This window comes from Pinus tabuliformis, chromosome 5_2 (genome assembly GCF_031772625.1).
Source record: "Pinus tabuliformis cultivar Carrire ecotype Pingquan chromosome 5_2, CPIR1, whole genome shotgun sequence".
Classification (NCBI taxonomy): Eukaryota; Viridiplantae; Streptophyta; class Pinopsida; order Pinales; family Pinaceae; genus Pinus; species Pinus tabuliformis.
In genome coordinates this window covers 1020866317-1020938405 of record NC_142306.1, presented here as the reverse complement: position 1 = coordinate 1020938405, position 72089 = coordinate 1020866317, and the positions used below count along the sequence as shown (strand labels likewise).

The window sequence follows — 72089 nt, the reverse complement described above, 5'->3', positions numbered from 1 at the left end:
TACATTTGATGTTTTTCTATCCCTGAATATATTTCAGCTCAGATGGATGAAACTAGATCCTAGGTCTTCAAACTCATTCACTCTTTGCTCGATGTACAAGTCAAACCATGTGAAGAGATGTTCTAAGGTCGAACATGGAAAGACATCCACTGATTACCAACCAATGGTGTGAGCTATTAACATACTCGAGAGGGATCACCGATAATGATCGTCAAGGTACTATAGTACATTTCACGTGGTGTGAATACATGATCCCATGTCAAACACCACGCAAAATCGTTCAGTCGAATGCCATTTATGTCAACCTGTCGCCAGAAGAGAGAAACTTGCCATTGATGTAAACAAGCTTCAAAGCACTAGAAGGGTGTTTCTAAGTCAAATTCTTGGATAATGAGCTGATGTTGACAAGAAGCTACATGTCATAGGAGGGCCTTGATGTATCCCACATCTACGACATGAAATGAAGCAAATGATGTCTGGAGGTGATAATGAACTGACGACACAAGATCTAGGAATGGCGATCATGAAAAATGAAGGTTGGAGGTATTGTAGTGTATGAGACTTTAACTGGATGACTTCTTAAATGGATGGCTTCTCAACTGGATGACTTCTCTTGAACATATCGGCAACACTGAGATGAATTGGTAGAATTAACCCCAAAATATGGATGGTATGAAAGACCAATGTTATGATGACCGGTGAACAGAATAACCGAACCCAACTAAATCACGGAGATGAAATGAAAATGTCATGTTCAAGACGACTTGCTGCCATTAGCTTTTCAAGAATTTCCCCTTTTTCCCCAGTCATTGCTGACCAGTGCCTCTTTAATTTTATCAAGCTTGAGGAGGATAACATATGCTTATTCTATAATTTTCCCTTCGGGCAAACCCATCGCTATTTGATGTTTTAACAAGTCTAGCGACAGTGAAACTCAGCCTTGTCTAGATGGACAAGTTTGTCGCTATTATTTTAATGAGTTTAACGACAAAGATAACTCGGTCCTTTTCATGTTTAGAGAGTTTGAAAAGGGATGAAAAGAATACTCTATAAGTAATTTTTCATAAAATAATCCCTCGGGTCCGAAAAAGGATAAAATAATACAAGAGGGAGGTCATTTCCAACACTTTAATGAGCTGGAAGAGACAAGCGCTTGACAATATTTTCTTATTTAGAGAGTCTGAAAAGAGTTTAAATAGGACTCTATTTTGAGGAATGAGTGGTGTCTAGGGTAGCAACTGGTTCCGGTGATGTTGGAACTTCTCAAAACGTGTTGATTTATGTGAAGAAGCTGACTAATAAGACCACTCATTGCAACTGTTCCTCAAAAAGGTGTAAAACAACCAAGTGAAAGCGTACCAAGGCTTATCTGATGAAAGAGGCTGATAAAATCGCAATCAAAAAGGTTAAAATGGAAATGGGTTTATTTTATGCAAGCCTAAACCATAGGGAACTATGCTTGGATTCAATTTCATGTTTACACAAGCTTGAAACGAAAAACTATGCTTGTATTGGTTTCATTTTTATACAAGCTTAAAATGAAAAAATATGCTTGAATTGGTTTTCATGTAACCAGATGGAAGTCACTGCGGTGAAGCAGGACGATTATCCAACACCTATTTGGCTTCGTCCAGATAGGGACAAAGGTGAATGTGGTGATTCCCTTCACATAATCTACAGGGAAACTTAACTTTACCATTAGGTGCATGCCCCCGAAGCTTCATTACATTCACCTAAGTAGACTACTCATGGCTATCAAGTGGATGAAATGAAGGTTCTTTTACGAGATCAAGTGAAAGACTCAACTGGAATTTTATGAGATCTAATTAGAGACTCCACTTGGAACTTGGGACCTTGTTTCATTTTTAAACGAGCTTGACACAAGGCAAGGAACTCTGCTCAAATTCCTCGTTTCATTTTTTAACGAGCTTGACACAAGACAAGAAACTATGCTTGTATTCCTTGTTTCATTTTTTAACGAGATTGACACAAGACAACAAACTATCCTCGGACCTGTTTCATTTTTTAACGAGGTTGACACAGTAAAGAACTATCCTCATACTCCTTGTTTCATTTTTTAATGAGGTTGACACAAGACAACGAACCATTCTCGCACCCTTGTTTCATTTTTTAAGGAGGTTGACACAGTAAAATAACTATCCTCAAACTCCTTGTTTCATTTTTTAACGAGGTTGACACAAGACAACAAACTATCCTCGGAGACCCTTCACAACTTATAAGAGCTATATTTGGATGATGGTTGAATAGGAGCTATATTTGGACCGGGAAATTAAAGCTAGTCAACGGTGATAATTTTGCCTTCATGTGGGAAACAAATCACTCGAAAGAGTGTTGAAACAATAGCTCCCATGTCATAAACATAGTTGCGCCCAAGAAGTAGATTGTAATATAAAGGGCCTGGGACTACCATCACGTTTAGATAAATGATTTTCCCTCCCAAACTAATAGGTAACTGAGGAAGGATCCCTGACGGTTCACTGATTGCTCTATTAAAGCCCAACAGATTCTGTGTAACTGGCACAAGCGGTGGCGAACCAAGCGCTTTCCAAGCAGTTGAGGAAAGGATATTCACTGATGCACCTTCATCGATAATAGTGCTAGATACAATCATTTTACAAACTTGTACTATGATTTGGAAAGGCACATAAGAAGGAAGGCAGAATCCTGCTAGTCGATTCCAATCAAAGGAAATGACTAGACTACTTGGAGGGGATACTGTAGAAATGGGAGAATTAACCCCTTGGGTTACGAGAGCGGGAGGATATTCCTCCTGTCTTGATGGAACAGTAGGATTGCACCCAAGCTCATTTGAATCTGAAGAAACAAAAAGAGCCTGAGTGGTATGGTGTTCACTCTCTTCAGAAAAGGTATGATTTACCAAAGGTGAAATCAGGTCTACTGTTACCTCGACCTGTTGATTTGGATCAGGTATAGACTCATAGGATTCACTTTCAGAGAGAGTGGTTTTGACTGACAGTTGATTTTGGTCAGTCGATTCATTAACTAGTGAAGGATTTAGGGAGAGTTTCCTGTAACTAGATGGAAGTCATTGTGGTGAAGCAGGACGGTTATCCAACACTCTTTTGGCTTCATCCAAATAGGGACAAAGGTGAATGGGGTGATTCCCTTCACATAACCTACATGGAAACTTAACTTTTCCCTTCTTTCCATGAACTTTACTATCACTAGTTGATGGTGTGTTACCAACATGATCTCCAGAGGTTGATGACACGGGATGATGTGAATGAGAAGATGATTTTTCTAAGATCTGAGGAATATCAGGACAACTTCGAAGAATATTGTCTCCCACACAAAGTTTGCATGGATATCGAACTTTGTGAGGCTTGAGTTTCTCATCAGATGTTGCAGTCAAAGCAATGGTTGCTTGGTTTACCTGCTCCTGAATTTGCTTCTTCTTCTTCTTAGCCACCTGGTTAGTAGTACCAATACTTTCACCAGGCAAAGAGGAAGAAGGGATGGAAGAAAAAAACAAGGAAGAAGGCAAAGGGTCAACTTTAGGATCAACTGGAGGTTGATTTTGTCCAGTTGGAGGTGTACTCGATTGCGGAGAAATCATGACATTTTGAACCAAGGAGGTTGAAAAAAACCATACTGGCAAGCCAATGGTAAATCTCAGAAGGGACAATGTAGCCATATAAGGAGCACCAATATTTCCAAAAGGAGGAAAAGGACTAGGATTCCCATCAAAAGTAATTCCTTGATTGGTGGACTCCAGATTTGTCGCCATATGTTTCAACCTAAGATCAACTAAAAAAAAGCGTGGAGGATGTTATTCACATTCAATTAATTTTTACACCACTAGAACTTAACTTTGCTTTTTCATTTTTTAAGAGTCGAGAGAAAGCAAAAGATGACTCTAGTCGTTTTCAATGTTTAATGAGCTTGAAAGGACAAGCGCTTAGATGAACCTTTTCTTTTAAGGAGTCAAAAAGGAGAAAAAGTGACTGCTCTAAATATACTAAGCAAGAGGGTTTACCAAACTAATCACAAAACTGCGATATACACCTTGGTAGTAAATTAAAGAGAAATTACCAAGGATTTATTGTACGGCAATCAATCTTCCCGAATGCTATGTTCGGTGCATTATGATCAGTAAGGCAGCAGACTCGGCTTCCTAAGGATAAAGGATTTCAAACTATTGGGGTCTCCCACTATATAAACAATGGTACAGGGAAGTCCGTACTAGCACTTATTGAATCAAAGAGGAGGAATCACCCAACCTTCAGTGAAAATGACAGCCACTAGGTTTAAAGACGCCGGAACACGTCTTTAGCCTAGACCTCTAGATGTGTTGCGTTAAGTTCCAAAGAATTGTTAGATTAATTGAGGTTCATTTTAAGTTGATCTTGCTTAAAGATTTTCCTTTGAAGGTCCACCATGTGATATATGTTTGCAATTCCTAAAATGAAACTATCATGATAAACAAACTTTTGATTTAGTTTGAATGATGAAAGCCTTAGCTACTAAAGGATAGAGCAATCATATCTTTGACAAAGAGAAAAGAGCACATCTAATGCAATTTCCCTAGCTATTCCTATCAAGCATTCACAAACCAAAATAATAAAATGCAAATGCATGTATTTGTCTTTAGCTCTCCTTAATGTGAATGATTCAAGAAGGAAAACTAAATGCAACAATGACTCAAACTATTTCACACAAAATGACAATTTTCGACAATTTTTCTTCAAAGAGAGAAAGGAAGACTCAAAATGACACTTTCAAGTTCAAAGAAATATCTTTTCGACACTTTGAATGGACTCAAATCAAATAAAATGCATCAAAATAGTTTAATCGATAAGCTATGAAGGAGGATTTTGCGACACTTCACTTTTTCGACGAAAATGGAAGACTTTACGACACTTTTCTATCGAAAACGACAAATCGATTAACACTACTTTTGACAATGGATTGTAAATGAAAAACAAACATGCAAAAACATTCACCAATCCTAATCTAAATTGAGGCTAATCTAAGTGATGTAAGTTTTCTTCAGTGATGAGGTAGTGTTCAAATTCAGCAAGCAACCAAACAAGTCTAAAAACTAGTCAAAAACCCTCAACTCCTATATGGGAAATTGAGTTTAGTCAATCATCGCACCTAGCCTTTGCAGATAGTTAGACGCATCACACTTTTCTCATTTGGGAAGTGAGATGCATGTCAAGTCACAGTGGAAGACAGTGCAATGGTGAGGGAGAGCTTCTGAGAATGGTTTTGGCTCAAATTTGCAGTAGTTTTCAATGGATCAAGCTTGGTTTTGATGAACAATGATAAGCAAAGTATGATGGAATTTCCTAAGAGGTTACTAAGCTACCAAAAGGGCATCTATATGTGTTTGCGAGTCAAATTTTTAATTCATAAACTAAACCAAATATTGATTGAAGCAACATTTATTTACTATGCAATTGCATAACAAAAGCGGTTCGAAGGCTTCCTAGCTAGCTTCAGACTCTATCTATAGTTTTTATAATTCAACATAGAACAACAAATAGCAACAAACAATCATCTGGTCTGCCTAGTGGAGTTTCCAATTTGTTTCTAGGAAAATTAGTGTCTTTTCAAATGACTAACCCTCTAGGTTTGGTAGCTAACCTAGAAGCAACAGTCAAAGCAATTCAATATCTTTCCTATGAGTGACAAATAAGAAAGAGATTATGAAAGACCAACCTGTAACTTTCACTTGAATCCTTGCTTGATCTCCCTCTACTTTCGCTAATCCCATAACTCCTCCCCATACTTAACACGCATGGAGAGTACCTGCACAGCTATAGAAACAAAGACCTGTCAAAGCATAATGATCTATCACAACATAAACATCATAGAATCAGAAATATGATAAACAAATGAATGCATTTACAGTTAACACAATCAATTGGGAAAAATCTTGAAGAACTTTATTGATATCAAGAAGAATTACAACCCATAAGAAGTCTAATCCAGCACCATCCTCCCAACTTCAAGCCTTCTTCACCTCATGAATCAGCAAGAACACACCAATAATGACACAATGCTCTCACCTCAATACTAAAACTAGTAGCACTTTCTTACAACTCAGAATAATTCAGCCTTCTGATCTCTTGGATGGGAGATCCTTTTATAGATGATTGCAAGAGGGTGATTCATCAATGGGGATGATGAATTCCATTCCCTTTGTTGAAATTAGTTCCACAAGAGAGGGGAATTGGAGATGGTTTCTGTTAACACCCAGGTTGTTCCCTTTGACTCCCAAGGGAATATGGCTGGGGTAACCACTAACCAAGCTTTGGATCACAGGTTTCTAGCCAACCTGTAATCAGAGAGGGATCTCTCTTTGACTGTTTAACTTTGTTCTTGAGAATCTTAGGCTAGATATGAGGTGAGGGTTTGTTTTAAGAGTTTGGTTGGATGATGTCTTTTAGTAGCTAAGGTGATATGTTCAGGCAGTTTTAGACCATTGGGCAATGGAGTCTGCAGTTGCAGGTTGTTTGAATTTGTTGAGTGTGATTATTGAAACAACAGGGCCATTTAAATATTTCATGAGACAAACTTGAAACTATAATGATGAAGTGTGTGTAACCAGTGGAAGGCAATTAAGAAATTTCCACTAAGTTGATGGTGTAAGAGAGAGATATATTGACCAGGAGCAGGTTTGAATTCCTGAAACAATAATCACTGTGAAAGGTATAGTTTGGAAGTGCAGTGATTAAGAATTACACTCTTATAACTATAACTGAGGAAAACATACATAATAGCTTAGATTGAGCTCAGGGTATTCTATGAATAAATCCTGATACTATCCTTTTTCTTTGCCATTAAACTTGTGAAACACAGAGACATGAATGGATTAAGAAGAGAATAACAAGTATAACAAACAGGTTAAAGAAAAGCTTATTGTTTCATGAGGATACGCAGGAATCCTGTAGTATTCAACAAATCACACCAAAAACGCATCAGACAACACAGAACTTTGGAAATTCCATCATGCTTTTGTATTAATACTCTAAAAATTTACAGCGTAAGAGCTCTGGAAGAGAAAATCAACAACCCCTGCAAGCTTATGCGAGGGGGAATATATACAATCAGTTTCATAAAATATCTGAACCGCTGAGTCACTTGATGAATTGAATACACTCACCAACTTTACAAAATAGCAGATAAGGAAGTTATTGCTGCTCTAAATACAAAATTAATACTCTTCAATGTTGTCAGAAGTCTTTTTGACCTTTGGAGGCCACTGATTCGGTTGAGAGTTCTGCATAAATGCTGAATGATGTGTCTTTATGGCTTTATCATGCTGTAGCTTTCTCGGCCCTATCATTTGCTGCTGTCAGTATTGCTTTAGTGGCCGAATCTTTCTGCTGAGTTGGCTCAGTCCACTATTCTCCATATATACTGAATGCATCAAATTTTCCTATACATGATAACTTATGTTTTTTTTGATGAGAAAACTTGATGAGAGGCTCTTGTTCACAGTATCAATTGTATCATTTTGGTCCACCATTCCTGTGTGGGCAATTGATGTCTCAAAATTGCATCTAGGGTTTCATCTGCCTCTGTATATTTGTAGAAGTTTGGAGGCACTTCAAACAAATGTTTGATCTCATTCATAATGAAAAATAAGTTCTCTACTCTGTTATAGAGACTTTTCCCAGATGTTGGCCCTGTTTCTTCTGAGGTACTTGGTCTTACAGTGATCTGATTGGTAGCAAATGTATTGACCCTTTTAGCATAGTTCTCATCTGAAAGTAGTCTCCCTGCGCTGTTCAGTAAGCCAGGAAGACCTCTGCTTTGTAATGCTGCAAACTTGTCCATGAATTTGTTTACTTCTGTCTGCATGTCCTGGCTTCTTCTTTCCAGTGTTTGTACCAGGCTTCTCAATGTAAGGACCCTCTTTATCAGCAGGATGGTTTCAGTTCTACTGGGGATCCCAATTGCTGCCAGCTGAGGACCTGTGCGGTTATTTAGCACGTTGATCATTCTATTGGCTATCTCAGGCATATTGCCTAGAGATGCCCTTGCCCTTTGGACTTCCCTATGTGCCTTGGCTATGAGCTCCATTTTCTCATGAATGGTCTCTATATACTGCCACTGATTTGTGATTGATTGGCCAATGTTGGCCCATAAAACTGTCTTGAGCTCAGCCACCACTTTGTCAAGGGTGAGCTCTTTCTCCAGCTCCTTTATCTTCTCTTTGAGAGCCTTCACTTCTCTTCCCTTTTCAGCTATGCTTTGCTTTGACTTGTCATATTTTTCATTCAGCTTAGCTAAATTCTCCCTAGCTTCATTTAACTCTGCCATTTGGGCTTCTAAGGCCTGAATTTCATTCTTCAGCTTCTGCATATCAAGGCTTGGAGCCTGCTCTGTTGTTGGTGCTGGTGCTGATGTAGATGGCGCTGTTTGAGCTGTCTGCTCTGTAGGAGGAGCAGTAGTTTGAGGAGATTCCTCAAGGTTGATTATTTGTGGAGGGGGCTGTGATGTTTGGCCTCCTTCCTTATGTTGCAGGGCTGCCTGCAGCGCAGCCTCTGACTCTCCCAATTTCTCCTGTGTCTGGATCAGCTGTTTGTATAATGATACCAGCATAGTTGCTGCATCTTGGTCATGCCTTAGCTGGGCAACCTCTTCTGTCTGAGGATGAAGAGTTGCTGGGATCTTGATCATTTTTCTTAATGCTGCCATGTCTACATCTCTTCATTTCAACAGCGCTTGTATAGCCTTGGTGTCCTTGGGATCATGCCCAAGCTCTATGATGATATCCTCCAACGCTTTGATTCGGTTGTCTTTTCCCTGGGAGGATGCTTTCACCAACTCAAGTTGGGCAGCTGTGTTGTTCAGGCTATTTTCCAGCCTATAATTTACCAATGTTTTGTCTGCAAGGGTAGCATATACCATCTCACCCGTTTTCTTGTGCAATTCAATCTGATCCATAGGGTGGATGTCTTTTGCAAGGACCTCAAGGTTGGTCCTTATGTAGTCTGCAGCTGACTGTGGCTGCAGCATGGTTGGCATGAAGTGGCTCATTATCATTTTGCCCTGTTGCACATTGTATGTAGACATCAACCTCTTCTGGTTTGTAGGAGCCATTTTTAATAAGTGGTTGTACAGCTGTATCCTTATTGGCTCATTCCTCTTTTTGATATCAATAAACTGTTGTTTGATGCCTGTTTCAGCTCCCCTTTGGTGGCTTGAGGAGTTGACTTCTCCTCCAACTGTCCTTTCCTGTTCCTGCTGAAAGGAACTTGCAGATGCTTCCATGCTTGGTGGGCCCATGCCCAAAGATTGCCCCATAGGCATTTCTTCTTCTGAAAGGGGATTTAGCCTCTATCTTTTCTCCCCTTGAGTTGTGGATGTGGTGAGGGGAGTCTCCTGCTCTCCATCCCTCTTCCGATTTCTGTCTTCATTTTGTGGGGTTTGGAGGACCGAGGCCTCCACTGTCGTTTCCTGCCTAGGAGGCATAGTTTCTTGTGCATGCTGCCCAGTGGATATTGGGTCTTTAGTTGTTTGTTCTTGCTGCACTGGCTGCTCCTGTTTTTGTTGTTCTTCTTGTTGCTGTGCTTCTTCATGAGGTGGCTGTTCTGGCTCCATCTGTTTCTCTTTGCCTTTGCTGGAAGCATGATAAGTAGCTTTGGCTGCTTGCTGATGTGCTGTAGAAGATGAGGCAGCTGCTCCAAGTTGCCTTTGATATGAAGAGGAAACCTGTCCACAATTTTCCAAGTCAGCCTCTTTTTCAATATTCTTTGCCTCTCTTTGAATCATTTTCTCTCTAGTAATTGCCTCTTCTAGGGTGCCCTCTTTCCAACTTAGTAGATTGGCATATTTCTCAATATGAGGCAATCTAATGTGAGCATAGCCACCCAATTTATGTTTTACCCTCCTGAGAGAAATGAAATGATTAGGGTCATAAGGTACCCAGCGAAAACTAGTTTCCAATCGGAGGGCCTCTAGCATGCCATCTGCTTCCTTCCATCCCTCCTCCCTTATGTTGTAAAGAAATCGGCCTAGCTGGTTCCTGACCTTCAATTGCACCTTCTTGTTTTTACTATGGAAATGGATTTGCTATGCATTTCCAAATTGCCTGAAATACTCCAAGGCAAAGAGTCTCATAGGGACATACCTTGGTAGTGTATAAGGGTCCAACTCACAGCCATATATTCTGATTACTGTGTGGTGTTGGTAAAAGTACCAGTCACCAATGCTGTAGGCCTTTGAGAGATGGAGAATTCTTTCCATTTCATCGGTCAATCTTGGAGGAGGAACACCATATAACAAGGTCAAAGCTGGATGAATGAAAAGGTCTATGAATTCACAGTATGTGTATGGTGAGCAAGAGGTGTGATGAAAAACTGAAGTCCAAAACACAACTGACCTTGGATTTCCCTGGGCATCAAGTTTCTTGAGAGGAATAGGGAAATTGTCAGGTTGATAAAATAAGAACAGATGATATATGTATGAGGTGTATCTAAACACCTTCTCCCTTTCTAGATTCATCAGTTGCTCATGAATCTTGTTTGCAATGTATTCAGCATAGTCATAGTGCACAGCAGGAGGCTTCCCAGGAGAAAATATGGACATCATGGCCATAATGGTGTCATCAACATCCTCAACTCCCTTGTAGCCCAGGACATAGCTGATCAAATCTACAAGCATTTTGCCCAAGTCATTGAGATATGGATTTCCAATAGGAGGCGTTCTCACAATTTCAGAGCTTGGCTGTATGAATAACTGATTAATTTTGATGATCTGGGCACTGGACAGGTTGCCCCCCTTCTTTAATAAGTCCAACATGGAGAGAGGAGTCAATGGTCTTGCAGTGTGAAAGTGCAGCATCTCATTTATGGCCTCAGGGGTGATATGGAACAAGACTGAGCCTGTGGGACTGAGAACAACTCTCTGACATGGATCATAGCATTCACAGCATCTATGGATCAAGTCTGGAAGGGAATTGACTTGAGGAAGGTTAAAAATGGGCAAATTGGAGTCCCAAATCCCTAATATATAAGCTCCACTAAGGTGTTGAGCCTTTAACTCATTCAGCATATGGATGTTAAATTTGGAATTTATTGGAAATGAATCTATCATCTGATAATCTTTATCACCTAGATCCTTCCATTCTAACTCTCTTTGTGGGGCATTCAGAGGTGCTATATTTAATGCTATTGGTGTTTCCATGGCTAATTAGGACTCTGATTTGTACGTGAACTGGTGTCACTGAACAGAGCAACACAGAGGGGTATCTCTGGAACAGAGAGGCGAATTGCAAAGGAACAGAGGGTAACTGGTAGTGACAGAAATTGAAATACTGCACAGAGGACTGATAGAACAAATTCCAAGCCTAGTAAACTCTCTCCACGGTGAATAAGTGAAGCTTGGGTCTTTAAGTTCACGGATGCGCGAACTAACTGTGAATTTAGGTAAATTTGGCTAAATGCAGGTTTTGCAGAGGAATTTCGACCCAACAATTGAAAATAGGCACTGGTTACTGGGATTTGGTGGTAGGTACAGTGTTCTTCACTCGTTTTAAGCTATCTTTGGAGAATTATGGACAAAACAAGGCGCAGAGGGAATGATTTGGATAAATACCTTGTGTATTGCTGGCAATGGTTACATATGCAGGTAGATTGGACGCGCCCACAATCTTTGTAGCGATTTCTGCAGGTTGGTGACAGAATGGTCGTAAAATGCATGCAAAGCAGAGTAATAGTTGTTTTGGCAAAAGTGACAAAAACACAGTTTTTTGGCGAAAATATGGACTTTTTTGGAATATTGGCGCTTTTTTTGGATGACATCAGCATGACATCATCAGGTGGGGCCAGGGTCGGGTGACGTCAGCGTCACGTCATCGAGTGACGTGGTGGCCTGTGAGTGGTCCACGGGGACTGGTGAGGTGGCGGACAAGTCGGAGCATTGTAGGACGGGGGCGCTGATGCGGCGGCGATGTGGCATGACGTGTGCACGACGTGGCGGTGACGAGGACATGACGTGTGCACGACTGGTCAGTGGTAAACGGCAGGCAGTAAATGGTTTTCTCGGACCGCTCCGGATATGGAAGTAGTATTGTCAGAGGGCGACCTGAGAAAATATGGGGGTGACGCGTGGCAGAGGCCTGACGTCACCCTCTGACAGTTTCTCGGGAGGTAAGTTACGGTCGTTGGGGCCGACCCGATATGGATATGGGCCGTTGGATGGGAAGGCCCAGATCCGATGGTCGACGGGTCATCAAGTTGTCAAGGCGATACGGCAGCGGGCGGGAGAATAAAATAATGTTTTTTGTGAAATACGCGCCCGACGGAAACTTTAGAAAAGTGGGTTTTCAAGCTGTGTTACGGGCAAAATGTATTATGCGCGGGTTTATTAACAAAGACGGGTTAAGGTTATTAATCCAAGCGGATCTTGGATTAATCCCAGGATTAATGTATGAGCGCTCTTTGGGTCGCGCTTTAATGTTTTAGCGCTTAAACCGTTTAAAACCAAACTTAGAGCTATAATGCTCGGGGAAGGGGATACATAGGTATTTCGGGGTTTTTTGCATAATTTACATAGTAATAGGGGGAATAGGGGGTATAGGGAGTTAAATAGTAGAAGTTAGGGGTTAATATGAGTGGAAGAGGTGGATGAGAAGGGGAAACACTAAGTTTTATATGGAATCAACTTAGTTTAGGAAGTAGATCAAAATGAAAAGAATTTTACACAAGAAATGTAGCTTTCAAAGAAACAAGAACCACCATAAGACCTTGACTTTCTTTCATGAACATGGCTGGTAATGGGATGTTAACAATGAATGTGAGGGGGGGGAATCAGGAAGTTAGACATGCTCCTTTGTATTGCTGCAAGATGATGGAGAAGAGGACCTTCTCTATCCACTGATGTTTCCTTTATGTTGGACCAGCAAAAATGAAAGGAATGACGTTTCTGCAACCCCATCTACCTACCCACCTACTGCCTAGCATTTTTTGTTACTCCAAGGAGGGTGCACTTAGACTTGCAGACCCTCATGTGCCTTTTCTTCTCCTTTGGCTTTTCTTTTGATTTTTCTATCTAGGACTAGCCTTATTACTTCCAAGGCCCCAGATTAAGCAGTTGGGAACCTTAATTCTCTACCTAACTACTGGTCTGCCAAGATTAAACAGTTTGGACAGACTTCTTTCTCTATTCTACAATGGAAAATTGAAACATGGCATGATCCAGATTAGGTTGTTGGACCATCCATCCAAAATTGAGTCAACATCAAGCTATGTACACATATCACCTTCTCTTGAAAATATGGGATCTTTGCATCACCAAAGCAGAGCATATTTGGAACTTTCTTTGCCAATCATGAAATATGAAACCTATTGGTATACGTATCTAACAGTGGCTCCACATGGTGATGGTTTTTCCATTTGAAAGACCAAGAACAGAAGGTCAGAATGCCTTGGCCCTTGACTTCTTTTACCAAAACTTGGAGTTTTCCTTCTTGAAATCTCAAAATTGTGCTCTTCCCATCTCGGTAGATCTCTGAACTTATTCGCCTTTTGCTGATAACTTACAAGACTTGGGAAGCTGCATTTCCTACATGCTAACAGAAAATAGTATATACACCTGAGTATGTACAAGGGAGGATTCAGTTACAGACATGGATAGTAGTCAAAATAGTGCTTCAACATCCTGCCATTCACAGGACCTTCATCCAAATCAGCTTCATCAAGACTTTTAAGGAAGTAAGTATTGTTTCCTTGTATTGCTTGAATAGCAAATGGTCCTCTCCAAAGGGAATCAAATTTTCCATGTTTTCCTTTATCTTCCCTTCTTGAATCCCACTTGAGGACTTTGTCACCAATGTTGAAATCTCCAGCCTTAGTCCTTCTATCAAAAGCTTTCTTTAACTTTTCTTGTAAAACTTGAACTCTACTATAAACTTGGTCTCTAGTTTGCTGCAAACATATTATTTGATTGATCCTTCTTTGCATGTCATTGGGCTCAGCTTGACTTTCTTGAAGTAGTTTCATAACAGGAACCCCTAGTGATGAAGGAAATTTGGCTTCTAATCCATAGACTAACTCATATGGGCTGACCCCAATTGATCTCTTGGTTGTTAGTCTATCTGCCCATAAGGCATTGACCAGCTTCTTATTCCAATTCTTCTTATTTTCTTCCAACACCTTCTTTATGATGTTTACAAGGATTTTGTTTGATGATTCAGCTAGGCCATTTCCTTGGGGATAGTATGCAGTAGAATGGCCCAAGGTAATATGAAATTTGTGGCAGAAGTTCACCATCTTCTTGGATCTAAAAGCAGCAGCATTGTCTGTTATGATCTTATCAGGACAACCAAATCTAGACAATATGTTATTCTCCAAAAACTGAATGATTGTTGAATCATTTGCCTGTCTACATGGGATGGCCTCAATCCATTTGGTGAAGTAGTCTGTGGCTGTGAGGATCCATCTATGTTGGCCTGAAGATGAGGGATGAATTTCCCCAATGAAATCCAAGCCCCATTGCTGAAAAGGTCTCTCTGTTGCAATAGGCCTCAAAGGAAGTGGCAGTAACTTTCTCTTTCCCTCAAATATTTGACACTTATGGCATGAGGTAGTGAAATTTTTAACATCAGAGAACAAAGTGGGCCAATAGTAACCAGCCCTCAGTATTTTATCCATAGTGGACTTCCAATACAGGTGTCCACCACAGTCACCTGCATGGAGTTCTTTCATGACATTGTTAGTCTCATTCTCAATTAAGCAGTTTAACAATATACCCTCATGGTTTTTCCAAAACAAATTGCCATCCATGACATAAAATCTTGAAGCTTTCATTTTTAGGAACCTACATTTAGTTCTGGACAATCCTGGGGGAGCACACAGGTTTTGCAATATATAACAGATATCAGAATACCACAGAGATTGTTCAAAGGCCACATTGATCTTTGGAGTCGCCAGCTCCGGTTCACTATCCAGTTGGTTGATGTCCAAGGCTTGGAAATTTGTTTCAGACATTAATTTGGCCAAACCTTGCCCTTTTATCAGTTTTGTAGGTTTTATTTCAATGTCAAATTCTAAAATGTTGGCAATCCATTTTCCTCTTCTGCCCTCTAAGTTCTCTTGAGTAAGTATGTCTTTCACAATGGGACTTGGTACATAAGCTATAACATGGGAGTATAGGATGTAAATCCTAAAGTCTTTAATGGCTTTGACCAAAGCATAAGCTTGCTTTTCCGTGATCTGATATTTCAGAGGTGCATCTCTGAGGGCTCTACTAAAGAAAGCAATAGGTCTCTCATTTCCTTGATCATCTTTTTGTAATAAGATAGCAGCAATAGTATGCTGGGAGGGAAAAGAGAAAATGATAAACTCTTTGTCAAATTTAGGATTTGTTAAGACTGGAGTTTGGGTAAGGGCCAATTTTATTCCTTCAAAAGCTTGATTTGCTTCTACTGTCCATTTTACTTTTGAATCCTTTTTTAGCATGTTATTTAGTAATCTGCTCAATTCTGCCAAATTTGGGATAAATCTCCTTAGGAAGTTGATCTTCCCCAAGAATGCTTGTAATTCTTTGATGTTTCTTGTGTGGGGCATTAGCAAGATGGCTTGTATTCTGTCTGGGTCAATCCTAATGCCATCCTTTGAAATAATATGACCCAATAACTTGCCTTCTTCCAAACCAAACAGGGATTTCTTGGGATTTAAGGAAATTCCATATTTCCTACAAGTTATGAATATTTGCCTTAGATGTTTCAAATGTTCTTGGTCAGATTTTGAGAAAGGTGTGAGGTCATCTAAGTAGATGACAAGGAAATCATGAATTTCTTTGGCAAACGCAATATCCATTTCTCTTTGAAAGGTAGCTCCTGCATTTTTCAACCCAAAAGGCATTTTGACATATTTGAAGGTTCCCCATGGGGTTGTGAATGTTGTTTTGTCCTGATCATCAGGGTGAACTAGGATCTGGTTGAAACCTGAGAATCCATCAAGTAAAGAAATTCTTGAAGCCCCTACCACTCTTTGGAGAATGTGATCCATCTTAGGTAAGGGATAATTATCCTTGAGGGATACTTGGTTTAAATTCCTTAGATCAACGCAAAGTCTTATCTCACCAGTTTTCTTTCTTGTGGGCACCAAATTTGAAATCCAGTCTGAAAACCTGATTGGTGCTATAATACCAGCTTTAAACATTTTTTGTACCTCTTTTTCAATTGAAGGGAGAAGCATAGGATTTATCCTTCTTAGTTTCTGCTTGAATGGCTTTTGATTAGGCTTGAGAGGGATTGTGTGTTGGATAACAGAGGTGTCATAGGATTTTAAATCCTCATAACTCCATGCAAAGACATCTTGAACCTCTTTGAAGAGGTCAATGTATTTAGGTTTTTGATCAGGAGGTAAGGATGCGGACAATTTAATTATCTTGGGTTTTTCAATAGTTCCAATGTTGCACTCTTCAATGGCAGCATTAAGAGGCTGCAATTTTGGTTTTCTAGGTATATCATTTGAGTCAAAAATGTCTTCCAATGGAGTTAGGCCTGTTGGTAGAAAGTTATCCTTCAGCTCTATGATTTCAGCCTCTGTACCAGCTGCTTCTTCACAACTGATTCGTTGAATTTCTTGTATATTATCTTTGTTAAAAATTGTTGGATGTAGCATTTGGTTAGCTATTTTGAGTGAGATATTTGTTTGGTGCTGTTCACCTAGTATTTTTGAATCACTTGCAGCCTCAGTATCAGTGTTTAGTCCTGAAAATTCTTGCTGCAAAGTCAATAAATTGTTTATTTGTGTATCATCCTCAAACACTTGCCAATCCTTGACATTGTTTGGGACAGAAGGTCTGTGTTTTATCTCGGCTGTAAAACAATTCTTGGGTTCAAAAGGTAGTTTACAGGTACTTGCAAATGTGGCCAAACTATGAGCATGAATATTATGGGCTCTAGAAATTTTGGTAATTTGAAATTCAGTGAAGGAATTTAGTATTTTAGCAGCAGCAGACCTATAAGATCTCAATCTTTTGTCATTAGTGACAAAATTCCCCTTTACTTGTTGGATAGTTAGGTCTGAATCTCCCATGATTGAAACGTTTGTGGCTTGTAAGGATTTTACTAGTTTGAGGCCTAGTAAAAGAGCTTCATACTTTGCCATATTGTTAGTGCACCTGAAGTTTAGCCTATAAGCTCGGCCCTCTGCATGATTGCTTGGTTCATTATGTATCCACACTCCAGCTCCTGCCCCTAATTTGTTGACTGACCCATCAAACTCAAGGAACCATAAGATCTCCTGTTTTAAGGGATTTTCCACATTCTTCCTATAATTTGGGATTATAAGTTGGAGTTCTTGTTTGTCACCTGGTTTATCTTTTAGGAGTGACTCATCATTTGGTCTCTCAATTTGGATCTCTTGGGGAGTCGGTTGCTTACTCTAATGCATGTTTTGTTCAAGTGTGACTGATTTATTATCACTCTCAGGACTTGTATCATCATTGAACAGAATAAAGGAATCCATATCTGAATGGACTGCATAAATAGGGAAATTTTAAGGCTTTTCTTCACTGCTCACCATGTATTTCATAAGTGACTCTCTATATAGCCTCTTGGGTTGACCAAAGACTGAGATGGTGGAATATGACATGTCTAATTGCAGGGAACCTTGAAGTTTAGCCCCCCATGATCTTGATAACAACATTCCATATTTGGGTGGGATATCAGCAACTACAACATCCATTAAGATTGTTTTGTTTGGATACTGGACAAGGGATACACATAGATATTTTATCAAACCTAAACACTTAACTTGGCTGGAGTCAAATGAAAATAGGTCCTTATAGGGTCTTGTAATGTCTAAGTTGAGTCTCTCCATCACTGATTTAGGCATAAGGTTATGAGAAGCACCTGAATCAAACATTGCATTATGTAGTATTTTATCATGCACATGCAAGCTGACATAGAAAGGTAAGATCCCTGTAACTGCTGTCTTTCCATCGACCTCTGGACCGAAAAGTAGTTCTGGGGTGTCATCCAACACATTGAAATCATATTTATTGTGGGTAAGTTGAAGGGACCTTTTGATTTATTGTTTGTAAATGTCATGCTTGGCTAGCTCTGAAAGAGGAATGGCTATCTTCAATTTTCCAATTTCAGCTTCTAAGTCAAAGGGTTTTTCGAATTGGACCTTGGTATTGTGGTTGACAACCTTTTCTTTGTTGTTCAAATTTTCTTCTTGGTTTTCACTCTGATCTTGAGGCTTGTCCTTTCTACTCATCTTCTGGGAAGTAATGCCTGGATTAGGCTGTAATGGTGATGTAGCCATTGCTTGTTGATTTGGGGAAGATGTTTTAGTTATTTCTTCAACTGTTACTTCCTTTGTAATTGAATCAGTTTTGTCAATTGGCTCTGTGACAATGGTTTTCTTAGGCAATAGAGTGTCCTTTGTTTTCTTAGGCTGTGTCACATTTATAGTTCTGCTCCTTAACTTGTATTGTTTATGAACTTCATAAACAACTGTGTCATAGCTTTGTTTAAAGTCAAATGACTCACATGACTTGGTTTGAAACAATTTAATATCATCATCCTTATGATCTTCTTGACTTAGGAAAACTTGTTGATCATCATTCATGCCCATTAGGTTAATGTGGGTGTCATCTATTTGTTCATTAGAAGTGGATGCTTCTGTATAATTTTCTTGGAACGGAGGTCTAATCTCTGGTTCAGAATTAGCTTTACCAACATTAGGATTTTGGTTTCTTCTGAAATTGGGATTCCTAATAGGATTATTCTGTGGTGCTTCCCATGATGACTTCCTCTCAACTGATTCTACTCTGTCACCTAATCTCTGCATACCAGTGATTATTGCATCCAATTTTTGATCCCAGCCTGAAGGCTCTTCTTTAAAGGTAGTCTTTCTCTCAGTTCTTGTCCTATTTCTCTTGGCTATCAGGTTAGCTTCTACACTTATTGCTATATCTTGCATTTCAGCTAAAGTTCTGGGAGCCCTTTCCCTTAAATGATATGCCATATCTGAATCAAACCCATCAGGAAAAGGTATATAAGGCTAGATCCGGTGGGGGTCTAAGATTTTGAGGAATAGCATTATAGACATTGTTAAACCAGGCACAGTAGTCTAGGATAGTTTCTTGGGGACCTCTTTTGATAGTATTGTATTAAGATAATATATGGAGTGGGTCTTTCTTCTTCTCCCATCTGTTGATAAATGTTTGATAGAGGGCTTCAGGGTCAGCTATTGAATTTGGTGCAAGTGACCTAAACCATGTTCTTACATCCCCCGTTAAGCTTTGCACAAAAATTTTCATCCTAACCCCATCATCATCTATTTCGTAGTTTTCAAAGTAGTCCTGCATTTTCTTAGTATGTTGAAGGGCTGGATATGAGCCAGTACCATCAAAGTATGAGATCTTGCTTTGGTACTCTTGAGGCATAGGAGCTGGATTGGTCGGTAACTGCAGTGGGGCATATCTGTTGGCCATGTTTGGTGGGGCAATAGGGAAAGCAGGGATGAATGGGACAAGTGGAGGAAATGGGATGAAAGGGGTGTGTGCAGTTGATGGAGTGGTTGAAAGGATACCTTGTGAAGTGGATGAGGAACTAGGAGATTGTGGGCCAGTTGTATGAGGATGTAGAGAAGCCTTAATAGGGGTTGGAATGTCAGTTTGGAGACCTGCTTCCGAACTTGAATCTGATAAAGTGCCTTCTGATTTGTGTCTTTTGAGGACTCTTGCAATCAAGTTTGGATTTTGAAACTCGGGTGCTGGATCAGGATCTGGGTTTGATCTTGTATAACGAGTTTTCTTCTTGGGAGCCAGCTTCTATAACTTTCTTTGTGAGAATTTCTAAGGAGGTAGTGATTTTTGACAAGGACTGGTCAGTTATAGCACAACTATATGAGAATTAATACTGAATAAATATTGACTGAGGTAGCTTTTATATACTCCTGCAAATGCAAAGCAGAGGCAGTTTCTAAGGCTATCTGGCTGTCACTCAGGCTTTATCTCCAGCATTAAGAATCAGATAGGAGGTTGCAAAGTTTATCCAAGTCCCTAGTGGAGTCGCCATTTATGTTAACACCCAGGTTGTTCCCTTTGACTCCCAAGGGAATACGACCGGGGTAACCACTAACCAAGCTTTGGATCACAGGTTTCTAGCCAACCTGTAATCAGAGAGGGCTCTCTCTTTTACTGTTTAACTTTGTTCTTGAGAATCTTAGGCTAGATATGAGGTGAGGGTTTGTTTTAAGAGTTTGGTTGGATGATGTCTTTCAGTAGCTAAGGTGATATGTTCAGACAGTTTTAGACCATTGGGCAATGGAGTCTGCAGTTGCAGGTTGTTTGAATTTGTTGAGTGTGATTATTGAAACAACAGGGCCATTTAAATATTTCATGAGACAAACTTGAAACTATAATGATGAAGTGTGTGTAACCAGTGGAAGGCAATTAAGAAATTTCCACTAAGTTGATGGTGTAAGAGAGAGATATATTGACCAAGAGCAGGTTTGAATTCCTGAAACAATAATCACTGTGAAAGGTATAGTTTGGAAGTACAACAATTAAGAATTACACTCTTATAACTATAACTGAGGAAAACATACATAACAGCTTAGATTGAGCTCAGGGTATTCTATGAATAAATCCTGATACTATCCTTTTTCTTTGCCATTAAACTTGTGAAACACAGAGACATGAATGGATTAAGAAGAGAATAACAAGTATAACAAACAGGTTAAAGAAAAACTTATTGTTTCATGAGGATACGCAGGAATCCTGTAGTATTCAGCAAATCATACCAAAAACGCATCAGACAACACAGAACTTTGGAAATTCCATCATGCTTTTGTATTAATACTCTGAAAATTTATAGCGTAAGAGCTCTGGAAGAGAAAATCAACAACCCCTGCAAGCTTATGCGAGGGGGAATATATACAATCGGTTTCATAAAATATCTGAACCGCTGAGTCACTTGATGAATTGAATACGCTCACCAACTTTACAGAATAGCAGATAAGGAAGTTATTGCTGCTCTAAATACAAAATTAATACTCTTCAATGTTGTCAGAAGTCTTTTTGACCTTTGGATGCCACTGAGTCGGTTGAGCGTTCTGCATAAATGCTGAATGATGTGTCTTGATGGCTTTATCATGTTGTAACTTTCTCGGCCCTGTCATTTGCAGCTGTCAGTATTGCTTTAGTGGCCAAATCTTTCTGCTGAGTTGGCTCAGTCCACTCTTCTCCATACATACTGAATGCATCAAATTTTCCTGTACATGATAACTTATGTTTTTTGATGAAAAAACTTGATGAGAGGCTCTTGTTCACAGTATCAACTGTATCATTTTGGTCCACCATTCCTGTGTGGGCAATTGATGTCTCAAAATTGCATCTAGGGTTTCATCTGCCTCTGTATATTTGTAGAAGTTTGGAGGCACTTCAAACAAATGTTTGATCTCATTCATAATGAAAAATAAGTTCTCTACTCTGTTATAGAGACTTTTCCCAGATGCTGGCCCTGTTCCTTCTGAGGTACTTGGTCTTACAGTGATCTGATTGGTAGCAAATGTATTGACCCTTTTAGCATAGTTCTCATGTGAAAGTAGTCTCCCTGCGCTGTTCAGTAAGCCAGGAAGACCTCTGCTTTGTAATGCTGCAAACTTGCCCATGAATTTGTTTACTTCTATCTGCATGTCCTGGCTTCTTCTTTCCATTGTTTGTACCAGGCTTCTCAATGTAAGGACCCTCTTTATCAGTAGGATGGTTTCAGTTCTACTGGGGATCCCCATTGCTGCCAGTTGAGGACCTGTGCGGTTATTTAGCACGTTGATCATTCTATTGGCTATCTCAGGTATATTGCCTAGAGATTCCCTTACCCTTTGGACTTCCGTGTGTGCCTTGGCTATGAGCTCCATTTGCTCATGAATGGTCTCTATATACTGCCACTGATCTGTGATTGATTGGCCAATGTTGGCCCATAAAACTGTCTTGAGCTCAGCCACCACTTTGTCAAGGGTGAGCTCTTTCTCCAGCTCCTTTATCTTCTCTTTGAGAGCCTTCACTTCTCTTCCCTTTTCAGCTATGCTTTGCTTTGACTTGTCATATTTTTCATTCAGCTTAGCTAAATTCTCCCTGGCTTCATTTAACTCTGCCATTTGGGCTTCTAAGGCCTGAATTTCATTCTTTAGCTTCTACATATCAAGGCTTGGAGCCTGCTCTGTTGTTGGTGCTGGTGCTGATGTAGATGGCGCTGTTTGAGTTGTCTGCTCTGTAGGAGGAGCAGTAGTTTGAGGAGATTCCTCAAGGTTGATTATTTGTGGAGGGGGCTGTGATGTTTGGCCTCCTTCCTTCTGTTGCAGGGCTGCCTGCAGCGCATCCTCTGACTCTCCCAATTTCTCCTCTGTCTAGATCAGCTGTTTGTATAATGATACCAACATAGCTGCTGCATCTTGGTCATGCCTTAGCTGGGCAACCTCTTCTGTCTGAGGATGAAGAGTTGTTGGGATCTTGATCATTTTTCTTAATGCTGCCATGTCTGCATCTCTTAATTTCAACAGCGCTTGTATAGCCTTGGTGTCCTTGGGATCATGCCCAAGCTCTATGATGATATCCTCCAACGCTTTGATTCGGTTGTCTTTTGCCTGGGAGGATGCTTTCTCCAACTCAAGTTGGGCAGCTGTGTTGTTCAGGCTATTTTCCAGCCTATAATTTACCAATGTTTTGTCTGCAAGGGTAGCATACACCATCTCACCCATTTGCTTGTGCAATTCAATCTGATCCATAGGGTGGATGTCTTTTGCAAGGACCTCAAGGTTGGTCCTTATGTAGTCTGCAACTGACTGTGGCTGCAGCATGGTTGGCATGAAGTGGCTCATTATCATTTTGCCCTGTTGCACATCGTATGCAGACATCAACCTCTGCTGGTTTGTAGGAGCCATTTTTAATAAGTGGTTGTACAGTTGTATCCTTATTGGCTAATTCCTCTTTGTGATATCAATAAATTGTTGTTTGATGCCTGTTTCAGCTCCCCTTTGGTGGCTTGAGGAGCTGACTTCTCCTCCAACTGTCCTTTCCTATTCCTGCTGAAAGGAACTTGCAGATGCTTCCATGCTTGGTGGGCCCATGCCCAAAGATTGCCCCATAGGCATTTCTTCTTCTGAAAGGGGATTTAGCCTCTGCCTTTTCTCACCTTGAGTTGTGGATGTGGTGAGGGGAGTCTCCTGCTCTCTATCCCTCTTTCGATTTCTGTCTTCATTTTGTGGGGTTTGGAGGACCGAGGCCTCCACTGTCGTTTCCTACCTAGGAGGCACAGTTTCTTGTGCATGCTGCCCAGTGGATATTGGGGCTTCAGTTGTTTGTTCTTGCTGCACTGGCTGCTCCTGTTTTTGTTGTTCTTCTTGTTGCTGTGCTTCTTGATGAGGTGGCTGTTCTGGCTCCATCTGTTTCTCTTTCCCTTTGCTGGAAGCCTGATAAGTAGCTTTGGCTGCTTGCTGATGTGTTGTAGAAGATGAGGCAGCTGCTCCAAGCTGCCTTTGATATGAAGAGGAAACCTGTCCACAAGTTTCCAAGTCAGCCTCTTTTTCAATATTCTTTGCCTCTCTTTGAATCATTTTCTCTCTAGTAATTGCCTCTTCTAGGGTTCCCTCTTTCCAACATAGTAGATTGGCATATTTCTCAATATGAGGCAATCTAATGTGAGCATAGCCACCCAATTTATGTTTTACCCTCCTGAGAGAAATGAAATGATTAGGGTCATAAGGTACCCAGCGAAAACTGGTTTCCAATCGGAGGGCCTCTAGCATGCCATCTACTTCCTTCCATCCCTCCTCCCTTATGTTGTAAAGAAATGGGCCTAGCTGGTTCCTGACCTTCAATTGCACCTTCTTGTTTTTACTATGGAAATGGATTTGGTCTGCATTTCCAAATTGCCTGAAATACTCCAAGGCAAAGAGTCTCATAGGGACATACCTTGGCAGTCTATAAGGGTCCAACTCACAGCCATATATTCTGATTACTGTGTGGTGTTGGTAAAAGTACCAGTCACCAATGCTGTAGGCCTTTGAGAGATGGAGAATTCTTTGCATTTCATCGGTCAATCTTGGAGGAGGAACACCATATAACAAGGTCAAAGTTGGATGAATGAAAAGGTCTATGAATTCACAGTATGTGTATGGTGAGCAAGAGGTGTGATGAAAAACTGAAGTCCAAAACACAACTGACCTTGGATTTCCCTGGGCATCAAGTTTCTTGAGAGGAATAGGGAAACTGTCAGGTTGATAAAATAAGAACAGATGATATATGTATGAGGTGTATCTAAACACCTTCTCCCTTTCTAGATTCATCAGTTGCTCATGAATCTTGTTTGCAATGTATTCAGCATAGTCATAGTGCACAACATGAGGCTTCCCAGGAGAAAATATGGACAGCATGGCCATAATGGTGTCATCAACATCCTCAACTCCCTTGTAGCCCAGGACATAGCTGATCAAATCTACAAGCATTTTGCCCAAGTCATTGAGATATGGATTTCCAATAGGAGGCGTTCTCACAGTTTCAGAGCTTGGCTGTATGAATAACTGATTAATTTTGATGATCTGGGCACTGGATAGGTTGCCCCCCTTCTTTAATAAGTCCAACATGGAGAGAGGAGTCAATGGTCTTGCAGTGTGAAAGTGCAGCATCTCATTTATGGCCTCAGGGGTGATATGGAACAAGACTGAGCCTGTGGGACTGAGAACAGCTCTCTGACATGGATCATAGCATTCACAGCATCTATGGATCAAGTCTGGAAGGGAATTGACTTGAGGAAGGTTAAAAATGGGCAAATTGGAGTCCCAAATCCCTAATATATCAGCTCCACTAAGGTGTTGAGCCTTTAACTCATTCAGCATATGGATGTTAAATTTGGAATTTATTGGAAATGAATCTATCATCTGATAATCTTTATCACCTAGAGCCTTCCATTCTAACTCTCTCTGTGGGGCATTCAGAGGTGCTATATTTAATGCTATTGGTGTTTCCATGGCTAATTAGGACTCTGATTTGTACGTGAACTTGTGTCACTGAACAGAGCAACACAGAGGGGTATCTCTGGAACAGAGAGGCGAATTGCAAAGGAACAGAGGGTAACTGGTAGTGACAGAAATTGAAATACTGCACAGAGGACTGATAGAACAAATTCCAAGCCTAGTAAACTCTCTCCACGGTGAATAAGTGAAGCTCGGGTCTTTAAGTTCACGGATGCGCGAACTAACTGTGAATTTAGGTAAATTTGGCTAAATGCTGGTTCTGCAGAGGAATTTCGACCCAACAATTGAAAATAGGCACTGGTTACTCAGATTTGCTGGTAGGTACAGTGTTCTTCACTCGTTTTAAGCTATCTTTGGAGAATTATGGACAAAACAAGGCGCAGAGGGAATGATTTGGATAAATACCTTGTGTATTGCCGGAAATGGTTACATATGTAGGTAGATTGGACGCGCCCATGGTCTTTGTAGCGATTTCTGCAGGTTGGCGACAGAATGGTCGTAAAACGCATGCAAAGCAGAGTAATAGTTGTTTTGGCAAAAGTGACAAAACACGGTTTTTTGGCGAAAATATGGACTTTTTTGGAATATTGGCGCTTTTTTTGGATGACATCAGCATGATGTCATCAGGTGGAGCCAGGGTCGGGTGACGTCAGCGTGACGTCATCAAGTGACGTGGCGGCCTGTGAGTGGTCCACGGGGACTGGTGAGGTGGCGGACAGGTCGGAGCATTGTCGGACGGGGGCGCTGATGCGGCGGCGATGTGGCATGACGTGTGCACGACGTGGCGGTGACGAGGACGTGACGTGTGCACGACTGGTCAACGGTAAACGGTAGGCGGTAAATGGTTTTCTCGGACCGCTCCGGATATGGAAGTAGTATTGTCAGAGGGCGACCCAAGAAAATATAGGGGTGACGCGTGGCAGAGGCCTGACGTCACCCTCTGACAGTTTCTCGAGAGGTAAGTTATGGTCGTCGGGGCCGACCCGATATGGATATGGGCCATCGGATGGGAAGGCTCAGATCCGACGGTCGACGGGTCATCAAGTTGTCAGGGTGAAACGGCAGCGGGCAGGAGAATAAAATAATGTTTTTTGTGAAATGCGCGCCCAGCGGAAACTTTAGAAAAGTGGGTTTTCAAGCTGTGTTACGGGCAAAATGTATTATGCGCGGGTTTATTAACAAAGCTGGATTAAGGTTATTAATCCAAGCGGAACTTGGATTAATCCCAGGATTAATGTATGAGTGCTCTTTGGGTCGCGCTCTAATGTTTTAGCGCTTAAACCATTTAAAACCAAACTTAGAGCTATAATGCTCGGGGAAGGGGATACATAGGTATTTCGGGGTTTTTTGCATAATTTACATAGTAATAGGGGGAATAGGGGGTATAGGGAGTTAAATAGTAGAAGCTAGGGGTTGATAGGAGTGGAAGAGGTGGATGAGGAGGGGAAACACTAAGTTTTATATGGAATCAACTTAGTTTAGGAAGTAGATCAAAATGAAAAGAATTTTACACAAGAAATGTGGCTTTCAAAGAAACAAGAACCACCATAAGACCTTGACTTTCTTTCATGAACATGGCTGGTAATGGGATGTTAACAATGAATGTGAGGGGGGGGAATCAGGAAGTTAGACATGCTCCTTTGTATTGCTGCAAGATGATGGAGAAGAGGACCTTCTCTATCCACTAATGTTTCCTTTATGTTGGACCAGCAAAAATGAAAGGAATGACGTTTCTGCAACCCCATCTACCTACCCACCTACTGCCTAGCATTTTTTGTTACTCCAAGGAGGGTGCACTTAGACTTGCAGACCCTCATGTGCCTTTTCTTTTCCTTTGGCTTTTCTTTTGATTTTTCTATCTAGGACTAGCCTTATTACTTCCAAGGCCCCAGATTAAGCAGTTGGGAACCTTAATTCTCTACCTAACTACTGGTCTGCCAAGATTAAACAGTTTGGACAGACTTCTTTCTCTATTCTACAACGGAAAATTGAAACATGGCATGATCCAGATTAGGCTGTTGGACCATCCATCCAAAATTGAGTCAAAATCAAGCTATGTACACATATCACCTTCTCTTGAAAATATGGGATCTTTGCATCACCAAATCAGAGCATATTTGGAACTTTCTTTGCCAATCATGAAATATGAAACCTATTGGTATAGGTATCTAACAGTTTCCTAGTTCCCTTTGTCATCCTTGGGCGAATTCAAAGAGGCAAGTGGCACAAGAGAAGTTTCTAGAAGATTCCATGAGCAACCAACTAACAAACTATCTCGGAATTTTGTGCAACGTCACCCATCGCACTTACTAAAGGGCCAAACTACGATGCATCTCACCCCAACACAGGGCTTTCAGATATGGTTTATTTTAGGCACTTTATAGATGATTTCTGAGATGGAACTTTTGGGGAATGAGGCATTCAGATGAATAAGCTTATTTATGGTATAAAACAACTCTTTTAGGGGTTGATGAGCCCTAATATCATTGACATATGAGTTTGGGGTTGATGTGCCCAAATATGTCTATAACAGTTCCTCCTCGAGCTCCTCTAGCTACGCCGGTCTTTCTTCCAGGGCTTCATGGTCCATCATACCTGTGAGCGCTGCTATGCACAGACTAGGGACAATATACTCCATTGGCATGACAACTTCCATGTCATAAACTAGCCGGAAAGGTGTCTGTCCCATCAGTTTCTTGCATGTTGTCCTATAAACCCATAGAACTGCTAGTACATACAAGTCCCAGTCAGTCCGCTTCACATGGTGGACCTTGTTCAGCGCGTTGTGTACTTTACTAAATGCTTCTGCGTAGATATTTTGATGTGCACTTGGTCTTTCCATACTTTGTGGTCTTAGCCATTCGCGCCATTACCTTACTCGTTCCTGCTTACTGACCATGTCTCCTACTGCGAGGACGGTAGGCCTTTGTGCGAGTTTCGCACCATATGCCTATATCCGCCTGGATAGGTGGGTGCATAGGCCAGTTCATCTGTCATACTTAGCTTTCAATTACATATGAGGCTTCCCAAACTGCATGATCATCATCATTGTACATTCGCGCCAGTCCTCAAAACTTCTTTGGTGCATACCCCACCATCTTGCGGGCGTAGCGTGCAGTACCCGTTTCAGAGAGTCAAAATGTTGTTGTTCTGGTAATTCTCTTTCAAATTTGTTTAGGAAGTCATCCACCTCGCTTAACCTATCATACGTAGGCAAGTCTCTTACCTCTATTGCTACGCAATACAAAAACCTAGTCATCATGTTATAGTTGAGTGTGGTTACCTCGTGTAACTGGTTCTACCATCGTTCTATCTCCTCGTCAAAATCTGATGTGCAGGAGCTTTCCCACTCCCAAGAGATTCAGCCATCTGTGGTTGGATTTAACCAATCTTTCTCCCACGTGGTTATCTTGTAGATGCAATCCAGATCATCGTTGATATCATTGTCATGCACTGGTTCTGTGTAGCGTGATCGTTCTGCATGGTCTAAAGGTACCACTATGCACAGTGACTTTTTCTCAAAGATCATCCTATGCTTATTTAGGTTTATTACTCCATTCATGTCAGTGGCCCAATCTATTCCCAATAATGCGGGATAGGGATTGCTGTCAGCAAAAATCTCTATCACTTCAAAATCTGCTAACAAACTTGCTCCTTTGATGTCTACTATGATTCCCTACAATCTCCCCATAGGTAGGATATTTTGTTGGTTCGCCATTTGTAGTTGGATAGGAGACCATTACAGCACAGGCCTGCCCATGCTCTCCCATGTCTTCTTTGGCAGGATGTTTGCGTTCGATCCTAGGTCTAGAATCACTTGGTCCATCTCATATTCCTCGATCTAAGCGGTCAATCTCATCTCCCTTCCTATTCGTGTTGTGTGCTTCTCGAGCTTCCAGACTACACATGGTTCTCTTGGTGCGGTCCCAGTGCATCTAATTATGAGTTCTTGCAACCCCTTTATAGCCTTGCTATCACACAATAGCTTCATTTATGTCTCCAAGAACATAGTGAGCATCGATGGGTCCATTTATGGATCTAGTCTGTCTTTACTTCCTAAAGTGGAGGCATCAGCAAAGCTCCTCTTAGCTTCCATGAAAGTCTCCTTAGCGCACTCCAAATAAAATTCTAGTTCCTTCGTTGGAGCGTTGTGAACCTAGGTACTTTCTGCAGGCTTCTTACCTTTGTCACACCCAGTCATAATACCAATTCAGAGCACGATATTATACATTAGGGTCTTCCTCATGCAGTTCAAACCTCATCATTTGTAGGCTCTAAGTCGGGGGAGGTTGGAGTGCTCCTTTATCGCGTAACCTCTCTATCAGTGTTGGACAGTCCTCTATCTCATGATCAAACTGCATACAATATAAGTAGTATGGCCTCGTTGGATTTGTAAAATTGTGGGTATAATGCCCCGATCCTCCACGATTGTAACATATCAGCTGTCTGCAACCTCTTCCTGGCCCCATTCCACCTCGGCCTTGTCTGCGCCACTAAAATCCAGTGCATGCCATTCTTACATTTTTATTGAGGGCCAGTGTTTCAGCCTAAACTCTGTCGGTAGGAATCTGATCCATCATCAATTCATAACTTCTACAAGTGTGCTCATCATGTCCTACTGGCCTGTAGAAATTACAGAACAATTGCTGGGAATTCTACGTATACTTTTGTAATAGATTCTATTTATCTGTAGCATGCTTCCCTCCTATTTGAAAAATCACAAACCACAATGCAGGCATCGCGCTTGGTCCTACTTGTGCCTCTAGTCTCAATGGCATTGGTCCTCCTCCTGCGAGGTAATTCGTGAACACTAGGAAGTGGTCCTTGTCATGGCCCTAGCCCTGTCACGTTATGCACCATACCTCGTCACGCACTTCTAGACACGCCGTCCTGTCTTGTTTCAAACTCTGCATCTCAAGGCACAATTTTTTCAACTACACGTGAATCTGTTGGACTCCCATGTTAGGATCTTGTATCGGAGTCTCATGCAATCTCATTGCGACCTCCAAAGCCTTAGCGTGAGTGGATAGCCTTTGTTGCAACAACGTGTTCCATAGATGCGGTGTTAATGAGGCCACAAACCATTTGCAGTGTTGCTCGTCTGTTAAGGTCATGTTCGCTTCGCGAATTGTGAACTTTAGTCTTTAATCCAACTCCCACGGGGTTTCACCTGGTAGCATTGAGATTTCCTTGAATCCAATGTTTGACCGTGCCTCCGACTTTGGCCTACTAAATTCTTTGTTTAGCAGAGTCTGGATATCTGCCATCCCTACATTCGAATTGTCATTGGAATGCTTAATATACCAAGTCAGCGCATGATCCTGCAGAGCACTGACCAATGTTGCATTCCTTATATTGTCGTCTATGACACCCTGTGCTTTCCATACATCTTTTATCATGAACCAAAACTGGTCCAGATCTTCATTCCCTACTCCCCTGAACACTAGTAGCTTTATCGCGCTAACCATACTGCTTCGCGGAGGTGGTGGAGGTGGTATGGGTGAAGTCGGGGGTGAAAATGGTGAAACTGGTGGTGGTGTGGGTGGGGGTGGTATGCGTGGAATTCTCTACCTTATCAGATTGATCGCACTTCTTGGAGAAGCCTTTGTGAGCTCTTCTTCACCCCCTCGCAGAGGTGATATCAATGGGCTAGTTTCTAGTTTTGTGCTACCTTCATTTCTATAAATTCTCCCACTCCACGTAGCCCGAAACATCAATTTATTCACATAACCCACTTTTCATACAATAGCATTTTAATCCAAGTGCTCAAAGATTTAATGTACTTACCTCATGGTCCCTTGAGGAAGCGTCGTTCTACCTCACTATAGCTGACTAAAGTATCTACTATGAATTTATTGATGAATCCTCCTATGATTCAATCCAGCTAGTGATCAACAGTGCGCGCAATCTTATCTTCCGATGTTTCCAATCTGCACACCAATTTTGGAGTGCACACAATAGGTTTTCCGAGTTTACACCTTCCTTTGCTATCTATTAGCTTCGTGATCTGTTAGTCCAGTCTTCGTAGTCTGTCACCAGGGATCAACATGAGCTCTTACTATGTCTAGTTTTGTTAGATGTTTTTCACATGATATTTAGCACAAAACATGTCATAAGCATTTTTTTCAGGAGCAGTTCGGAAAAATATTTCCAGCGGTATATCACACTCCCAAAATTGGCTCCTGGATCAAAAGATATGACGGAATGAATGGTTGACTCAAAGGCCTTCTGTGCAGCAGTTCAGGTATTGAATGATCCAAAAGAAGCTAGGAGATGTCAGTGGCTGGTCTTGTGGCTGGATTGTGATAGAGAAGAAGAGAACATAGCATTTGAGGTCTATTACCGTGCTGTTAATCCTCATCTCAACATATGGCGACCTCATTTCTCTGCTTTGATTGAAAGAAGGACTTTCAATTTTCAAGAAGAAGCAGAACCTCTTGTTGGGAAATCAACCACGCTTCTTGATTTTAAGAATATCAAGAGTAAAATGGGAATCAATATGACTAGTGAGGACAGTGATGAGCAATCTCCATAATTTGATAATTATTCAGGTACGTCCTCACTGCCAAGCACGTCTATGAAGTCACAACTTGAAAACGAGCTAGGAAAGTTGGAGCTTGAACTGAAATGGCTTCATGAGATGTACAGCCAAGCATGTGAAGAAGCAATCAGCACACAAAACGCCAGAGATACGCACATTCAGAGAATGGAAGAGCTAAATAAAGTGGAAGCAACAAAGGAAAGAGAAGAATTTGTAGGCGTAATAGATGCAAAAGAGAAATCAAGGCATGATGCAGACATGAAGGAGCAGCTAAAATAGTGGAAATTGAGGCACAACAAAGGATGGTTGCCGACTTCATAGATATAACTAAATGAAAGAGTATAAAAGTTGACGATGCATTTCCTTTGATTGTTCAAGCTTTCAAGCAATACTCCATAGAAGAAATTGAGGCAGCAACAGATTTCTTTTCAGAATCAAATAAGGTTTGAGAGGGCTCATATTGGTCTATCTACAAGTGTACATTGGATAATAGCCTAGTGGCTGTCAAGGCTATTCACCCAGATGCAACCCAATGGTGGAAACAATTTCAACAAGAGGTTGAAGTTCTTAGCCGTATGCAACATCCCCATATAGTTTTTCTTCTTGCAACTTGTCCAGAAATTGGATGTTTGGTATATGAATATATGTCAAATGGAAGTTTGGAGGATCGTTTATTTCAAAATGGAGCAACACCACCTCTTCCATGATATACATGATTTAGTATTGCTTTAGAAATAGCCACTAGGTTGCTCTATTTACATAGTTACAAGCCTAGGCCATTAGTTCATCGTGACCTAAAACCAACAACTATTTTTGCTTGATCAGAACTTTCTGAACAAAATAGGTGATGTGGGCCTGGCCAAGCTTGTCCCTCTAATGGTCTCAGGCAGTCTTACACTATACAGGAACACCACAACCTCAGGAAATTTTTTTTATATTGACCCAGAGTATCAGAGAATAGGGATACTTGGAACCAAGTCCGATCTCTATGCTTTTGGAGTAGTACTCCTCCAATTATTGACTGCTAGAAAACCAATGGGGATTGCTCATGATGTGGAAAGGGTTGTCGATAGGGGCTCGTTCAAAAATATTCTAGATCAATCTGTTATAGACTGGCCTATTAGGGAAGCTATGGAGCTAGCCAAACTTGCATTAAAATGTGTTGAGATGCGGCGCAGGGACAGGCCAGATTTTGAGGCAGTTGTGCTACCAGAGCTTCAGAGATTCAAAGCTTTTGCAGAGTCCTGACATGATGTGAGGAGAGAGGACAGTGCTGCTACAACACTGAGAAACTTGCTTTGTTCAATTCCTTAGTTTCGTAAAACAATTGGTAGAGGAGAAGGTAAAAAAATTGAGAAAGAAAGAAGAAAAATTGCAGGCATTGAAACTTGCGTATTGGTTCCAAGGATTCTTGTTTGTTTTGTCATGCTTACGATGAGAATGAAGGCCTAGCTCAGCTCCAAATCTCAGCGCCCCTGCATCAAGAACACACACAAGTCAAAAGATTGAAGCCAAGTCAAAAAAATCGAAAGCCAAGTAAATCTAGAGTGTGGCGCTGCGTGTAGGCAACTTGCGCTGCGCTTCTGGAAGATTTTGCCCTGCGCTGTGCATAGGGAAGAAGGCGCTGCATGTAGGGCATGGTGCTATGTGTAGGGAAGTTTTTAATAGTGAAAATTTGAACAGTCACAGAGCGTAGCATCCAGTGCTGTGCTTCTGGACTATGGCACTACGCGTAGCCTTTTGGCATTGCGCGTAGAGACATTCTAAAAAATAAAGTTTTGTAGGTGCCCACTTGGCCTCGCATTGCTCTTTTCCTCACGCTGGCTCTAATCCAAGAAGTCTATTGGACAATGAGTTGAGTAGGACACCTCCCATGGGGTGGAATTCCTGGAATCATTAAAGGCGCTTCTGAAAGCAAGGTTCGTGGTCGACAGGTTTCTATTATCGTGTTTTTGGGTTGCCTCAGGCACACAAGGAGCTTGTTGAGAAGGTTACGAATGGAATGTGGCTCTTTTTGTATGACTTAAACCTTCGTCTGATGTATGGAATATACAAGGCTGCAAGTAAAGGTGGATATGAACTTGAACCTTATGCATTCAAGACTTCAAAAAAGCCTTTTCTAGCCTAGATACACATCCTTATTTAGAAGGAATGCTTGCCATTGCCAGAGAAAAAATTCAAGGCTACGATTAAAGATAATTACTATGGGAAAAATAAGTTCAAGTTTCAACTGAATGCAGAACAGGTTAGAAAGTTGTCCCAACTATTTTGACCGGTACCTTTTCAAAACTCTCGTGGTCCACGCAATAGTAGGCCTGCGAAACCTGTTCATGATAATGTTAGGGTAGCAAGACATGTACCATTTGTTGATCAAGTTCCCCAAGTTCCATTATATCGACCTGACATAGTATTGCCTCAGCGTGCACCATTGCTTGATGCTTATGCTTTGCAAGCATCAGATCCATATGCTTCTGCGTATCAGAGGCAAGCCCTGCCTCCTGCTGATCCATTGCCTATGAGGAATGAGTTTTGATTTGATATTAATTATCGTGGGGTAGATCCAGGGCTTGAATATTTACACCATTAGAGAACAAGAGAACGTGTTTTAGAGCAGAATTATCTCGATGAGATCAATAGGATTTATGTGCCAAGAGAGGCTGACTACACTGATGCTGCCCTTCGTAGAGCTGACTTCACATCTCCTCCTGGACGTTCATATTTTCTAGGAATCGATGGCAAGTATTTTAGCTATGAAATCAACAACATTGAGTTTTTGAAGGAGAGGTGGCAGTATTCAAAACATTCAATGAACAAATGGCAAATATTTTAGGAATCCAAGGCATCTACAGAGCACAGGTGGAGGATGATTTGATCAACATCCCAGATTATCCCTGATTTCCAGCAATGTTCCAAAACAAACTTAGGCAGGCAATTCGACTTGTGGTAGCAAATCAATTGTTCTATTTTGTTGTGATTTAATTCCTTAGTTATAAGTTAGATTTATTTTATTTGACCGCATAAAAATATATTTAGGTGTTTGTTTGGTTTTTCTATTTTAATTATTTTGATTCCTATGTTTAGGAATTCATAATTAATATATAATAGGGTATATATAGGATTATTTTTAAGAGATAGAGGTTTGGTTTTTGTAGCAAAGAGGTCGCTCGGCACGGTGTAAATTTTTTCTTGAATATCATTTTAATAAAGCAGGTTTTGCCCTTTGGACCTTGGATCCATCACGGTGTTTACTATTCAATATGTTTTTCCTGTAATTCACTTACATATTTTGTTTTCTCTACCTTGTTACAACATTATCTAAGAGATTTGTTAGGAATCCATCCCTTATGATGCTCCTTTCATTATGATTTCGATGTTAGATGTAATTGTTGTCTTTGCAGAATTCATCCTTTGCTAGAGGCTCTATTGAGCAACCTCGTGCTTCTCTTTCGTCTAATGCTGCCACTAGAGATCCATCCCCTATTTGATGCCTGTAGGGCAGCGGGCTTTCTCCCCTCTATTCTTCTCATAATTGCAATCTTTTATCTGGCTAAACATGGCACTTAATTTTCCCCAAGTTTTCCGGCAGAAATTGGCATTGACTCCATAGCCCAATCGGCCGTTCTCTTGCTGTTTTGACCCAAAACCTTTCAAACAAATCCCCACACTCCATAGCTAGCCTAAAATTTCATTTATTGCAGCCACATCTTATTGACAAAGAGAGAGCCCTCTCTATTTTGGCAGGGATAGATGCCAGATCGAAAGCTTTTTCAGTGGTTACCTCAGAGTTACCTCTTCTCAGCCTCGAGGTTTATTCTGAGTGATAACATATTTGCACCGTTTCCAGGGATGAGGTGACAGATCTTCTACAAGAAAGATCATTCAAGTTGTAGATCTGATTTCTGATGGTGGATAGTAGTCAGACATATATGAAGGCTGAAATCATCTACCTGATGACTCCAATATTCAAGATCCTAAGCTTTGACTTCACTACCAAAAATCCAGATTTCAGAATGTTGATGGTAATCACCAATGATAGGGTATGTGGCAAATCCATTATCTAGTGAAATGTTATTGATTTTAAGGCATGAGTTAGCAAAATTTTAGATTGATCAGAGTTTTTCAACATCAATGTTTCTTAGTTTGAAATCTAGCCAAATCACACCTGAAAGTAAATATTGTTTTCTTGGCTTAGTAGTTGAAAGATTAGAAAATGAAACTGAACTATTGGATGTTCAAACTGAATCATATGATTTCCAAGAACCTAAATAGTTCTTGGAAACTCTTCCTCCTCTCAAAGAAGATAAGGTAAGGCTACCCTTGGATGGTTGGATTGAAGGATGTTATGATTTACAGCAAGGTTGTGACAATCTATAGCCGAGAGCATATGTTAATGAATTGGGGAAGAAGATAGAATTTTGTTTCTATGATCCTATAGCAGCGTATATGGAATATATTTTTAAGTTGAAAGAAAAACCAGATTTCCTTTTACAGAGCCCGAGGTACTATGGGTATATATTTCTGGTAGAATTCCCAATTATGTTCATTTTTAAACACCATCAAACAACCACATCATTGTCACAGTTGCTTGATTGGTTGGTTTGGCATTACAACATCACTTGATCTATTGATTTTTCTACAAAGTAGGGTAGGTTTGTGTATAAATAAGCTACCTAAGGCAGCATTTCAGTTTCCGGTATTTTTCTATGTACAAGTTGCAGTATGTGTATGTTTTATGGATTGGTATAAGTTGTTCAGGTTTGTAGCTATTTGACCGTATTGCCCAATGGATGAGGCACTTGGTCTACAATGTTCTTGACACCTCCAAGAAGCTGCCATCCCAAATAAGGTTGATGTTAGTCCAATCTTCGGGGTCTGTCACTAGGGATCAACATGAGCTCTTACTATGTCTGGTTTTGTTAGATGTTTTGCACATGATATTTAGCACAAAACATGTCATAAGAATGTTTATCAGGAGCATCTCGGAAAAATCTTTCCAATGGTATATCGCACTCCCAAAACTGGCTCGCGGATCAAAAGATATGACCGAATGAATGGTTAACTCAAAAGCCTCCCGCGCAGCAGTTCAGGTATTGAATGATCTAGAGGAAGCTAGGAGATGTCAATGGCTGGTCTTGTGGCTATATTGTGATAGAGAAGAAGAGAACATAGCATTTGAGGTCTTTTACCGTGCTGCTAATCCTCATCTCAACATATGGCGAGCTCGTTTCTCTGCTTTGATTGAAAGAAGGACTTGTAATTTTCAAGAAGAGGCAGAACCTCTAGTTGGGAAATCAACCATGCTTCTTGATTTTAAGAATATCAAGAGTAAAATGGGAATCATGATGACTAGTGAGGATAGTGGTGAGCGATCTCCATCATTTGATAATTATTCAGGCACATCCTCACTGCCAAGCACGTCTATGAAGTCACAACTTGAAAAAGAGCTAGAAAAGTTGGAGCTTGAACTGAAACAGCTTCGTGAGATGTACAACCAAGCATGTGAAGAAGCAGTCAGCACACAAAATGCTAGAGAGATGCACATTCAGAGAATGGAAGATCTAAAGAAAGTGGAAGCAACAAAGGAAAGAGAAGAATTTGTAGGTGTAATAGATGCAGATGAGAAAGCAAGGCATGATGCAGACATGAAGGAGGAGCTAAAATAGTGAAAATTGAGGCACAACAAAGGAGGGTTTCCAACTTCATAGCTATAACTAAATGAAAGAGTAGAAAAGTTGAGGATGCGTTTCCTTTGACTGTTCAAGCATTCAAGCAATACTCCATAGAAGAAATTGAGGTAGCAACAGATTTCTTTTCAGAATCAAATAAGGATGGAGAGGGCTCATATGGGTATGTCTACAAGTGTACATTGGATAATAGCCTAGTGGTTGTCAAGGCTCTTCACCCAGATGCAACCCAAGGGTGGAAACAATTTTAACAAGAGGTTGAAGTTCTTAGCTATTTACCACATCCCCATATGGTTTTGTTGCTTGGAGCTTGTCCAGAACTTGGATGTTTGGTATATGAATATATGTCAAATGGAATTTTGGAGGATCGTCTATTTCACAATGGAGCAACACCACCTCTTCCATGATATACACGATTTAGTATTGCTTCAGAAATAGCCACTATGTTTCTCTATTTACATAGTTCGAAGCCTAGGCCATTAGTTCATCATGACCTAAAACTACCAAATATTTTTACTTGATCAAAACTTTGTGAGAAAAACAGGTGATGTGGGCCTGGCCAAGCTTGTTCCTCCAATGGTCTCGGGCAGTCTTACACTATACAGGAACACCACAACCTCAGGCACATTTTGTTATATTGACCCAGAGTATCAGCGAACAGGGATACTTGGAACCAAGTCCGATCTCTATGCTTTTGGAGTAGTACTCCTCCAATTATTGACTGCTAGAAAACCAATGGGGATTGCTCATGATGTGGAAAGGGCTGTTGAGAGGGGCTCATTCAAAAATATTCTAGATCAATCTGTTACAGATTAACCTATTAGGGAAGCTATGGAGCTAGCCAAACTTGCATTAACATGTGTTGAGATGCGGCGCAAGGACAAGCAATACTTTGAGGCAGTTGTGCTGCTAGAGCTTCAGAGATTCAAATCTTTTGCAGAGTCCCGACATGATGGGAGGAGAGAGGACAAGGCTGCTACAACACCTTGAAACTTGTTTTGTTCAATTCCTTAGTTTCGTAAAACAATTGGGAGAGGAGAAGGCAAAAAAATTGAGAAAGAAAGATGAAAAATTGTAGGCATTGAAACTTGCGTATTGGTTCCAAGGATTCTTGTTTGTTTTGTCATGCTTATGATGAGAACGAAGGCCCATCTCAGCTCCAAATCTCAGCACCCCTGCATCAACAACACACACAAGTCAAAATATTGAAGCCAAGTCAAAAAAATTGAAAGCCAAGTCAATCTGGAGTGTGGCGCTATGGGTAGGCAACTGGTTTTGCGCTTCTGGAAGATTTTCCCTGGCACTGTGCATAGGCAGGAAGGCACTGCATGTAGGGTGTTGTGTTGTGCGTAGGGAAGTTTTTTACAGTGAAAATTTGAATGGGCACTAGCGTAGGAGCCAGTACTGTGCTTTTGGACTATGGTGCTGCGCGTAGCCCTCTGGCACTGCGCGTAGGGCCATTCTAAAAAACAAAGTTCTGTAGGTGCCCGCTTGGCCTGGCATTGCTCTTTCGCTCATGTTGACTCTAATCCAAGAAGTCTACTGGATAATGAGTTGAGTAGGACACCTCCCATGGGGTAGAATTCCTGGAATCATTAAAGGCGCTTCTGAAAGCAAGTGTCGTGGTTGACAGGTTTCTGTTATCATGTTTTTGGGTTGCCTCAGGCACACAAGGAGCTTGTTGAGAAGGTTACGAATGGAATGTGGCTCATTTTGTATGAATTCAACCTTCATCTAATGTATGGAATATACAAGGTTGTAGGTAAAGGTGGATATGAACTTGAACCTAATGCATTCAAGACTTCGAAAAAGCCTTTTCCAGCCCAGATATACTTCCGTATTCAGAAAGAATGCTTGCCATTGCCAGAGAAAAAATTCAAGGCTACGATTAAAGATAATTACTATGGGAAAAATAAGTTCAAGTTTCAACTGAATGCAGAATAGGTTAAAAAGTTGTCCCAGCTGTTTCAACCGATACCTTTTCAGAACTCTCGTGGTCCTCAAACTCTCGTGGTCCATGAGACAGTAGGCCTGGGAAACCTATTCGTGATAATGCTAGGGTAGCAATATGTGTACCATTTGTTGATCAGGTTCCCCAAGTTCCATTATATTGACCTGACATAGTATTGCCTTAGCATGCACCATTGCTTGATGCTTATGCTTTGCAAGCATCAGATCCATATGCTTCTGCATATCAGAGGCAGGCTCTTCCTCCTGCTGATCCATTTCCTATGAGGAACGTGTTGTTATCTGATATTAATTATCGTGGGTTAGATCTAGGGCTTGAATATTTACACTGTTAGAGAACAAGAGAATGTGTTTAAGTATAGGGGGTTTACGCAGTGCATTATATTAGATATCATTTTTGGGATTCAACTGCGTTAAGTAAGTCATTCATGTATGACCATTTCCATGAGAGGTAGTCGTAAGTGACTAATTTCTCATGATTTGAATAGTTCACTTAGCATTCATTGCATCGGGTGATGCTCACAGGGGTGAAGAAGTGGGATTGAAACTGGTGAAATAAATCACATAGCGTCAATCATCACTTCCGGGGCTTGCACCCGGTAACTAGGACTTCCCGGGAGGTCACCCATCCCAGATCTCCTCTGGCTCAAGTGTGCTTAACTGTGGAGTTTTCCCCACAATCAAGCCCACTTAGCTTGCTACCCCATTTGCAAAACCTTAGCAGGTATTGTGACTCATGAACCATTCAAGTAGAGATCCCTTCACTCTTTTTGAATTTAAGTATAGGGGGTTTACGCAGTGCATTATATTAGATATCATTTTTGGGATTCAACTGCGTTAAGTAAGTCATTCATGTATGACCATTTCCATGAGAGGTAGTCATAAGTTACTAATTTCTCATGATTTGAATAGTTCACTTAGCACTCATTGCATCGAGTGATGCTCACAGGGGTGAAGAAGTGGGATTGAAACTGGTGAAATAAATCACATAGCGTCAATCATCACTTCTGGGGCTTGCACCCGGTAACCAGGACTTCCCGGGAGGTCACTCATCCTAGATCTCCTCTGGTTCAAGCGTGCTTAACTGTGGAGTTTTCCCCACAATCAAACCCACTTAGCTTGCTACCCCATTTGCAAAACCTTAGCAAGTATTGTGCCTCATGAACCATTCAAGTAGAGATCCCTTCACTCTTTTTGAATTTAAGTTCCAAAGAATTGTTAGATTAATTGAGGTTCATTTTAAGTTGATCTTGCTTAAAGATTTGCCTTTGAAGGTCCACCACGTGATATATGTTTGCAATTCCTAAAATGCAACTATCATGATAAACAAACTTTTGATTTAGTTTGAATGATGAAAACCTTAGCTACTAAAGGATAGAGCAATCATATCTTTGACAAAGAGAAAAGAGCACATCTAATGCAATTTCCCTAGCTATTCCTATCAAGCATTCACAAACCAAAATAATAAAATGCAAATGCATGTATTTGTCTTTAGCTCTCCTTAATGTGAATGATTCAAGAAGGAAAACTAAATGCAACAATGACTCAAACTATTTCACATAAAATGACAATTTTCGACAATTTTTCTTCAAAGAGAGAAAGGAAATAAAATGCATCAAAATAGTTTAATCAATAAGCTATGAAGGAGGATTTTGCGACACTTCACTTTTTCGACGAAAATGGTAGACTTTACGACACTTTCCTATTGAAAACGACAAATCGATTAACACTACTTTTGACAATGGATTGTAAATGAAAAACAAACATGCAAAAACATTCATCAATTCTAATCTAAATTGAGGCTAATCTAAGTGATGTAAGTTGGCTTCAGTGATGAGGTAGTGTTCAAATTCAGTAAGCAACCAAACAAGTCTGAAAACTAGTCAAAAACCCTCAACTCCTATATGGGAAATTGAGTTCAGTCAATCATCGCACCTGGCCTTTGTAGATAGTTAGACGCATCGCACTTTTCTCATTTGGGAAGTGAGATGCATGTCAAGTCACAGTGGAAGACAGTGCAATGGTGAGGGAGAGCTTCTAAGAATGGTTTTGGCTCAAATTTGCAGTAGTTTTCAATGGATCAAGCTTGGTTTTGATGAACAATGATAAGCAAAGTATGATGGAATTTCCTAAGAGGTTACTAAGCTACCAAAATGGCATCTATATGCGTTTGCGAGTCAAATTTTTAATTCATAAACTAAACCAAATATTGATTGAAGCAACATTTATTTACTATGCAATTGCATAACAAAAGCGGTTCGAAAGCTTCCTAGCTAGCTTCAGACTCTGTCTATAGTTTTTATAGTTCAACATAGAACAACAAATAGCAACAAACAATCATCTGGTCTACCTAGTGGAGTTTCCAATTTGTTTCTAGGAAAATTAGTGTCTTTTCAAATGACTAACCCTCTAGGTTTGGTAGCTAACCTAGAAACAACAGTCAAAGCAATTCAATATCTTTCCTATGAGTGACAAATAAGAAAGAGATTATGAAAGACCAACCTGTAACTTTCACTTGAATCCTTGCTTGATCTCCCTCTACTTTGGATAATCCCATAACTCCTCCCCATACTTAACACGCATGGAGAGTACCTGCACAACTATAGAAACAAAGACCTGTCAAAGCATAATGATCTATCACAACATGAACATCATAGAATCAGAAATATGATAAACAAATGAATGCATTTACAGTTAACACAATCAATTAGGAAAAATCTTGAAGAACTTTATTGATATCAAGAAGAATTACAACCCATAAGAAGTCTGATCCAGCACCATCTTCCCAGCTTCAAGCCTTCTTCACCTCATGAATCAGCAAGAACACACCAATAATGACACAATGCTCTCACCTCAATACTAAAACTAGTAGCACTTTCGTACAACTCAGAATAATTCAGCCTTCTAATCAATTGGATGGGAGATCCTTTTATAGATGATTGCAAGAGGGTGAGTCATCAATGGGGATGATGAATTCCATTCCCTTTGTTGAAATTAGTTCCACAAGAGAGGGGAATTGGAGATGGTTTCCTAGTTCCCTTTGTCATCCTTGGGCGAATTAAAAGAGGCAAGTGGCACAGGAGAAGTTTCTAGAAGATTCCATGAGCAACCAACTAACAAAATATCTCAAAATTTTGTCCAACCTCACCCATCGCATTTACTAAAGGGCCAAACTACGACGCATCTCACCCCAACACAGGGCTTTCAGATATGGTTTAGTTTAGGCACTTTATAGATGATTTCTGAGATGGAACTTTTGGGGAATGAGGCATTCAGATGACTAAGCTTATTTATGGTATAAAACAACTCTTTTAGGGGTTGATGAGCCCTAATATCATTGACATATGAGTTTGGGGTTGATGTGCCCAAATATGTCTATAACAGTTCCTCCTCGAGCTCCTCTAGCTACGCCAGTCTTTCTTCCAGGGCTTCATGGTCCATCATACATGTGAGCGCTACTATGCACAAACTAGGGACAATATACTCCATTGGAATGACAACTTCCATGTCATAAACTAGCCGGAAAGGTGTCTGTCCCATCAGTTTCTTGCATGTTGTCCTATAAACCCATAGAACTGCTAGTACATACAAGTCCCAGTCAGTCCGCTTCACATGGTGGACCTTGTTCAGCGCGTTGTGTACTTTGCTAAATGCTTCTATGTAGATATTTTGCTGTGCACTTGGTCTTTCCATAATTTGTGGTCCTATCCATTCACGCCATTACCTTACTCGTTCCTGCTTACTGACCATGTCTCCTACTGCGAGGACGGTAGGCCTCTATTCGAGTTTCGCACCATATGCCTATATCCGCCTGGATAGGTGGGTGCGTAGGCCAGTTCATCTGTCATACTTACCTTTCAATTACACCTGAGGCTTCCCAAATGGCATGATCATCATCATTGTACATTCGCGCCAGTCCTCAAAACTTCTTTGGTGCATACCCCACCATCGTGTGGGCGTAGCATGCAGTATCCATTTCAGAGAGTCAAAATTCTGCTGTTCTGGTACTTCTATTTCAAATTTGTTCGAGAAGTCATCCACCTCGCTTAACCTATCATACGTAGGCAAGTCTCTTACCTCTATTGCTACGCAGTACAAAAACCTAGTCATCATGTTATAGTTGAGTGTGGTTACCTCGTGTAACTGGTTCTACCATCGTTCTATCTCCTCGTCAAAATCTGATGTTCAGGAGCTTTCGCACTCCCAAGAGATTCAGCCATCCGTGGTTGGATTTAACCAATCTTTCTCCCACGTGGTTATCTTGTAGATGCAGTCCAGATCATCATTGATATCATTGTCATACACTGGTTCTGTGTAGCGTGATCCTTCTGCAGGGTCTAAAGGTACCACTACGCACAGTGACTTTTTCTCAAAGATCATCCTGTGCTTATTTAGATTTATTACTCCATTCATGTCAGTGGCCCAATCTATTCCCAATAATGCGGGATAGGGATTTCTGTCAGCAAAAATCTCTATCACTTCAAAATCTGCTAAAAAACTTGCTCCTTCGATGTCTACTATGATTCCCTACAATCTCCCCATAGGTAGGATATTTTGTTGGTTCGCCATTTGTAGTTGGATAGGAGACCATTACAGCGTAGGCCTGCCCATGCTCTCCCATGTCTTCTTTGGTAGGATGTTTGCGTTCGATCCTAGGTCTAGAATCACTTGGTCCATCTCATATTCCTCGATCTATGCGGTCAATCTCATCTCCCTTCCTGTTCGTGTTGTGTGCTTCTCGAGCTTCCAGACTACACATGGTTCTCTTGGTGCGGTCCCAGTGCATCTAATTATGAGTTCTTGCAACCCCTTTATAACCTTGCTATCGCGCAATAGCTTCATTTATGTCTCCAAGAACATAGTGAGCATCGATGGGTCCATTTATGGCTCTAGTCTGTCTTTACTTCCCAAAGTGGAGGCATCAGCGAAGCTCCTCTTAGCTTCCATGAAAGTCTCCTTAGCGCACTCCAAATAAAATTCTAGTTCCTTCGTTGGAGCCTTGCGAACCCAGGTACTTTCTGCAGGATTCTTACCTTTGTCACCCCCAGTCATAATACTAATTCAGAGCACGATATCTACATTAGGGTCTTCCTCATGCAGTTCAAACCTCATCATTTGTAGGCTCTAAGTCGGGGGAGGTTGGAGTGCTCCTTTATCACGCAACCTCTCTATCAGTGTTGGACTGTCCTCTATCTCATGATCAAACTGCATACAATATAAGTAGTATGGCCTCATTGGATTTGTAAAATTGCGGGTATAATGCCCCGATCCTCCACAATTGTAACATATCAGCTGTCTGAAACCTCTTCCTGGCCCCATTCCACCTTGGCCTTGTCCGTGCCACTAAAATCCAGTGCATGCCATTCTTACATTTTTATTGAGGGCCCGTGTTTCAGCCTAAACTCTGTCGGTAGGAATCTGATCCATCATCAATTCATAACTTCTACAGGTGTGATCATCATGTCCTACTGGCCTGTAGAAATTACAGAACAACTGCTGGGAATTCTACGTATAATTTTGTAATAGATTCTATTTATCTGTAGCATGCTTCCCTGCTATTTGAAAAATCACACACCACAATGCAGGCGTCGCGCTTGGTCCTACTTGTGCCTCCGGTCTCAATGGCATTGGTCCTCCTCCTGCGAGGTAATTCGCGAACACTAGGCAGTGGTCCTTGTCATGCCCCTAGCCCTGTCACATTATGCACCATACCTCGTCACGCACTTCTAGACGAGCCGTCCTGTCTTGTTTCAAACTCTGCATCTCAAGGCATAATTTTTTCAACTACACGTGAATCTGTTGGACTCCCATGTTAGGATCTTGTATCAGAGTCTCATGCAATCTCATTGTGACCTCCAAAGCCTTAGCCTGAGTGGATAGCCTTTGTTGCAACAACGTGTTCCATAGATGCAGTGTTAACGAGGCCACAAACCATTTTTAGTGTTGCTCGTCTGTTAAGGTCATGTTCGCTTCGTGAATTGTGCACTTTAGTCTTTAATCCAACTCCCACAGGGTTTCACCTGGTAGCATTGAGATTTCCTTGAATCCAATGATCGACTGTGCCTCCGACTTTGGCCTGCTAAATTCTTTGTTTAGCAGAGTCTGGATATCCGCCATCCCTACATTCGAATTGTCATTGGAATGCTTAATATACCAAGTCAGCGCATGATCTTGCAGAGCACTGACCATTGTTGCATTCCTTATATTGTCGTCTATGACACCCTGTGCTTCCCATACATATTTTATCATGAACCAAAACTGGTCCAGATCTTCATTCCCTACTCCCTTGAACACTAGTAGCTTTATCGCGCTAGCCATACTACTTCGCGGAGGTGGTGGAGGTGGTATGGGTGAAGTCGGGGGTGAAAATGGTGAAACTGGTGGTGGTGTGGGTGGGGGTGGTATGCGTGGAATTCTCTACCTTATCATATTGATCACACTTCTTGGAGAAACCTTTGTGAGCTCTTCTTCACCCTCTCGCAGAGGTGATATTAATGGGCTAGTTTCTAGTTTTGTGCTACCTTCATTTCTATAAATTCTCCCACTCCACGTAGCCCGAAACATCAATTTATTCACATAACCCACTTTTCATACAATAGAATTTTAATCCAAGTGCTCAAAGATTTAATGTACTTACCTCATGGTCCCTTGAGGAAGCGTCGTTCTACGTCGCTATAGCTGACTAAAGTATCTACTATGAATTTATTGATGAATCCTCCTATGATTCAATCCAGCTAGTGATCGACAGTGCGCGCAATCTTATCTTCCGATGTTTCCAATCTGCACACCAATTTTTGAGTGCACACAATAGTTTTGTCGAGTTTACACCTTCCTTTGCTATCTATTAGCTTCGTGATCTGTTAGTCCAGTCTTCGTAGTCTATCACTAGGGATCAACATGAGCTCTTACTATGTCTAGTTTTGTTAGATGTTTTGCACATGATATTTAGCACAAAACATGTCATAAGCATTTTCTTTCAAGAGCAGCTCGAAAAAATATTTCCAGCGGTATATCACACTCCCAAAATCGGCTCCCGGATCAAAAGATATGACCGAATGAACGGTTGACTCAAAGGCCTCCTGTGTAGCAGTTCAGGTATTGAATGATCCAAAGGAAGCTAGGAGATGTAAGTGGCTGGTCTTGTGGCTGGATTGTGATAGAGAAGAAGAGAACATAGCATTTGAGGTCTATTACCGTGTTGCTAATCCCCATCTCAACATATGGCGACCTCATTTCTTGGCTTTGATTGAAAGAAGGACTTGCAATTTTCAAGAAGAGGCAGAACCTCTTGTTGGGAAATCAACCACGCTTCTTGATTTTAAGAATATCAAGAGTAAAATGGGAATCAAGATGACTAGTGAGGACAGTGATGAGCAATCTCCATAATTTGATAATTATTTAGGTACGTCCTCACTGCCAAGCACGTCTATGAAGTCACAACTTGAAAACAAGCTAGAAAAGTTGGAGCTTGAACTGAAATGGCTTCATGAGATGTACAACCAAGCATGTGAAGAAGCAATCAACACATAAAACGCCAGAGATACGCACATTCAGAGAATGGAAGAGCTAAATAAAGTGGAAGCAACAAAGGAAAGAGAAGAATTTGTAGGCGTAATAGATGCAAAAGAGAAAGCAAGGCATGATGCAGACATGAAGGAGCGGCTAAAATAGTAGAAATTGAGGCACAACAAAGGAGGGTTGCCGACTTCATAGCTATAAATAAATGAAAGACTATAAAAGTTGAGGATGCGTTTCCTTTGATTGTTTAAGCATTCAAGCAATACTCCATAGAAGAAATTGAGGTAGCAACAGATTTATTTTCAGAATCAAATAAGGTTGGAGAGGGCTCATATGGGTCTATCTACAAGTGTACATTGGATAATAGCCTAGTGGCTGTCAAGGCTATTCACCCAGATGCAACCCAATGGTGGAAACAATTTCAACAAGAGGTTGAAGTTCTTAGCTGTATACAACACCCCCATATAGTTTTTCTTCTTGGAGCTTGTCCAGAAATTGGATGTTTGGTATATGAATATATGTCAAATGGAAGTTTGGAGGATCATTTATTTCATAATGCAACAACACCACCTCTTCCATGATATACACGATTTAGTATTGCTTTAGAAATAGCCACTAGGTTGCTCTATTTACATAGTTCCAAGCCTAGGCCATTAGTTCATCGTGACCTAAAACCAACAACTATTTTTTCTTGATCAGAACTTTGTGAACAAAATAGGTGATGTGGGCCTAGCCAAGCTTGTCCCTCCAACGGTCTCAGGAAGTCTTACACTGTACAGGAACACCACAACCTCAGGCAAATTTTTTTATATTGACCCAAAGTATCAGAGAACAGGGATACTTGGAACCAAGTCCGATCTCTATGCTTTTGGAGTAGTACTCCAATTATTTACTGCTAGAAAACCAATGCGGATTGCTCATGATGTGGAAAGGGTTGTCGATAGAGGCTCATTCAAAAATATTCTAGATCAATCTGTTACAGACAGGCCTATTAGGGAAGCTATGGAGCTAACCAAACTTGCATTAAAATGTGTTGAGATGCAGTGTAGGGATAGGCTAGATTTTGAGGCAGTTGTGCTACCAGAGCTTGAGAGATTCAAAGCTTTTGCAGAGTCGTGACATGATGCGAGGAGAGAGGACAGTGCTGCTACAACACTCAGAAACTTGGTTTGTCCAATTCCTTAGTTTCGTAAAACAATTGGTAGAGGAGAAGGTAAAAAAATTGAGAAAGAAAGAAGAAAAATTGCAGGCATTGAAACTTGCATATTGGTTCCAAGGATTCTTGTTTGTTTTGTCATGCTTACGATGAGAATGAAGGCCCAGATCAGCTCCAAATCTCAGCGCCCCTACATCAACAACACACACAAGTCAAAAGATTGAAGCCAAGTCAAAAAAATCGAAAGCCAAGTCAATCTAGAGTGTGGCGCTGCATGTAGGCAACTTGCGCTGCGCTTCTGGAGGATTTTGCCCTGCGCTGTGCATAGGGAAGAAGGCGCTGCATGTAGGGCATGGTTCTGTGCGTAGGGAAGTTTTTAATATTGAAAATTTGAACAGTCACAGAGCATAGGATCCAGCGTTGTGCTTCTGGACTATGGCATTGCGCGTATCCCTTTGGCATTGCGCGTAGAGACATTCTAAAAAACAAAGTTCTGTAGGTGCCCACTTGGCCTCGCATTGCTCTTTTGCTCACGCTGGCTCTAATCCAAGAAGTCTGTTGGACAATGAGTTGAGTAGGACACCTCCCATGGGGTGGAATTCTTGGAATCATTAAAGGAGCTTCTGAAAGCAAGGTTCGTGGTCGACAGGTTTCTATTATCGTGTTTTTGGGTTGCCTCAGGGACACGAGGAGCTTGTTGAGCAGGTTACAAATGGAATGTGGCTCTTTTTGTATGACTTCAACCTTCGTCTGATGTATGGAATATACAAGGCTGTAAGTAAAGGTGGATATGAACTTGAACCTGATGCATTCAAGACTTCAAAAAAGCCTTTTCTGCCTAGATACACATCCGTATTAAGAAGGAATGCTTACCATTGCCAGAGAAAAAATTCAAGGCTACGATTAAAGATAATTACTATGGGAAAAATAATTTCAAGTTTCAACTGAATGCAGAACAGGTTAGAAAGTTGTCCCAACTATTTTGACCAGTACCTTTTCAAAACTCTCGTGGTCCACGAGACAGTAGGCCTGGGAAACCTGTTCATGATAATGTTAGGGTAGCAAGACATGTACCATTTGTTGATCAAGTTCCCCAAGTTCCATTATATCGACCTGACACAGTATTGCCTCAGCGTGCACCATTACTTGATGCTTATGCTTTGCAAGCATCAGATCCATATGCTTCTGCGTATCAGAGGCAGGCCCTGCCTCCTGCTGATCCATTGCCTATGAGGAACGGGTTGTTATTTGATATTAATTATCGTGGGGTAGATCCAGGGCTTGAATATTTACACCGTCAGAGAACAAGAGAATGTGTTTTAGAGTAGAATTATCTCGATGAGATCAATAGGCTTTATGTGCCAAGAGAGGCTGACTACACTGATGCTGCCCTTCGTAGAGCTGAATTCACATCTCCTCCTGGACGTTCATATTTTCTAGGAACCGATGGCAAGTATTTTAGCTATGAAATCAAAAACATTGAGTTTTTGAAGGAGAGGTGGCAGTATTCAAAACATTCAACGAACAAATGGCAAATATTTTAGGAATCCAAGGCATTGACAGAGAACAGGTGGAGGATGATTTAATCAACATCCCAGATTATCCCTGATTTCCAGCAATGTTCCAAAACAAACTTAGGCAGGCAATTCAACTTGTGGTAGCAAATCAATTGTTCTATTTTGTTGTGATTTAATTCCTTAGTTATGAACTAAGTTAGATTTATTTTATTTGACCGCATAAAAAAATATTTAGGTGTTTGTTTGGTTTTTCTATTTTAATTATTTTGATTCCTATGTTTAGGAATTCATAATTAATATATAATAGGGTATATATAGAATTATTTTTAAGAGATAGAGGTTTGGTTTTTGTAGCAAAGAGGTCGCTTGGCACGGTGTAAATTTTTTCTTGAATATAATTTTAATAAAGCAGGTTTTGCCCTTTGGACCTTGGATCCATCACGATGTTTACTATTCAATATGTTTTTCCTGTAATTCACTTACATATTTTGTTTTCTCTACCTTGTTACAGCATTATCTAAGAGATTTGTTAGGAATCCATCCCCTATGATGCTCCTTTCATGATGATTTCAATGTTAGATGTAATGGTTGTCTTTGCAGAATTCATCCTTTGCTAGAGGCTCTATTGAGCAACCTCGTGCTTCTCTTTCGTCTAATGCTGCCACTAGAGATCCATCCCCTATTTGATGCCTGTAGGGCAGCGGGCTTTCTCCCCTCTATTCTTCTCATAATTGCAATCTTCTATCTGGCTAAACATGGCACTTAATTTTCCCCAAGTTTTTCGGCAGAAACTGGCATTGACTCCATAGCCCAATCGGCCGTTCTCTTGCTGTTTCGACCCAAACCTTTTCAAACAAATCCCCACACTCCATAGCTAGCCTAAAATTTCATTTATTGCAGCCACATCTTATTGACAAAGAGAGAGCCCTCTCTATTTTGGCAGGGATAGATGCCAGATCGAAAGCTTTGTTAGTGGTTACCTCAGAGTTACCTCTTCTCAGCCTCGAGGTTTATTCTGAGTGATAACATATTCGCACCGTTTCCAGGGATGGGTTGACAGATCTTCTCCAGGAAAGATCATTCAAGTTGTAGATCTGATTTCTGATGGTGGACAGTAGTTAGACATATATGAAGGCTGAAATCATCTACCTGATGACTCCAATATTCAAGATCCTAAGCTTCGACTTCACTACCAAAAATCCAGATTTCAGAATGTTGATGGTAATCACCAATGATAGGGTATGTGGCAAATCCATTATCTAGTGAAATGTTATTGATTTTAAGGCATGAGTTAGCAAAATTTTAGATTGATCAGAGTTTTTCAACATCAGTGTTTCTTAGTTTGAAATCTAGCCAACTCACACCTATACTTAAATTCAAAAAAAAAAAGAGTGAAGGGATCTGTACTTGAATGGTTCATGAGGCACAATACTTGCTAAGGTTTTGCAAATGGGGTAGCAAGCTAAGTGGGCTTGATTGTGGGGAAATTTCCACAGTTAAGCGCGCTTGAGCCAGAGGAGATCTAGGATGGGTGACCTCCCGAGAAGTCCTGGTTACCGGGTGCAAGCCTTGGAAGTGATGATTGACACTATGTGATTTATTTCACCAGTTTCAATCCCACTTCTTCACCCCTATGAGCATCACCCGATGCAATGAGTGCTAAGTGAACTATTCAAATCATGAGAAATTAGTCACTTACGACTACCTGTTATAGACATTTTTGTGCCTTACAGCATTGAGCATGAAATGTCCATAATCCAAGGGATCCAAAGTCCCTAAATAAGTTGTTCCTACCCCTAAAGGAACAAGGTCAACCAATGACAGCTTCTCCCAGAAGTTCTCCACCAAAAACCACTCAAAAACAGTCAATTCAGGATCAATTCAGAGGCTCCACTAGCTGCCTGCGCTGAAATGCAGAGATTACACTGGCTAGGTGCACTGCAACGCAGGTAGAAGCACTACCAGGGTGCGCTGAGTGGGAAATGACAAATGGCAAGTTCATTCAACGAGGTGGAAAGACCATGGAAGCTTCCAGAATCTTCCTCAATGACACTTGCCTCAATGAATTCGACTAGTGATGAGTAAGAGGTTCTCAACCTCCAAGTGGAAGCAAGAACTGACAAAGAGAAGCCACAAGTCAAAACATGAGCTGACTCATACTCTCTGCTCACATCTATATATGGATCTCTCACCCAGAGGTTCAAGAGGCTGGAATTTTGTATTTGCAGAGAATTGTTGTTGGTTTGAGATTGAGGTTAGTACATTGGGTGATTTATGCTTTGTTGGAGGAGAGGAAGGGATTCCATTGCTGGGAGGTAGATGCTGGATCGGGCCTCACTTGGTTGTATCTCCTCTTGGACTTTATTACTCTATCAATAAACTATTTGAGTTTCTCCTACATGCTGTATATCAATGATGTTTTTTTATGCTTACATGTTTAGCTTAATCTGATCTTGAGCTTTTTATGAATGTATATCTGTATCTTCTTGTAGTTTCTCTCTCTTGTGATCTTGCAGGAATTCTGTGAAGCTGGGCCAGTGAGAGAGCTGGGAGCTGGGAGCTACTGAAGAGAGGAGCGATTGGATCAACAAACTTGCGAAAGACACAGGTTAGTTAGATCCTACTTCCTCATTTACATTCCATAAAGAAGAATACTTGAATGAGTCGCCAATTTGTTGTTGGGAAAAGTATCCAATTCGGAATGCCCCTATCCCACTCTAAGAGGTGATAGTATCCATGGAAGCAATCATTCGCTCCAAAATATCGGAGTAGGTCTCCTAAAAGACCCTGCCTTAATGGGTACTTTTGCCCTACCGCCTCCGAGTAATCTGGCGGAAGTGGCCACAGTGGAATATGAAACCTTCTATATCTAATGGATTTGGACTCCGAGGACGGTTCTTATCTCATGTCAACCTCGTTAAAAAATGAAACAAAGAGTCATGAGGATAGTTCTTTTACTGTGTCAACCTCATTAAAAAATGAAACAAATCCCCTTTTCAAATCTCAAAGGTAAACCTTCATTCCAACCACCGCGTTGAATGCAATGAAGCTTGGGGGGCATGCACCTCGATTTGCGTTATTATGCTGGGGGCATGCAAACTTATCATCGAGCAGTTTTAGCACATAGTTCATGCTCGTTAAAGAATAAACATAAGATCGAGCAAGTGTTTCAATTCGCGTTTAAGCTCGTTAAAAAATGAACTACCCAGTAAATAACCATCGTGAATGTAACATAATCAGCCATTAAATCCTTGGTCGTGTTTGCACCATCACCTCCACTTTTCCATTGGCCGATCATTCACCTCCATTTGATTGTTTACCCATTTTGAGGAACAGCTGCGAAGAGTGATTTCACTAGCCATCCATGTGACACTGTCGTGATTGGAAAATTCCAACCCTTACCTGGAATCAGCTGCTAACCTGTTTTATCACTCGTTCCTCAAAAGACGAGTCTTCTTTAAGCTCTTTTCATCTGACTCGTAAAATATGAAAAGATTGCCGAGTTTTGGCCTTCCAGCTCGTTAAAGTGACCGGAAGTGCTATCCCTCCTCTAGATTTTAATCTTTTTGGACCTGAGGGATTATTGCACAAAAAGATCGAGCACTTGTTTTGTTCGGCTCGTTAGAACGATCGAAAACTCATCCCTTCTGTATTGTTTTATACTTTTTCGGACTTAAGGGATTAGATGACGAAAAAGGACTTTCGGAGTTGACTTTACGTACCTTTTCAGACTCTCTAAAAATGAAAAGGACCGAGTTGTCTTTGTCGTTAGACTCGTTAAAAACATAAATAGCGACAAACTTGTCTTTAGACAAGAACGAGTTTCACTATCGCTAGGCTCGTTAAAACATAGCGATGGGTTTGCCCGAAGGGCAAATTATAGAACAAGCATATGTTATCCTCCTCAAGCTTGACAAAAATAAAGGGGTACTGGTCAGCAATGACTGGGGAAAAATTGGGAAGAAACTCAAAGAACTTTATTGGTAGCAAGTCGCTCTTGAACATGACACTTCCACTCCATGCCTGAGTCGGGTTGGGTTGTTTCATTCACCGGTCACATCACCATGGTCTCTCCATACCATCCACCTTTGGGGTAAATGCTACCAATCCATCACACAAGTGTCACCAATATGTTCAAGAGAAGTCATCCAGAGAAGTCAACCGTGTCCCATCCACTACCATACATTATCCTTCATCCTTTCATGACCGCCACCCTGAACCATATATCATCAGATAGTTTTCACCTCCATCAAAATCATTTGCTCTGTTCCGTGTCACTGATGTGGGATACATCAAGGCCCTCCTTTGATGGATCACTTCTTGTCGACATCAACTCATTATCCAAGAAGTTGATCTAGGAACAACCCCTTCGGTACTTTGAAGCTTGCATGCCTCAATAGCAAGTTTCTCACTTCCGGTGACAGGTATACATCAATGACCTTCGACCGAAAGATTTTGCGTGGTGTTCGACGCCAAGTCCTTTATTCACACCACGTGAATTGTACTGCAGTGCCTTGAGGGTCATTATCATTATCGGTGATTCCTCTCGCGCTTGTTAACGGTTTACATCATTGACCGGTAATCAAGCGATGTCTTTCCATGTTCGACTTCAGAACATTTCTCACATGGATCGACTTGTACTTAGAGTGAAGATCGGATGAGATTGAAGACCCCGGATCTAGTTTCATCCATTCGGGCTGCGATATATATTCAGGAAAAATAAAGACATTGACATGTATAGCATTGCAGCAGATAATCATCCTACCAAAAGGATGATGATTTCATCAAAATCATCAGTCTACCATCAGACGATTGTCTGTTCTATGTACAGAAAAATGAATTTATAAAGCTGAGCATGGGAATGCCCACCTCAGCTAGATCATGAAAGCAGTATGAAAAATAATGTATTGTATTGTATCTTATTACAGGTCTCCTCCCAGCATTGGAAGAACTTCGGATCCTCCTAATAAAGCATTTCACCCGATAAACGGCCTCATACTTTAGGGGACAACTGTTATAGGCATTTTTGTGCCTTATAGCATTGAGCATGAAATGTCCATAATCCAAGGGATCCAAAGTCCCTAAATAAGTTGTTCCTACCCCTAAAGGAACAAGGTCAACCAATGACAGCTTCTCCCAGAAGTTCTCCACTAAAAACCACTCAGAAACAGTCAATTCAGGATCAATTCAGAGGCTCCACTAGTTGTCTGCGCTGAAATGCAGAGATTACACTGGCTAGGTGCACTGCAACGCAGGTAGAAGCACTACTAGGGTGCGCTGAGTGGGAAATGACAAATGGCAAGTTCATTCAACGAGGTGGAAAGACCATGGAAGCTTCCAGAATCTTCCTCAATGACACTTGCCTCAATGAATTCGACTAGTGATGAGTAAGAGGTTCTCAACCTCCAAGTGGAAGCAAGAACTGACAGAGAGAAGCCACAAGTCAAAACATGAGCTGACTCATACTCTCTGCTCACATCTATATATGGATCTCTCACCCAGAGGTTCAAGAGGCTGGAATTTTGTATTTGTAGAGAATTGCTGTTGGTTTGAGATTGAGGTTAGTACATTGGGTGATTTATGCTTTGTTGGAGGAGAGGAAGGGATTCCATTGCTGGGAGGTAGATGCTGGATCAGGCCTCACTTGGTTGTATCTCCTCTTGGACTTTATTACTCTATCAATAAACTATTTGAGTTTCTCCTACATGTTGTATATCAATGATGTTTTGTTATGCTTACATGTTTAGCTTAATTTGATCTTGAGCTTTTTATGAATGTATATCTGTATCTTCTTGTAGTTTCTATCTCTTGTGATCTTGCAGGAATTCTGTGAAGCTGGGCCAGTGAGAGAGCTGGGAGCTGGGAGCTACTGAAGAGAGGAGTGATTGGATCAACAAACTTGTGAAAGACACAGGTTAGTTAGATCCTGCTTCCTCATTTACATTCCATAAAGAAGAATACTCGAATAAGTTTCCTTGTTTGTTGCTAAGGCACTATCACCTCTTAGAGTGGGATAGGGGCATTCCGAATTGGATACTTTTCCCAACAACACTACCTCTCATGGAAATGGTCATACAGGTGACCTCCCGGGAAGTCCTGGTTACCGGGTGCAAGCCCCGGAAGTGATGATTGACGCTATGTGATTTATTTCACCAGTTTCAGTCCCACTTCTTCACCCTTGTGAGCATCACCCGATGCAATGAGTGCTAAGTGAACTATTCAAATCATGATAAATTAGTCACTTACGACTACGTCTCATGGAAGTGGTCATACATGAATGACTTACTTAACGCAGTTGAATCCCAAAAATGATATCTAAGAGAATGTGTTTTAGAGCAGAATTATCTCGATGAGATCAATAGGCCTTATGTGCCAAGAGAGGCTTACTACGTTGATGCTGCCCTTCGTAGAGCTGACTTCACATCTCCTCCCAGAAGTTCATATTTTCTAGGAATTGATGGCAAGTATTTTAGCTACGAAATCAATAGAATTGAGTTTTTGAAGGAGAGGTGGTAGTATTCAAAACATTCAACGAACAAATGGAAAATATTTCAAGAATCCAAGGCATTTACAAAGCGTAGGTGAAGGATGATTTGATCAGCATGCCTGATTTCCAGCGATGTTCCAAAACAAACTTAGGCAGGCAATTCGACTTGTGGTAGCAAATCAATTGTTCTGTTTTGTTGTGATTTAATTCCTTAGTTATAAGTTAGATTTATTTTATTTGACCGCATAAAAATATATTTAGGTGTTTGTTTGTTTTTTCTATTTTAATTATTTTGATTCCTATGTTTAGGAATTCATAATTAATATGTAATAGGGTATATATAGGATTATTTTTAAAAGATAGAGGTTCGATTTTGGCAGCAGAGAGGCTGCTTGGCACTGTGTAAAGTTTTTCCTGAATATCATTTTAATAAAGCAGTTTTTGCCCTTTGGACCTGGGCTCCATCACGATGTTTACTGTTCAGTATGTTTTTCCTGTAATTTACTTACATATTTTTTTTCTCTACCTTTTTATAGCATTATCTAAGAGATGTGTTAGGAATCCATCACCTATGATGCTCCTTTCATGATGATTTTTCTGTTAGATGTAATGGTTGTTTTTGCAAAATTCATCCTTTGCTAGATGCTCTGTTGAGAAACCTCGTGTTTCTCTTTTGTCTAACACTGCTACTGGATATCCATCCCCTATTTGATGCTTGTAGGGCAGCGATCTTTCTTCCCTCTATTCTTCTCACATTTATAATCTTCTATCTAGCTGAACATGGCACTTAATTTGCCGCAAGTTTTCTTGTAGAAACTGGCATTGACTCCATAGCCCAATTGGCCTTTTTCTTGCTATTTCGACACAAAACCTTTCAAACAAATCCCCACACTCCATAGCTAGCCTAAAATTCAATTTACTACAGCCACATCCTGTTGGAAAAGAGAGAACCCTCTCTAGTCTGGCAGGGCTAGATGCCAGATTGAAAGCTTGGTCTGTGGTTACCTCAGAGTTACCTCTTCTGAGCCTTGAGGTTAATTCTGAGTGAGAACACGATCCACTCGTACAACTCAGTAGGGAAGGATGTAAAGAAAATTTCATGGATCTCCGTATACAAGTAGCAATCTAACCACTCTTCCTTTGATAGTCGCGGATTCCTTTTTTCCTACGCTGCGAACTCGTGAATCTTTCTATCCAACCACTCTTCAATTCCTTTCTTGGTTGAATTCCAGTGATACGAAATCATACATCTTTATTGAGATCCCGGTCCCGGCAACAAAACCATTTGTTGGCTTGTTGGGGCCTGTCCCAAGTTCGAAGTTAATTAGCCAAACAAATCGGGTACTACTGGCCCTTTTGGCAACAGTGCATGAAGCGCGGACTAAGGTCTTACCCAAAGTAGTATGGGAGGGTGCTAGAACCAAGTTTCCACATCATGGAGATGTCTGATGAGTTCGACTGGTCCTTCGTTTGTCCTTGCATACAGGTGGCTTCGCGCACTTTCCCATTCCTCGCGGCCTGGTACACTGCCTTCGTGCAGCCCTAACCAGGGGTTGTACCGCACTCTACGCTATTACCCGAGATCTTATTTATCTTCCAGTCTTGTTTAAGCACCTTCACCTACTTAAGTGTTTTAAGTTATACTTAAAAATAGAAAACATTCATACAGGTGTGCGCAGTAAATAAACAACGTATTTACAAACTGTATCAATCATGCATTAAACCAAGAAAGGATACATAGAATTATAGAAAAACTTCTCTTTATTGATTCATCCAATGGTTATAGACTCGACATGCCCTGCGCACTCAGCTACAGGGGTCCGTGCACTCAGCTGTATACTACTAGGCCTCTGCGCATTCAGGTGCAGAGCCGTCTCCTACTCTATGACCCATAGACACTTTACACTTTGGCTCAATTACTTAAAATTCCTTATTCCTTCATTATTAGTTAGTTTTCTTTTACACTTAGAGCCTCGCTCTATTTATACAATCCCATGGTCTGCGGACCATGGGTAGGTCTATCCAGCCGACATTACATTACAAAACTTGGGTAGACAACCCTATGACTCTATCATACTCTCGCACCCCGCGCCCATAATTTGTAGATCTTTTACAACAATATTTGGTAAAAACTTGGGCTTTAAGCCCCAAAACATGCCTTGTGAGGGATTCCATGCCCAACACTACCTGTGCAAAATATATAGAAACTGATGAAATCTACAGACAAATGGTAAATATTAAATTACCAGATGCAGCGTCGTGGGAAAAGTTGAATGATTTACTATGAAGATGAAAGGTAAAACAGAGTAGTCAAGGGTAGCTAAGGTAAAACAACAGAGACTAACAGATCAACTAAGTCAAAGAGTATCAGGTAAAAGACAGAGTTTAAAATTCAAAGGAAAAGTAAAGGGACAGCCAGCATAGAACAACAACCAAAGATAGAAAGTAGCAAAAGATCAAAACAACAAACAATAAAAGATGGACAACTTGCATAAGTTACATATCTATCTCTATCTTCTTGCATGGAGATATTTCCTTTTCCTTGAATAATTCCTAAAACTATTTAGGATATTTTGTAATAAGATTTTTGTATAAATACTTCATAATTTGAACTACTAGAGGGTGGAATGCTAAACATTTCTATAGTTATATTGATCTAAAACCTGAGGGTTTATTGTAACATTTTCAAGTTAGCAGACTAGACTGAGTAATAAAGGCATTGCATTACAGGATTCATGTGTTGGGCCACTTTAGTGAAGTATATTTCTTTTGTCAAATTGTTATTTTCTTAAGTATTTCACATACATAAATGTTTTCCAATTTGAATGAAATAACTGGAATGTTACTTCAAAATTTGTTTAAGTACACTCTCTCTTGAACAGTTATTCATTTTGATATTTTCTTCTGATATGTAGAGTAGGGAATTCTTAATTTCTCCCTAGTTTCGATTGACCTCTTTCATTTCCCTCATTAACTGATTTGAGGAATCCTTAATTACTCCTTGACCCTGATTGAAAAACCACTTCACCATCCAGCCTAAAAGATATGAATTTACTCAGCTACCTTGCCCTGTGAACACTATCTTTAGAACTTGATTTATTCTTGTTTTCTTGACACTTGGACTTGATGGCCCAATGGTAAAAAGACACTTATCTATCCATCTAAATCAGTGATTCCACCACCAAATAAAATCAAAAACCAACCAATATTAAATAACTAGCCTAAAATCAATTAATCAAACTGTTAGTGTTAGTATTTCCAACCTTCCTCCAGTGATCAAAAATGCTCTTACAAAGTGATTTTAAGGTGTCAAGGTCAAATTTTGTCATTTCAGTGAGTTTTCAAGCAAAATTTTGTCACTAGGCATTAGGTCTAGGGTTTTATCTTACTGCTTTCAAAATTTTCGAAATGTCAGTGCATGTCACCATTCAACTGAGTGTACCATCATTCAGAGGGTTGTCATCATCATGTCAGGTTCCAATGGGTCATTTTACACCTTGTTCATGCTTCAGTTGCGCCTAGGTAAGGTCATTTCCCTCTCCTAGGGTTTTGAAGGCAATTTCTCTTGGACGGTGTTACAGGGAAAAGTGTCTACTCAGAACTGCTTATCCCACTAAGGTGTGATAGCTACCTTAGAAACAAATAGATTAAAGCTACTTTTGTTTTTCCTTTATAAAGTATAGATAGAGAGGAACAAAGAAGACCAACCTTTGTCTTGCGCTAATCTCCTGGTTTGATTCCTCTCTTCCTTGATAGTCTTTCGCTACTTGTTCCCTTGGATGCACAGCTTCACAGAGTACCTGTAAGATCACAGTAGCATAACACTATACAAAGACATGGATCTATAATCATAAACAATCTAGGATCAGAAGTAAATTGAACATACAAATGCAACAAACATAAATGACACAAGAGTATGGAGGAAAACTTGAATAGCTTTTATTGATAAACAAGAAAAAGCCAAGAGGAGTTACAACCAGTTGTTCTGACCCAGCATCAACCTCTCAGCAAGGAAGCCCCTCTTCACCTCATACAAAGCTTAGATCACCCAACAATTTGATGTTTGTCTCAAGAAACCAACAACAATTCCTTACAATATGAAAAATTCCAGCCTCCAGATCTCTGGGATGAGGGATCCATATATAGATATTTGTAAGGGAGATGAGTCAACTTATGATTTGATTAGTGTCTTCCCTCTGATAGTTCTTGCTTCCACATGGAGATTGATGATCTCTTACTCATCCTTGGTCGAATTCAGAGAGGCAAGTGTCACAGGAGAAGTTTCTGGAAGCTTCCATTGCCTCTCCACCTCGCGGAATGACACTGCCATTTGTCATTTCTCACCCATCGCACCCCATAGAAGGGATTTTTGAAATGCAACGCACCCACACAGTGTATTTAGGTGAGATGCAACGCACCTGGCCTGTGGAGCAACTGAAATGATCTTTTTTTGAGCAATTCTAAGCAATTTTTCATGGAGAACTTCTGGAAGAAGCTGTAATCTATTGACCTTGTTCCTTTAGGGGTTAGAACAACACTTTTAGGGACTTAGGAGCCCTTGGTTTATGGTCATTTCATGCTTGGGGTTGTAGTGCCCAAAAATGTCTATAACAGTTGCCCCCTAAAGCATGAGGTCGTTAATCTTTTGATGTCGGGTGAAATGCTTTATTATGAGGATCCAAAGTTGTTTCAAGCTGGGAGGAGACCTGTAATAAGATACAATAAAATACATTATCTTCATAATATTTTTCATGATCTAGCTGAGTCGTGCATTCCCATGCTCAACCTTATAAATTCATTTTCATGTACATAAGACAGACAATCATCTAAGTGTAGACTGATGATTCTGATAGAGCCATCATCCCTTTGATTGGATGATTATCTGTGCAGCAATGATGTACATTTGATGTCTTTATTTTCCTGAATATATATCGCAGCCCGGATGGATGAAACTAGATCCAGGGTCTTCAATCTCCTTCGATCTTCACTCGAAGTACAAGTATATCCATGTGGGAGATGTTCTGGAGTCGAACATGGAAAGACATCGCTTGATTACTATCCAATGATGTAAGCTGTTAACAAGCGCGAGAGGAATCACCGATAATGATAATGACCCTCAAGGTATTGCAGTACAATTCACGTGGTGTGAATAAAAGACTTGGCATTGAACACGACGCAAAATCTTTCGGTCGAAGGTCATTGATGTAAACCTGTCGCTGGAAGTGAGAAACTTGCCATTGAGGCATGCAAGCTTCAAAGTACTGAATGGGGTGTTCCTAGATCAACTTCTTGGATAATGAGCTGATGTTGACAAGAAGTGATCTGTCACAGGAGGGCCTTAATGAATCCCACATCAATGACACGGAACGGAGCAAATGATTTTAATGGAGGTGATCTGGTGATATAAGGTTCAGGGTGGCAGTCATGAAAGAATGGGGTATAAATGTATTGTAGTGGGTGAGACACAGGTGAATTCTCTGAATGACTTCTCTTGAACATATCGGCGACACTGACGTGATGGATTGGTAGCATTAACCCAAAATGTGGATGGTATGATGGGACCATGGTGATGTGACCGGTGAATGAAACAACCCAACCCGACTTGGATGTGGAGTGAAAGTTTCATGCTCAAGAGCGACTTGCTACCAACAAATTTTCTTCAAGTTTTCTTCCCAATTTTTCCCCAGTCATTGCTGACCAGTACCTCTTTATTTTTATCAAGCTTGAGGAGTATAACATATGCTTGTTCTATAATTTTCCCTTTGGGCAAACCCATCGCTATGTTTTAACGAGCCTAGCGATGGTGAAACTCATTCTCGTCTATAGACAAGTTTGTCGCTATTAAAATTTTAACGAGTTTAACGACAAAGATAACTCGGTCCTTTTAAATTTTAGAGATTCTGAAAAGGAACGTAAAGGAAACTCCAAAATTCCTTTTCTGTCATCTAATCCCTTAAGTCCGAAAAAGTATAAAACAATACAGAAGGGATGAATTTTCGATACGTTTAACGAGCCGAAAAAAACAAGCGCTCGATCTTTTTGTGTAATAATCCCTCAGGTCCAAAAGATTAAAATTTAGAGGAGGGATAGCACTTCTGGTCCCTTTAACGAGCTGGAGAGGCCAATGGCTCGGCAATCTTTTCATATTTTACGAGTCAATTGAAAAGAGCTTAAAGGAGACTCATCTTTTGAGGAACGAGTGATAAAATGGGTAGCAACTGATTCCAGGTAAGGTTTGGAATTTTCCAATCACGGCAGTGTTACAAGGATGGCTAGTGAGATCACTCTTCGCAACTGTTCCTCAAAATGGGTAAACAATCAGATGGAGGTGAATGATCGGCCAATGCAAAAGTGGAGGTGACAGTGAAAACATGACCAAGGCTTTAAAGGCTGAAGTATTACATTCACGATGTTTATTTACTAGAAATTGGTTCATTTTTTAATGAGCTTAAACTCTGGGGGAACATGTGCTCATTGCTTATGTTTATTTTTTAACGAGCATGAAGTCTGCGCTAAAACTGCTCAATTAAATGGTCTCTTTTTGACTTTACCATAAATAGCTTTGTTCTATCAAAGATTGTACTGTATTTTCAATTGCTTCATCAAACTAGTCAGAAATGAACAATATATGCTTGAAAAATGAGTTAGAACACTAATATTTTACTTTGAACTACGTAAAAAGTAATGAAAAAGTGTTTTTACCTCTCATTTTACCATTTCATTTGAACTTTGGTTTGTTGGAGCTTTGGAGGTGCTTTCCCCTTTTGATTTTCATCAGTTGATTTCAGGAGATCATGTGGACTATTCTCGGCGCTGTCTGGACTAGGTAGGAGCTAAACTTGAGCTCTTTCATTTCATGCTTTCCATTTTGAATTCTGAGCTTGATTCCTGGTTTTTCTGAGCCTCTAGGGTTTGAAAAACTCGTTCTGCCTCCAGCGCACCCTCTGTGTATCGAAAAGTGCATTGGATGTTGGCCTGTCCACTGGCCATCTGACATGAAACGCGCCCGGAGCACTACTGCAGGTGCGATGGGCGCAAAAAGGAATTTTATGCACAGTTTTTGATGGAAATTTTGCCTGTTTCTTACCAAAATCAAGATCTAACTCTTCTCTTGTTTGTTTTTCAGAGATATTTGGAGTAAGATGACTATTACATGGCAAGAACGTGAGCATGAAGAAGAGTACATGCTTACCCTACATGATCCGGTTACAGTAAATGCACTGCGAAACTGTGGCTTGCTGAAGTTTTTCCGCATTTCTAGCATGAGACAATAGATCAACTTACTGCAGTATTTTCTTGATGCTTGGGATCCTACCAACCAGGTGTTCTAGATCAGGGGCAAATCCATCCCCTTGACTGTAGTAGACATCTATTTCTTGACTGGCTTGTCGAGGCGGGGTGCCCCCATCTCTTTATCAGGTTCGGCCCGAGGAGGTGAATCTGTGAGAGATTATGTTCGCTGGTATTGCAGAGAGGGATCTCAGCTGAGTAAAGATGGCAAGATCATCATCCGTGATGTCACTGAAAGGTCCCTTAGGACTATTCTTTTTGCTTTTGGTAGGATGGCTGGTGGTGCAGCTCTTCATGTAGCCAACCGATCTTATATGCAGTATGCCTTGGAATGCCTCCAACCGAAGGTGTTCAACTGGTGCGACGCAGTACTTCTTGTGATGAAAGAACAGTTGACCAAAGTAAAGAGTGGGAGGTTGAAGAACTTTGGGTATGGTTCTATTTTGACCGCCTTTGCCTTGGAAAAGATACCACTGATGCAGCCGCAGTATATTGCACTCGATTTACCTTCACCTACTAAACCACGTATGCAGAGATGGGTTGACCATATGTCTAGGCATGCTAGTCAGTCTCAGATTTCATTTTATGATACCTTCTTTGGGTGGTTTGATCGTCAGGAGATGGTTTATTCTGAGTATCCATATGTTGGCATGGACTTCCGGGGTGACCCAGATTTAGTACTGCTGGCTGGTGAACAGTGGGGTGCCATTGGTAAATTCTTTGACCGTATTCCTGTTTATCGTTTTTCATTTATAATGTCCTTGTGCTTTATTCTGTCAAGACTTAATCAAACTCATGTGTTCATGCAGATGTTGGTCCCGTTCGGCCAGTAGTACGCCTAAGAGTGCCAACTGCCGCCCCAGTAGGAGAGGTTGTTGGAAGGGTTATCCTCCGTGACCTCGATGTGGCCGAGACTCTTACAGCATTACAAGAGCAGGTCGAGGGCCTCACTCTTGGTATTCCAGATGTGAGGACTGATGAGTTGCCCTTGAGGTTGCAGCAGCATACTACTGGAGTGCCAAGACAATGGACTCGACTCCTACGCATGATTGCACAGGCTGTGACTTGCTATCACGAGCATCATGGGACTAGGGTTCTCCCTAGCATTTTGAGTTTTTTGGTCATTTGACCAATTTTGTCTTGGTTACAGAACATTATGTGTAAACCATAAACAGTTATATATATTTTTTTATTTTCGGAGTTTTATTTTGGTTAAGTTACATGATCCAAATGCAAACATTGATGGTATGCTTCTTTTTATAAATGTTGCAAATGTCTATCTAACACATAATTTGCTAATGAGTCAGTTAATGTGTTTAAGTTTATGGAAATATGCTGATATTGAATAAAATCAAATTGCCTTTCCAAAATCTTAACCCTTAGGAACACGCGATAAATAGCTGGATTTCGGACAGAGTAGATACCAGTGAGTTGTAGTATGACGAGTTGTGAGTCTAGCCTGACAATCAGTCGGCGTATACCATGTGTTATGGCATCAGAGAGAATTTCTATCAACGCGCTATATTCAGCGATGTTATTCGTTGATCGACCAATACATACCCCTCTGAAACTTACTAACTCACTGCTTGGATCAAAAATGGCCCAAGTCGCGGAAGATAGGTTTCGCGAACTATGACTCGCTCCATCGGCATATCCAACGCATGACTCTAATAGGTTTAACATCTGCAATAAATGTAAAAAGTGGATTACTTGACCAAAATAAACACTTTAGCGAAAACAAAAACATAACAAAAGCATACAGGTTACCATACTAAATTATGCATAGTCACGCTTGAGGTACAACCTGTTACGAGGTTGCGCCAGTGGAATTCCGTCATAATCCATTAACTCATAGGCTCCTTTTGCTAACACTCTCTTAACAATATAGGGGCCCATCCCTAAAGACTTAAATTTACCTACTCCCAATTTATCGGATTCATGGTCATAAAGCAAGACAAAGTCACCTTCTGAGAAGACACGGGGTTTGACATTTTTGTCCAACTGTGCTTTGACTCATTTCTTATGGGCTTCGTTAGCCAAAGCGACATCACGACGGGTTTCGTCCAATTGGATTAGTTCCAAGAAATGAGCTTCTTCTTCTGAAGTTTCGGGGAGGATATCAATTGCGAGTTTGAGGGACGAGATTTCGCACTGGATTGGTAAGACTGCTTCCAGGCCATATACCAGTTGGAAAGGTGTAAACCCGGTTGCATTCCTTACCGATGTTCGGTAAGCCCACAAATCTGAGTACAGGATTAGGTGCCATCTTCTTTTGTGAACTCCAATCATCCTTTGCAGCATGCGCTTCAGGACCTTGTTTATTGCTTCAACTTGTCCGTTGGCTTGCAGGTAATATGGAGTAGAGCTGTCATGAGACAACCCTAGTTTGGCAGCTAATTCAACCATCATGTGATTGTGAAAATGCGATCCATGATCTGTGACTATAGCTTGTGGTACGCCGAATCTGGCGACTACATGATTGAAAAAGAAGAGGGCAGTTGTTTCACCAGTATTATCTAATGTAGGCATCGCCTCGACCCATTTGGTAAAATATTCAACTGCGACTATGATATACCCATGCCCCCCGGTCGAGGTGGGGTTACATGCCATGAAATCGATGCCCCATTTGGCGAATGGCCCGACAACAACTATTGGCTGCAGAGGTGCGGGTGGTCTTCCGGTTTTGCTATCGAAAATTTGACAAGCATGGCAACTTCTGATTGCGTTTATGCAATCGTTAAACATTGTTGGCCAGAAGTATCCTGCTCATAAGATTTTTTGCGCTGTAGCATAACCGGATTAATGCCCCCCACACACGCCTGAATGGCAATCATTCAGAACTTTTTCTACCTCCTCATGCGTGAGGCACCTTCTCAGAACTGTATCGATACCGCGACGGTAAAGTGTATCACCGACGATCATGTAGTCTTTTGCTTGGTATCGAATACGTTTTTGTTCGGAGTGAGAGGTATTTGGCCTATATTTTTGGGTTTGGAGATAAATTATTATATCCCCATACCACTGATTGCTTGAAGATATCAGAAACAAGCTTTCGTCCATGATCATTTCTTTGGATGTTTCATCGTTGGACGACGATGGGAGATCGCATAATAATTCTGCGAAAACCAGAGCTTTCTTTGACTTGGATTTTACAAATTCCAAATCAAACTCTTGTAGGATTGCTATCCATTTTGAATATTTGCCTCCCAGCAACTGTCGCGACAATATATAAGTCATGGGGTTGCAATCTAACAGAATGGTAGTTTTTCGAAAGAGGACATAGTGTCGAAATCTCTGTATCGCTTGAACAGTTGCGAGCGCTAGCTTTTCAACATAAGAATATTTGCTTTCTGTATCATTTAAGTTCTTACTTAAATAATATATAATATTTTCAATTCCATTGTCTTCTTGAACTAAAACCATTGCGATGGTCGTATCCGCTACAGCCAGATACATGTTAAAGTATTTTTGATAATCAGGAGCGTACATTAATGATGCTTTCATTAGGATTCTTTTAAAGCATCAAAGGAAGCTTTCGCAACCTGATCCCAGACAAAGGGTACTTCCTTTTTCAAAAGACGCTTATAACCTTTAGCAAGTTCGGCGTAATTTGGAATGAACCTCCTTAGAAAGTTTTCTTTCCCTTGGAGTTTCTGAATCTGAAGCAAATTCGAAGGTGGAGGCAAATTTATGATTTCCTGAACCTTACATGGGTCGAGACGAATCCCGTCCTTTGAGACTAAAAAGCCAAGTAAACGACCAGAACTGACACAAAATACACATTTGTGTGGATTGAGTCGTATCTTGTAGTGTCGGCAATGTAGGAATATCGCTCTTAAATGCTGTGGGTGATTAGTCCGCTTTCGCGAATGAGTCGGAAGGTCAATATTCGATACCCAATCGGTTAGAGGGACCGGGTAAATGAAACCAACATGGAGAAGTTTCTCAACTTCTGCCTTAATGGTAGCGGCTTTCTTAGGGTGCACCTGCCATAGCTGTTGTCGTACTGGTTTGACATCTGGATACATCTTAATTTCATGTTCAACGATACTCGAGTCAATGCCTACCATTTCATTATATGACCAAGCAAAGACATTTCTGAATTCGCGAAAAAGAGCGTTATATATTTCCAGTTCTGAAGGAGAACAATATTTGCCAACATAAATATTCTCTACAACATCTGTTTTGGTTGAGATATTTATGGCGATAGTCTATTCAATGTTGGAGAAGTTTCGCTCAGAATCCACCATGTTTACAGTATTTGATAGAAAATAAAAAACCGAAGGATGATAAAGGTCATCAGGAGCATCTTCTCCACAATCCGAAAGAAGGGAACGATGGTGGTAATCATCCCATGGTGCCCCTTCAATTACCATTGATTGAACAATTCCTTCGTCGGTGTCATGCACTCTCGACCAAGGATCTGAAGGGGTGCCATATTCCTTAGACCTATCTATCCAAACACTCGATGAGCGTTGATTTGGGTTTTGCCACCCAGGCTAGGAACATTGATTGCTACAATATTTCCGTTGGGATGGGAGGCAAAACCATCGCATGATCCATGTCAATATCGTTTTCTGAGATCTTTTTAGAAGATATCATATTGCAGGTTCCTACTGACGCTACTTCCGCCAAATTGATTGGAGGTGGAAGGGAAAAAGTTCCCATTAATACAGGGTCTTTTAGTAGGCCTACTCCGATATTTTGAAGTGAATGGGGGCTTCCATGGATCATAGGAATGCTTCCCGTAACTTGAGAACCATTGGGGAGGAATTTTTGTTGATCGACGATTGTAATCCCTCCTTGAAAGGGAAATGCAATCTTCCTAAAATAGGTCAACATAATGGCAGCCATAGCATATATCCATGGCCTTCCTAGTAGGATGTTGTAATCGAGATTTCCATCGATTACTTAAACATCTATTTCTAATGTTTTTCCTCCTATTTCAACCTTCAAGTTACTTAGAATACCATATGGGGTATATGTTCGTCCGTCAAATGCTTTTAATGTCGTCGAAGATCGCGACAAGGTTGGAGATCCTAAAGTTTTCTAGCAACTCATTGACATAATACATGTAGATGCCCCCCCATCAATAATTGTTCGATGAACAGTTTTGTTGAGGGCTTTCACTTGAACAAGGAAAGCTAGTTGAGCTGGTAATTGAGGATCGTATCCTTTATGATCGAAGGATACAAGATTGGAATCCTTTGGGTCTATCCCAACAATGGCCGATAATAAAGCCTGCTTTTGGGATGGGCAATTTTGTAGTACTTCAAGAGTCGACATAGCGGATGGTGATTGGGCCAAATATTCCACTATATTATAATGCTGTGCTACTCTAGCATGAGGATTAAATGTTGATTTGTGTACTACTCCCTTTGGTGGTTTTATTTTCAGTTCAGGAATGATGGGCAGCGTAACTTCTGTCGAAGTTGTTTTTGAACTACTAGGTTGATCTTTATCCTTGTTGTTCGACAGTTGTGGATTCCCATAATCTTTGTTCCTCGTCGATATCAAAGCATCATTTTGCTGTTTTGAAACCAACAACATTAGCACTTGAGATGGTGAAGCATTTCCACTGTCAACCAGATTTGTTCCTGGATTAGGAAACGGATCAGTTAATACTACTGAGGTTTTTGAATTCTTGAAGAATTTTTTAAGCTCAGCTCTGTGTGGAAAATCTAGTGTCCGATGATCCTCATCGCATATCATGCATGGAAATTTTTGTTTCCTATTTCTAGGAGGGTTTGCAGAAGATTTTTCAGGAGATGATTCTTCATGTTTCTTCTTCTTCCCTTTGCCTTTCTTCTTGCCCCCTGGTTGCTTGGTTTCTTTGCCTTTATCTGTCGATACAACATTTACTTCCGAGGCAAGAAGTTCATCTTTTGCATTTTGACCTGAAATCTTACGGGCCTTTTTGGATGTAGCCTTTGTCAATTTCGTGTCTATTACGCCAATGACGCCATCGCCGGCATGAGAGTCATTGTTTGATTTAGGAGGAGGAGGAATTGAGAATTCCGGTCTAGGGGTGTCAGGTATTTTATCGTAGAGCGTGCCAGATTGAGTGTAAATCAAGTCCAAATATTGCGCACGAGCGATAACTTGCTCTTCTATTACGAAGCCCCCCTTTGCCACATCTTTCATGATGGAAGTTAGTAGTGACTTGATAAACCATTCAGCTAAGAGCTGATCGGGAACATATGTTTTTACCATTCTATGACGACGTAGCCACTCATGTATATGATCAGATATGTGAGTGGCCATCGTTTGTTTGAAGTTGGTAAGGAGTTCCGTTCCCATTTCGTACCTTATCTGTAATTGAAAATGAGTTAAAAAGGTTGTGGCTAAGGTACTGAAGTTGTCGAATGAAGCTCTAGGCAACTCGATGTACCATTTTGCTGCCAGACCAATCAACGTCCTCTGAAAAAGGCGAAGCCTAATCGAATCATCGTTTAGGGTGTTTGATGAACACCACAGATGAAAGGTCATCACATGATTCGACGAATCTTCACCCGGATTTCCATTAAATTTAGGAATATCTGATGGAAGTTTATGCAGAATCGCTGGCCAACAAGGGGCGTAAGCAATTGGATCGTTTGTTAACAGATTTAAATCAGGTAACTCTAAAGTTTCCACGAAGGGTAACTGTTGATTCAGGTTAGGTGAAGCATACCCAGGATAAGATGGGATTGCTTGAGCAGTTGGTCTTTACATACCGGCGTAATACATTTGATGTTGGTAACTTTGGTAAGGTTGGTGGGCATGACCATTGTAAAATGGTTGATTTTGATCGTTTTGAATAAACGGCTGCCCACTATTTGCAAAGATTTGTTGCTCAGAACCTTGGTATACTTGTTGGAATTGCGGTTGTTGGTATTGTACTAGCCATGGTTGTGAAGCCATGTGCTGTTGCCCGATATTAACTGTTTGACCAAGATGAGGGGTAATTGTACCCGTCTGAACCTGTGTCATTCCGCCAGTCGGCGATTGTGGTTGAGTCGCAGGGTCAAGTGGTTGTTGCATTACAACCTGAGAAACCTGAGGTTGGCATACAACAAGCAGCACTTGAACTTGCGACACCGTCACAATAGCTGGCGTAGTTGGTATATTTGACATAGGTAAGCATTGTTGCATTGAATATACAACTCTTGGTTGTTGAGGTAGTATCGGTACCCAACCGCTTGAAGTAATTCCAACATAATGCGAATTTTGTTGTGAACTCCCGTATGGTTGTCCTCCCAGAGGGGATAATGAAAGGGTATATTGCCCCCCATACGGTGGTAATCCAGAACTCAAGGGAATAGTTTGCCCTTGAGGGCCGGACTGCCCAAATTGACCTCCAAATGGATCAATTTGTTGAGACTCAACATAAGAGTTTCCGGATATTAATCTGGATGAACAAATAGGAACAGACCATACTGTCGAAATGGCCCCTGAGTGGGCTCCTTCTAGCGATTGAGAGCTAGTTGGGACAGATGGTATACCGGCGAACATTGTTGGAGTGATAGCAGGGGGTTCTGCCGTCGCTGTGTCAGATGACACAGTCCTAGATGTTGACGGTTGTTCAGACATTTCTAGTCTATCCAAAAGATTACCTAGCGATTCTACAGGAGCTTCCGCTGGCGGTAGACTAACTTCTGACGAAGAAGGATACAGAGTGATCCCGACTCCAAATTGCGATGGAGTACTAGTTGGAGGATCTTCCACAATCTCTTCTATGGCAATCAAACTAGGTGGAAGGGGTAGACCGTCAGGTCCGTAGAATATTTCTGGTGCCGAAGAAGGTATGGAATCGGCAGCGACAGATGTTTGAGGAGCAAGACTCTCCGAACCGGTTGTAAATGGAACTGGTTCGGTAACACAAGTGTTTACCCTCAAACTAGGATCAGTACTACTGTCCTTCTGTGGTTGCTGAACTTCTTCTGTAGAGGCAGGGATTCCAGAAATGTTTGGAGTAACCGGAGTCTCTGATGTTGTTGGAACACTTGTTCTAACTTTAACAGGAGATTTGGAACCGGTTAAACGAGTTCGCTTTGACCGTACTAGCTTCGATTCTAGAGACAAAGACGGTTGACTCGTAAGCCTCCGTGAACGACAGGGTTTCAATTGACTTTCTTCCACGATTGCGGATTACTCGATCAACTAAAAATAAAGGGGAAGTATGTTTCCGAATTAAATGAATTTTAGACGCTTTGACACAACTTGTTTTTTCAATTTTTAAGAGTCGAGAAAAAACAAAAGATGACTCTAGTCTCCTTCGATTTTTAATGAGCCTGAAGTGACAAGTGCTCAGATGGACCTTTTCTGTTAAAGAGTCTGAAAAGGAATGAAAGGGACTGCTCTGGAAATCTAGGTAGAGGGATTACCAAACCAATCGCAAAACTGCAGAATACTTTTTATGGTACGGCAGTCAATCTTCCCGAATGCTGTGTTCAGTGCATTACGATCGATAGGGCGACAAACACGACTTCCTATGGATAAAGGATTAAGCCTATTGTGGTCTCCCAAAATATACTCGACGGTACGTGGGAGCACAAGTCCATACTGTCACTTATCGTCTCAAAGTGGAGGAATCACCCAACCATCAGTGAGAACAACAGTTACCAGGTTTTATGACACCGGAATACATCTCTAGCCTAGACTTCTAAATTTTGTGCATTAGGTTCCAAAGCGTTGTTAGATTCATTGAATTTATTTTATAGTTGATCTTGTTTATGAAGTTTTCCTTTCAGGTTCACATGAGATATAGATGTAATTCCTAAAATGCAATCTAAGATGATAAACAATCTTTTTATCTTCTTTGTGCAATGAAAATCCTAGCTACTAAGGAAAGAAAGACAGAATCGTTTCACAAAGAGCAAAGAGCACACTCTAAATGCACTTTCCTAAATCAAACCAATCAGACTGTCTAAATGCAAATGCACATGCAT

The 72089-nt window shown here is 40.8% G+C and overlaps 5 pseudogenes; all 5 read left to right on the top strand.

The window, feature by feature from the left end:
• Positions 1–31575: 31575 nt before the first annotated feature.
• LOC149162731 (U-box domain-containing protein 34 pseudogene) lies at positions 31576–32853 on the top strand (annotated as a pseudogene).
• Positions 32854–33184: 331 nt separating this feature from the next.
• On the top strand, positions 33185–34369 carry LOC149162730 (uncharacterized; annotated as a pseudogene).
• Positions 34370–36590: 2221 nt separating this feature from the next.
• Positions 36591–38213, top strand: LOC149162729 (U-box domain-containing protein 34 pseudogene; annotated as a pseudogene).
• Positions 38214–38480: 267 nt separating this feature from the next.
• LOC149162728 (uncharacterized) lies at positions 38481–39526 on the top strand (annotated as a pseudogene).
• An 8089-nt stretch (positions 39527–47615) lies between these two features.
• On the top strand, positions 47616–49409 carry LOC149162727 (uncharacterized; annotated as a pseudogene).
• Positions 49410–72089: the final 22680 nt, after the last annotated feature.